A 72,089-nucleotide genomic window follows, 5' to 3' on the forward strand; every position below is an offset into this window, starting at 1 on the left:
GTGAGGTTTTAGTTTAAACAGTTGTTGATTAAACAGTGATGCTGTCAGTACAGACTCAGGGGAGGGATGAGTCCTACTAGCTACAGGGGGCACCTTGGCATGGAACCCTACTAGTTTTACATCTGGCTATTACTCCATTAACAGTAACAATATTATAATAAAGCTCAGATCCTATAATGAGGTGAGTGGGGACACAAGCTACTCAGCGTCCCATTTAGGATACCGTATAGATTACAAATCTAAAAATATAACCATCATTGTTTAGAATTTTCCCAAGCGCCATTTTTATATATTGTTCAATAAATCTTAATAACTTTGAAGGAAAGAAAGAAAAACTACTAGAGACAGCCAACCAAACAAAATATTAATTCCAATGGAAATAAATGGCCCCGGACCAAGTCTTGTGGAACACCTATATCACAAAACAGTCAGAGCGTAGAAAAGAAAACACAGAATAACACAATGCATTAGTATAATTGGAAAGCAAAAAAAAAACCAAAACAACACTGCACATTCAGCTTGACAGTCGGATAAATCTTCAAATATAACAGTAACGGCAGGGGAGTGGTGCCATGGAGGTGTACATCAATACAAACAGATGATAAGAAAAGATAGAACATTCCTGATAATTAAACCAGCATTTGCAATTAATATTTAATTGAGGTCCCGCAAACTGTCACATGTTCCACACAATATAAAAGAAGATGAAAGATAGTATATTAACTTTCTTCTTACCTCCGGGCTTACTCTATTTATAGCTTATCTATTTGCAATTTTTATCTGACAATATTTTATTATATAATTAGAGCACTAAGTAAATACCTGCATAATTATAATGATTCAACTGACAACAGAAATGTTTCTATATGCTTTACCCTGAGATCGATGTCAGTTTTCCCCCAGATTCTCTCATGGGGGTATAATTACTGTACTAAAGTGTGGGTTTTTAGAAATGGAGTTGTTGCCCATAGCAACCAATAAGATTCTACGTATCATTGATCTAGCACTTTCTAGAAGATAATAGTTAGAATCTGTTTGGTTATTATGGGCAACATCTCCACTTCTAAAATACCCCTTATTCTCAGTCACTGTTACAGAGGTAGTCTGCCTGTCTTTTACTTCTGGGTACATTTTGTCTGTAAGTTTATACAGTACACATTGTGTGAAATTGGAGTGTGCCGGGCTTGCCCAGACATACTTTCAAGTCATCCTTGTGAGCTAACTATTTTAATAAAGCTGATGGGTGGAGCAGAGAGTGCGGAAATTGGCAAATAATCAATGCCTCAAAATGCTATGCACATAATCCAGTAATCTGCCACAGCGCTAAATGGGAGTCATGGGGAGAAGGCAATAGAGAATAATAATGATGCTGATGAATTGTGGGTTAATGAAAAATTATAGTGAATAGAAAGAGTTCATAGTAGAGGATGAAGGGTTACTGATTGATGAGGATAAGGGCTCAATGGAGAATGATGATGGTGAGAGGATTAAGTATGACAGGTGAGGAAATAATATCTCATGGAGGATGATTACATGATGAAAGATGGATATTGATGATGGAGACTAAGGGGTTAATAATGTCAATGTTGGCTTTTAAAAATATACATGGGGCACATCCTGATGAAATACGTTGTGAATATCCTGATGAAATGCGTTGTGTCCATCCTGATGAAATGCGTTGTGCACATCCTGATGAAATGTGTTGTGCACATCCTGATTAAATGCGTTGTGCACATCCTGATTAAATGCGATGTGCATATCTTGATGAAATGCATTGTGTACATTTTGATGAAATGTGTTGTGTACATCCTGATGAAATGCATTGTGGACATCCTGATGAAGTGCATTGTGGACATCCTGATGAAATGCGTTGTGCACATCCTGATGAAATGCATTGTGAACATTTTAATGAAATGTGTTGTGCACATTTTAATGAAATGCGTTGTGCACATCCTGATGAAATGCGTTGTGAACATCCTGATGAAATGTGTTGTGCACATTTTAATGAAATGCGTTGTGCACATCCTGATGAAATGCGTTGTGCACATCCTGATGAAATGTGTTGTGCACATTCTGATGAAATGTGTTGTGAACATTCTGATGAAATGCGTTGTGAACATCCTGATTAAATGCGTTGTACACATCCTGATGAAATGTGTTGTGCACATCTTGATGAATGCGTTGTGCACATCCTGATGAAATGCGTTATGCACATCCTGATGAAATGCGTTGTGCACATCCTGATGAAATGTGTTGTGCACATCCTGATGAAATGTGTTGTGCACATCCTGATTAAATGCGTTGTGCACATTCTGATGAAATGTGTTGTGCACATCTTGATGAATGCGTTGTGCACATCCTGATGAATTGCGTTGTGCACATCCTGATGTAATGCGTTGTGCACATCCTGATGAAATGTGTTGTGCACATCCTGATGAAAAGCGTTGTGCACATCCTGATGACATGCATTGTGCACATCCTGATGTAACGCGTTGTGCACATCCTGATTAAATGTGTTGTGGACATCCAGATGAAATTAGTTTTGCATGCCTATAATTACCCCCCATTAATAAATTACCCAACATTTTGCTAGCCTTGGTGCACCCATTGTCTACACGCCGGAAGGTTGCCACTTGTGGGCCAACATTCATAAGAGTGTATCTTACTAATTCACTCATCACTGAGGCATAAAGCAAAATTGACTTCTTTGTCTGTGCATGGAAACGTTAGAACTGTATCCTCAACATGGCATACAATGCTATAGATATGTATCTTTATTCAAATGCTCAATATTCAGGGTGTTTGTCTTTCAGAACATTCAGTATATATTTTACAGAAGATATCTTTCAACTTTGACTTCCCCTTGATTTGTTGTTGAGTGGACAGACCACTTTCTCTATGACTATGGTCTTTGGATAACCACTATTGGCCACTGTGTGCAGTCATCTAAAGCCATCATATGTCAGTCTTTCCCCAAATTCCTGAAGTCAATCAATTAAGATTGGACATAGTGACCAATTGTTATAATACTGGGACAATTACCCAATATCAGTTGCAATATGGCTGCATGTTACCAGCCTAAAACTATCCAGACATTTGATCTACACTGTATAGCCCAATATTGTTGTATATTTGGACCTAAAATAATTATCAAGCTCAATCAACATGTAACTGGGACAAAATAAAGTATCCAGCTGCCCACTGTCCTTTATCTATCACTTCTGTATATGTGGTCATCATCTGACCACAAGAAATGTACTCTATGAGATTAGATCAATTTGCTCAACCACGTGGGCGAACAAATAAAATACTGTACATTTAGGCAGGACAGATATACAGTGTAATGGTTAGCATTACTGCCTCACAGCACTGAAGTCCTGGGTTAAATTCCCACCATGGCCCGAACTGTGTGGAGTTTGTATATTCTCCCTGTGCTTGTGTGGGTTTCCTCAGGGTATTGCGGCTTTCCCCCAGCAATCCAAAAATATACCCATAGGTTAATTGGTTCCTGACAAAAAATAATCCTAACGTGTATGTGTGTGAGCATGTGGTAGGGAATATATATGGTAAGCTTCACTGGGTCAGGGACTGATGTGAATGGCCAAATATTCTCTGTAAAAGGCTGCGGAATATGTGCGCACTTTATAAACAACTGGTAATAAATAAATGTTCAGGAACTTGGCTCTGCTTGCACACAAACATCTTAAAATAAAACAACCAAAACAAGTCTTTAGTCAGGAATGGGGATTTTGTCCATTTTAAATAACCCCATGGCTTCAATTTGTTGATTATAGCACAATACAAATATGTTAAATAAGATAACTGTTCAAATAACTTTTACACCAAAATGTACTTTTTTTTGTGTATTTACAGAAAGCTCTCCTACTCCAATTCTGTACCTTTTACAGTTAACTGAGAGTCCCTAATGGTGCATACACACGGGACGATCGACAACAATAACGATATCGTTGATCAATATCCCGGGTGTGCTGGATGATCGATATCATTCATCCAGCACACCATATACCCACCAACGATGGCCAACGACCCGCAATCAATGATCGCTGGTCCCTATAGTAATCTGGTCGATATTGAGCAGGTTAGCCTGCATGCACAGGCGATAGACGATATCATTATCGTCCATGTGTGCCCGCGCATCGCGGGTCGTGACCACCAAAAAATGCGTGATATGAATGATAATGATATGATCAATATCGTTATTGTTCATATCGGCCATTTTACTCGTACCATGTGTACGCACCTTAAGTTTCTTTAACACCACAATCACCAAGTATGATAGAGTCAAACTTACAAAACCCACGCTATATAAATTATATATATATATATATATATATATATATATATATATAAACTGTTCACATATTTTTCAACCTCCCCATTCTAATTATGCTGATTGTGACCTTTAGAGAAAATAGACATTTTTATTACTAGGAAAACTCTTCCAGATACACGTTACTATATCTATATAAAAATAAAAGGTAATAGCATGAAAAAAAATTACACACTTGGAAATTAAATTGCAGGGATTTGCTCTCAGCAAACCTTAAAAAAGACAATTTCTAGGAAGATTAAATTGGAGCGCACGACTATAAAAGTCAGCGTAGCTGCTGCAGAATTAGTTTTCAGAGATTAATTCACTAAAAATAGGCAACAGTTCTAATGGCGATAAGGTAAAGTTACTGCGCTCATTAGGACAGCTCTGACACCAGTCTTTAAAGACATTACTTTACAATGTCCTCTTGAACATCTGTGGGATTTCCTCACTTGTTATGTGCACTGTTAAACATATCCAATATTCAGCTATCTAGTAGGCATGTCATTATTATTTCAACATCGAGCGCCCAATGAAGACATGTGGAATAAAAATAATGGATGAGAGAGCCTTCAGCCAAGCAGAAACATGTAGCAGGGTTTCAAATGGAATTGGAATGACAATTACGCTGACAATTATATACCAAAACAGCAATGTGCCATTTATGTTCTCTGTTTGCACACAAACATTTAAACAGTTTAACTCCACCATGGGTGTGTGAGAAAACAAACTACCGATACAGCAGTAATACATAAAAAAACAAAACAAATTGTAACAAACCATTATGCAGTTAGGAAGGAACAAGAGAGGATAACAGCCTCATTCACTTCCATTTTGAAACATTTGAGTATCTTATAATTGATATCGATCAATCAAATACTGGAGTAAAAAGTGGCATCAACTGAGAACTGTATCCATTTGATAATTAAAATTCTTAAATTCACAATTATTTTTATTTAGAGATGAACGGTTCAGTTTTGCTGAAAACCGAACACACCCGAACTTTGGGGTTCCAAGTCGAACCGAGTCCCGACTTGGGTCTTCTCACCAAGGGCCTGATCCAGCAAGGATTGCAACTGTGAATGCAATTGGAAATACGCACGCAGTCTCATTGCAATAGTATGCTAATCCACTGCGATCGCTATGCCGTCACAGCCCAACATAAGGACGCCCACTGTACCTTTAACACATCCGTTATACTTAGCAAGACTGCGAAGCCCTCGGTAACATGGAGTACCATCGCAGCCTCACGCACACTTGCACAAGCTCTGACCTTACGCAGAAATTGCTAACCTCGTTGCATGCTCTGAGTACAAACGCTGCGTACGGCATAGCAGTGGCTAATTTATGCACACCCATGCAACGTTATTCAAACGCACTGGCACGCCTGCATTTTGCCGACCACCCCCACGTCACCACCCCCAAGGGGCACTTCCTATCATTCACTATGCGATGGATCTGCGTAGTCACTGTGATTGCAGTCCCGATCGCAGTGGAGTCTTCGTGCACTGCGATGAGTACGCGTGTAACGTACGCAACATTCGGCCGATTGCGTGCCTCATCGCAGTTGCGATCCTTGCTGAATCAGGCCCCAAGTTTGGAACTTGGATGTAAAAGATGGATCTTGTGTATTATGGAGTGCATATAATAAGTCCCTCCATTGTGATTTCAGGTGCTGTGAGGTTGTCAAAATTTACTTTAAATGTCTGAAGAAATCCAAAACCAAACCAAAACACTTGAGGGTGGCTTTTCCAAAACTAAAACCAAAACATTTGAGGGTGGTTTTACCAAGCAAAGACGTCGGTCAGTGGCATCATTAGGGGGGTGCGGGCCAGACCAGGTGACACCATCTACATCAATTACCATTGATGGTCAGAATAAAGTAAGCAGAAGTCTGTTTTGCTAAAGTGTGGCTGACAAAATGTTTGTACACTGACACTGTAATAGTAAATTCTCCTATTTTTATTTTACCCTTTATCAGGAGTGACAATTTTCTGAAGCATAAGAACGAAACATCCTGATGACGTGCCGTTTTGGTATTCTATAAGTGCAACTCCTTGCTCTCTGTAAACTCCCAAGTGCAGTGAAAAAAAAAGTTGTAAGTAGTTGTAAATCCAAATGCATCCTGAATTCTAGGAACACAAGCTTTCTGAATTAAATATTTCCCTGTAATAAAAAGCAGGCTTGTCCTGGGATGAAGGGGACACATGGGAACCCTACAATATATGTATGTTTTACTGCTATAAATTACACCTTTACTTCACCTTGAAGAAACCTTTTCTTCCAACAAAAATAAATAAAATAAAATGCTTAGGACATTAATAAAAAAAAAAAACAACACAAAAAATATACATTAAAAACCTTATTTAATACAACAAATATAAATCCCAGCGAGATATTAGACAGTTAAACAAATGATCAACTACTTTAGTAACAACAACAGTACTAATAATTGCAGTTATTAAATAATATTCATAGCCAAAAAATAAGTGACAAGAATAAATGCCCTTTTTATCTAATTGCACTGCAACGCAGGGATAAAAATAGGAAATAAACCTGACAACACATTTAAACAATAACTCTTCAGCACGATCAAAGAGGTTTATAAGAACTGTCTACCTGAGTATTCGACTTTCTGCATAAAGATTAAGAAGTGTGGAGGATGAAAGAAGGATAATTTAATCTAAGTGATACTCCAGAGAGATCCTTCTTGATAATACTTGAGTTGCATAATCAATTCTTTTGGATAAAGCATCAACATCTCGAAAATACGTTCACTTCCCTTAGTGTTTTAAAGTATTGTTGAAAACTGAAGACATTCATGACATGAACGATGAAGAATGAAGGGGACCTAAGGGTCAGGTTCAAGTCTAGGACAATTCTAATATCGTGTCAATGTGCAGCTCTCATGGTTGACTTCATAGAAGCAAGATGCACGTCAAGGGAGAACACTGATAGCACAAATCCCAAACATATTTTGAAGGACTGTGTAACCATCAGACATTACAATGCAATTTCCCTACCACATACAGTACACACACAGACTCAAGCCATTTTAGTCAGAAGCCATTGAACCAATTGTTATGTCTTCAAACCATGGGAGGAAAACATATCACACTTGCCTAGGTTTTTAACCTCCCCTCCATGACGATGCCACTAGCACCATGATGGCCATGTACCCGATGCTCAATATCGGGAAGCATGATGACACAATTTTTGAGGGAGGCCTAGAAACTTACTGAAATTTGTGAGTCTAATGGACATTTCGCCAAAAAAGGCAAATATGACCCTATTCTCAAAACTGCATAGTGTTGCTTTATTTATTATTTTGCTACAGTATAATGAGTAGTTGCGGGATGTAGGCATGTACAGTAGATGGCTTACCTTTCTATGGTCAAGGGTGATAAATACATGTATTAAATATTAATATAATTATCCAACATCAGTTGTGATGTGAACTTATAGAGTAAAATAATTAAAGAGGGAACAAACATATGGCACATGTTAAGGCTTAGCCCTAAACATGAATTAATCTTACAATTGGATGCCTGGTTGCTTCACATGGGCATCTGGCACTCACTTTAAGACCTGCCATCAGGTGACAAGTTTTCTCTGTGTCCGCCGATGGTTTCTGCATGCTGGTCCCTGTCCTGCATGTTTGTGGAGTGAAGCTTCTACACCACCTTGTACTCTAATCTGGCACAAGGGAGCACCTGGTGATAATGTGAGCCTCCGGGCCTATACAATCTAGCTTTGTTCACAAACCTTTGTTAGTTAGGTCGATATCCCAAACTTCAACTGTTGATACTTTTGTGACTGGCCTTTCTCTGTATCGGTCCCGTACTGTACTTTTTCCTGACTCTGCTACTGTGCCCCTGACTCCTGCTTGTTGTGTCGATACTGAAGCTTAACCTGTGACCCTGACCTTTTGCCTACATATCGCTTCTGAACCAGTGCCTGTGGCCCTCTTGTTCCGTGTGACCATCTTCAGAATTACTTCCAAGCTTTTAGTACCACACCATCGCATGGGTGCATCATCCAAAACTACAGCAGCTCTGCTCGGTGATACCATCTGATGGGGTGGCACCAAAGTAGCAGAGCAGCTCTGCTATTTTGGTGTCACCCCCTCGAATGGTGTCACTTGGTGCGGCCCGCATCACCCTAGTGATTCCACTGTATGATTTGGTCATGAGCTCCAACTGCGACAGCCTCATACCATAGATAGTTGTGATTTGCCTTGGTTTGTCTTCCCCTTATCTTATTCTGTCTACCACATACAGTATTACTGTTAATATATTCATTCTGTTTCATATATCTGCATATTTTATTTTAATTTTTGGGTGACTCAATGCACAAAACCCTTCATACAGTATCTATAATATTCCTCTCTGTATGTTTGGTCTAGTTTCGTCAGTCCATTATGCTATTTTGTATTTCCTGTTGTTCTGAATGTTTTTTGTGTGATGTTCATCCCTTTTACTTGATATTTGTCATGCTATACCTATTTTATATCAATAAAAAGGCATCAGGCCTTAGACATGCTTTTATACAGGTGAAAAAAACTGAATGCGGCCTCTGTTATCCCCATATTTTACAGTAGAGGGTAAGATATTAAATAAAATACATGAGTAGTAGTTTCATGACAAATATTTTAAACAACTGAAGCATTTTAATTGCTCTTATATTATGTTTTGGTATACTTTAGTTAATGGAGTATTTTCGTTAATGAAAAAGAGTAAGCTGTATACTAGGGCGATCAAGACAGCTGGTGGGTCTCATTGCTAGAAAGGGGATGGAGCCATGCACTGGAGTGTGACTAGGGAAGTTTCTACAGAGGAGGGGGCCCGTGTGCAGTCTCGGGCCCTCCTCCTCTCCCTCCGGTGGCTGGCAGCGCACTTATAGACTCTTATAGACTAGAGTGTGACCGGAGTCTATATCGGATGCGCAAGTCACTGGGAAAATGTCCGCGGCTGCCATTTTCCCAGTACTACGCATTCACAAATTACGGGAAAATGGCCACGGTGGCCATATGCCAGCCGTGTTTACAGCGCCGCCCCCCCTCCACGACATGGGATTCCATGGAGGTAATTATACTATGGGTGCAGGGTGTGCAGTGCAGGGCCCCCCTGGACCCAGCACCAATTATAGAAACACCCCTGAGTGTGACCACTCTCACTAGAGGAAAAGCCCCATCTTGATTGCAAATTCTGCTGCACACACTGGACAGGGAAGTGTGTGTGTGGGGGGGGGGTTCTTCACCTTGATGGCTGAACCAGGCCCCCTAGACAAGCCTGCGTAATTATTAGTACATGCCCAACGTCCTCTCAGTACCCATGTGTAGGCCTGTCACATAGTTGTGTCTTGCTAGAAGATTCTATGACAGGTTGTAATGTCGGGATGTAGTTCATATCCTGGCTGTCGGCATGCTGGCAGCCCGATAATAAGTATTGGGGTTAGGGGGAGGCTTAGGGTTAGGCTGCGGGAAGGGAGGGTTAGGTTTAGGCTGAGGGGAGGGAGGGATAGGTTTAGGAATAGAGGTAGAGTAAGGATACTTACCTACAGGTGTCAGTATATTAACCCTGTCGGGATCCTGAGCCCAGGCATCACATACCCAACCTGTGATGTCTGGTAGAAGTAAACTTGAGGGAGGAAGAGAGGAGTTAGGCAGTTCTGTTCAAACATAGTGTATGAAAACATGTGACCCAATTTAACTCTGTTACAGTTTCATGGATGAGGGATACCTAAAAAGAAAAAAAAAAAACTTTTTTCATGCAGAGCTCCGGCGAGGATCACTCCAGCAGGTTGTGTGTTAATGCTATTGAAAATTACCTACCAACTGAGAATATGTTAAGCGAATGCTTAATGCAACCTTTAAGTGGTTTTATATTTGTAGTTTTGTACCAGTACTATTGATAGTGTACAAGCTGAAGGCGTACATCATTCACTGCACTATTCATTTTGCAGAAGCCTAGTTAGTGTTTCTGTTCATTGTAACAACTTATCTTTTTCCCATGTACATTACCTGCTGTACATCAACACGTGAAATTGCACTTAACATCAAATATGCTGATTTTAAAGAGGAACGTCCATTTCATTAACTCTGCCATTACTTAAATGCCTGACGTGTTAATTAATGTGTATGGGATGTATTTTTTTGAGGGACTGTGTCACTTCTAATGGCACTAAATAGTGGCGCATAACCACTTAAATGTACAAGTATAGTTGAGCGATTATTTTTGCATTTGAGTTGCACAGCGCATGCATCCCGATGGATTACCCACGGAGGTAGAAGTGGACGCAGAGTGATTGACAGGCAACTAACATCATAGTTGCCTAATTTTACTCTTCTGCTTCCACAGTGTTGGCCATTTTGGGGGGACAGGGTGGAGGAAGCACACACCGTTTTGACCTCCCAGACCCCACTACAAATTGCAGCATTGCACAGAGGGGTCGCAGCTATGCTGACATGATTCGTTAAAATTTGCATTGGCACTAGAGATGAGCGCAGACCCCCATGTTTTGGTTCTAAATCATCGTGGTGTTTTGGGTTTGGGTTTGGCAAAACCACTCTCATGTGTTTTTGTTCGAATTTGTTTTTGGTTTTCTTTATAAAGATTGTAAATACAGCTAAAATCATGTAACTTGGACCTGTCTTTGTACCTATAATATTATTAGGTTAGGTTCATATTAGGGGGAGTCTCGAGAGCATTCACATGTGCAATCCAGAAACCTGGAATAGGAGGCTTTTAGCCCACAACAGAAGCCCAGGAAAGGCCAAACAAACCGGTAGCTAGAGGGTTAGGAGACTCACCAGAGGCACCCAGGGGAATGGGAGGAGGGAACAGGTGCCCAATAATATTGTGTCTAGAGGTGGACTGACCAATAAATCTGCCCCTGGATGTGAGGCTCCTGTCAAATGTATACTACAATATTGTGGTGTTCAAGTCTCCTGTATAAGAAACCAAGTTGATGCTTTAGTAGCCCTTGCAGACCCTAACATGGAATTTCCAGAATCTTCAATTGAATACATATCATTCTGTGCCAACTATTTTTTGGATTATTTTGTTTATGTTCATCTGTTGAATACAATCTTTTTCTCATCCTTGATGGCTGAAATCAAAGTGCTGTGTTCTTTTGTGTCAGTGTCTTCATCGTATAGATCAACAACAGGACTCTTAACATCATCAGCAAAACACATCAAACATGACTTAAATCCTACTAGAAAGGCAAAGCTATGGCTAGAAGACAAGAACAGTTCTCTACATGGACTACGGACAAGATATACAATTATATAAGACTTCATAACTGAAGTTATTTGAGATCTCACAAGGGAAGTGCTTGGTACACATTATATTAATATCTAACAACAAAATAAATAGAGGCAGTATTCAAACCATTTTCTGAAAGCCAATGCAGAGGTATTATAGTCAGTAAGGAGACAAGTCCAGGCAGGGGATAATCCATTCTGTAATATGCACTAGAGGCAGTTAGCTCCCCTGTCTCTGCTTGCATTGGCTTGTAGTCTATCCATGAAAGTCACTACTCCCACAGGAACACATGCGGTATCAGACACATGTCAATAATGATGCTACAACACTGTGCAATCTGTGTTGGGATTCAACGTGGATAAGACCATTTCTTTCTCTTCTCCATGCCAACCACGGCTTACTCTCATCTCACATCATACACTACGCTCCAATCTCTCCTCTCGCCTCCTTCCACACTGATACGTGCAAGGAATTACCAGCAGTTGGCTCCAATCACTTCCTGGGAGTCCCTGCTCTTGGTTTTCTCATTAGAACACCTCGTCCATTCATCCCATTCTCCTCCCCCCTCCCCCCACTGCGTGTTTGCACAGTCCTCTCCTCTCCAGTGGACTTTCCCTTTTCCTATGCCCTGCTGCTTTCCTTGTTCTCGTTGTTCCAGCTTTCTTTTTGCCGATTGTTTCTTATCGCCATGGGAGGTAATCTCAACACTTAATTTACCGTTATTGATTAACACTTGTGTTGTGAAGTCCAGTATAATTATAAGCACCACTCCACTATTTTACAAGTACATCTGCTTTCCATAACACAAACCCATCAACATGCAGAGTCTAAGGGTATCACACATCAAGCAACTGTTGTAGGCATATAGAAGCCACACTAAGCACTTGACAGTATCAATCACACCTATGTCACACTTGCTCTGTTAATCATATACATTACATGGATACTACTTTTCAGCTATACCTGATGACATCTAAAATGAAACAAAGAGGCAGCAAAGAGGAAGTTCCTTTATAGAGACTCCCCTATACTGAGGGGCGTATTTACAATGGATGCAGGGTGTGTGGTCCATATGGGCCCCTGGATACACATATGTTTTCATACTCACCCCTCCAAAGTCCTGCATCGGGCTGTAGCACTGGACAAAACACCTGAAAATTGGCCACAGTGGCCATTTTTCTGGCATTTTGCGCATGCGCACTAAGGAAATCGCCGGAAAAATGGCGGTAGCGCCATTTTACTGGTGACCTGTGCATGCACAGTAGACTCTCTGGATACAGACTAGTTTACTGCTGCCGGCCGCCAGGGAGAGAGGAGGGGGCCCCGGACAGGGAATGCACATGGGCACCCTCATCTCTTAAGACGCCTCTGCCTATACTCCTTCCATTAATTTATAACCAATACCCATACCCAATCTACATAACACACAATCAAATAAACTTTATTCATTCAACCCAAACTTAAATGTCCCCTCAAAACCAAGGTCATACACACAGTCTCAGCCACAGGGATTAAACTGATTTACTCTCAATTAGGAACCTAATTTTATTTTTTTAATGCAGATGTGAAATTATATTTTCACCTAAATTCGCAAAGTGAAATTAAAATTTCCAGTCAAATTTAGCATCTTTCTCTTTCCGGAGCTTGGTGCATACAGTACAGTACGTAGAATGTGTTCAGATTTCCGAAAACGAAATTATTAACTGCAATCGTATTATTAACTGCATTTTGGGCATAATGTATCCCACCCCAGGACTTTAAAGAATAGGATCAATCATATTTCACTCCATTATAATTGTGGATGTGATTAATCGCATCCTTTAAAGTCCTGGGGGTATATTTACTAAAGTGAGAGTTTTTAGAAGTGGAGATGTTGCCCATAGCAGCCAATCAGATTCTACTTAACATTTAACTAGCACCTTCTAGAAGATATTATCTAGAATCTGATTGGTTGCTATGGGCAACATCTCCACTTCTAAAAACTCTCAATTTATTAACTTTACCCCCTGGAGAGCCGCCTTAATTTGGAGTGTATATGTTTATAATATTTCTAGTAATTAACCAGCATTAACGAGTTAAGTTTAATGTACAGTATAAAATATCTGTGTTCCGCTTACTTAACATGGTAAAGGTTAATTATATAGAGGACGGGTGAAGAGAATCAACAATATGTGGATATATACCATACTTGTCTACTCTCTTGGGACTTTCGGGAAGTCTTCCCGAAAGTCTTGTGCCACACCCGGCACCCCGCAAGATTAGGCAAGTCTCCCAAAATGGCGCCCCCCCTCGTGATACCCCCTGCGATCACCAAGAAAGTGGGTGGTTCGGGGGTACACAATCGTAGCCCCTCCCCCTACTTTATAGTGCCGGTAATATCGGTATTACACAGCGGGGGGGCGGGGCCATGATGACGCGATCGCATCGGCATGCCCCCGCTCCGCCTGCCTAAACCGCCCCCACCTGCCCTGTTGCTCCGACCTGGCCGCCCACTCCTGGAGGGTGGGGGGTGTCCAAATGTCGTTGAGTATGACATATACTTGTATGTTTATTAATTGTAATGCAATGAAAAGTATATTTACTTCTTTTTAGAGCCTCTCATGACATGAGACTTATCCTATATTCTTCCTTTTTTTTTTAAGAGGAGCTGTCACCACAGTGATAGTTATTAAAAGCTGTTCTTTCACCTCGTGGTTGTCAGAGAGACGGACAGATCGAAAGGGAGGGTCTCTTCCCTGACAGCTAATTTCTTTATATTATTTGCTAAAGCCTGTGCTTAACAGAAGAGGACATCTCATGGAGGTGCAAAGTACTTTCTAACTCCTTGTCCGGGCACCTTATTAATCCTGCCATCTCTCCATCTCTCAAAGTACAGAGTACATTTACCATCATTTTACCTTCACTTTTATACAATATCTCTATATGAATACAGCGATTTCTATTTTGGCTGCGCTGTCTGCAAAGGAGAGTGGCCTTGTGATAACTGGGATGAGGTTTTGGTGTATCTAGGTGTGGTTTGGGCAAAGCTGTGACTGGTGCTGCTTGCTAAACAACAGCTGTGTCCATCAGTTCAGGGTGAGCTACCCTACTGTGTAGCACCATTAGCTGTTATAAGGGTCCTGAGTGAACTTGCTAAGTAATATTGGGGAAGACGTATCAAACCTCGGAGAGAGATAAAGTACTAACCAATTAGCATCTGTCATTTTTACATGCTGTGGGGGAGATACAGTATATCAAACCTCGGAGAGAGATAAAGTACCAACCAAACAGCTTTGAAACACAGGGCCTGATTCAGCAAGGATCGCTGATGCGATTGTGGCAGCAAGCGCGTACGCAGTTCTGTTGCGAAATTATGCAGATGACTGCGATCGCAATGCCGCCGCAGCACAACATAAAGACGCCACTTCCCTTTACTCACATCCGTAATACCTTGCAAGTCTGCGAAAACATCGGTACCATCGAGTAGCATCGGAGCCTCACACTAGATTAAGGCAGGTCAGATCTCACTCATAAACTGCTAAATTTCCTGTACAGCTAGAGCTCATGCTGCGTATGCCAACGCCGCGTGTTTCAACGCCCCTGTAACGGCATTGAAACGCACTGGCAAGCCTGCGTTTCTTTGACCATCCCCCCGTCACCACCCTCAAATGGTACTTCCTGTCAATCACTCTGCAATGTGTCTGCGTAGTCACTGCGATCGCAGTCCAGATCGCAGTGGCTGGTTTAGTGCACGCGCACTACTATGCATACGCAGAAGGCAACAATCGACCGGGTGCGTGCGTTTTTACACTTGCGATACTTGCTGAATCAGGCCCGCAATCTGTAAAGGTTTGATACATGTCGCCTGTGTTTGATAAATGACAGTTGGGAGCTGATTGGTTAGTACTTTATCTCTCTCCAAGGTTTGATGCATCTCCCCCCATTGATTTCTGCTATTCTTCTGTATGCTAATCCTGCTGCGACAGCAGAAACACAGTTCCGTGGCAGTCTAGGGATAACATTTTCAGCTGTTAAGCAAGCCATGCGACAGCTCCCATTTCTGTTGACCAATAAAGTTACATCTTAAAGCTAACTGCTTGCTCTGCCTGCTGTGTGGAGGAAAGAGGCGTGCGCAAGGTTCAGGAGGGCTAAGATACGCGGGCAATCAATGTTACCGCGTGTCACTAGCTTCAGATAATTGCATCAGAGACGGCCTAACACAACTCCAGGATACACGATCTCAAAATGCCCAGATTGTATTTCTTTCCCCTATTATACTAATCACTAAAAATGATAACTGAAAGGCAAAAGGTCACGTCTGCAACATTAACTAGAAGGAAAGAATGATTTTAATTGCTGAACAAACGGCCTCTACCGCCACCTCTGCCGATGACACCGTGGCGGTGTTTACAATTCTGCCCGTCAGTCCATTGCTTATTTATATTCTAATATACCACATTAAAGTTCTGTAGAGGCAGCACTCTTCCCTGGGCAAGTACACAAATAAAGAAAGATTGTGCAAACTATAGCAGTTTTTTTTTCCTCCAACAGTTCTCTCATTAAAACGGGTTAGCGTGCAATGTGATTAAGAAGCTGCGACAGTTCCATTCAGCTCGCCTGCCACTGTCAATGAGATCACTGACCTTGCCCATACAGCATAACCTTGATTACACCTTAATATGTACAAATCTCTTTTGCTGCGAGTCAATTAGCGCACAGGATCATAGCTGCATGGCCGCTTTGTGAGATATTATTTCACAGGATAAATGGTCTAACATATTCCTTTTTTTTTTTCTTTAATGAGTCCAGGTGGAAAAAAATAAATAAATGCCAGGGTTAGTTCAGAAGTGAATTATCGCTGACTGAGTGCAGAGTCACAATGTAGGCTCTCTTTTATTTAGAGTCCTAGAGTTGGCGATCTGCCGTGTCACACAAAATGACCCTAAAGGCTATTGCTAATACGTCTCATTTATTATAAAGTGGGCACATCCAACTGTTGAAGTCTCTTTATTCCTAATCATTTCCTGACAGATGTACATGTCTACATTAAATTGGTATTGCAATGCTACGGTGCTCTTCCCTTACTCAGCAGTGGATGGGCAATCATACATTTTCAATGTGTTGACAGATAATTACCTGTGTGTTGTACTGTGAATTAAATGACAATGCTGACGTTATGCTAACAAGGTTGCAAGATAGTCTATGGATTGCTTGTATGCTAACACTAAATGACAAACTATATATATATATTTTTTTTATATAAGGGATACAGGGCCTGATTCAGAGCCGCTCGTAAGCGGCCGCTCGTTTGCTCCGAGCGATGTTCGCACATCTGCGCATGCGTATGGGTCGTAATGCGCATGCGCCAACCAGTCATTGCGGTCGGAAATCAAGCGCTCGCAAAATAGCGAGTGCCTGCTAATTTGAGTGACAGGATGAGGCGTTTGTGGGTGGTAACAGGGGAAGGTGCTTGAAAACGGGGAGTGGAGATCCGAACGTAGGCGTGCCTAACGGTCAAAATGGGCGTTTTAAGGGTGTGCATAATTAACAAAGCAGCGTCATTGACCACGTCACTTGGTTGTTTCTTAGCCTGAACTGTTCGCATGATTGCGGCAGGAAAATCCTACCACAAGCACTGCGAGCAGTTCAGACGCCTTTCGATGTACTCGATTAATTAAATAAATAGTGGAGATGACGTAGCGAGCGCATGTTTAGGTTGCTCGATCAGACATAGAGGCGTCAACAGACCGCAAAGAGCGAGCGCTCAATTTAAATAGCCGGACCCTTTTTCTGAACGAGCGAGCGCAAATAGCGTCCGGCTCTGAATCAGGCCCACAGTCGCCATGCTGATTTTCAAAATGTAGACAATCATCATTTTGTTGACAGTTGTAATGTCGACATTGTTGAACTATTGTTGTGTTTACAATGTCGACATGTAAAATGATAATATTCTATAATCTTAGGTTGTGGGAGCGGAGGGTACACAGCTGCACGATATCGGCCCGATTTGGCCAAATCGGAACGACAAATCGGGCATATCGTGCAGAGTGTATGCCCGATTTGCGCGCTCCCGTGGTCGCATGCGATATTGTGTGATTGGCCGTGCTGCACGGCCAATCACATGATATCGCATGTGAGGATGTACATATTAATGAAGGACGTAACAGTGATCGTTCCGTCGTTCATTAACTAATGAAGGACGTAACAGTGATCGTTCCGTCGTTCATTAAATCTTGTTAAGTGTGTACCGGCAATCATGCGATGTCTAGAGTGAAGGCAAATCGTCGTGAACATCGGCACGATTACCGGTCGTTCAGGTGTGTTAGGTTTAGGCTGCTGTACAGGAGAGTTAGGCTGTGAGAAGGAGGGCTAGTGCAGTGGTGTCGCTATGGGGGTGTGGGCCCCACCGGGTGTCAACCTCAGAGGGGGTGACACCAAAATACCGGCTCCACCTCAGTAACAGGAGCCGGGTGCTGCAGAGTGACATTCTCCTGCAGCACTCGGCTCCTATCACAGAGAAAGAGCCAACAGTGCATTCACTAGCCTCCAGGCGCAGCCCAGCATCAATAGGGATGCTGGGCACGCCCCCGTAGGGATTTCGCATGCGGCCACGCACCCTTTTTCGGGTGTATATGGAGTGCACACAGGGTGTCACCAGACCTGATGACATCTCTGGGTTAGTGTTAGGCTGCGGGTTACTGTTATGCTGTGGGAGGGGAGGGTTAGTGTTAGGCTACTGGACGGAAGGTTTAGGGTTAGGCAGTGGGAGGGGAGGGTTAGTGTTAGGATGCTGAATGGGAGGGATAGGGTTAGGCTGTGGGAGGGGAGGGTTAGGGTTAGGCTTCTGGATGGTAAAGTTAGTGTTAGGCGGCTGCTGGACGCGAGGGTTAGGCTGCTAGATGGGAAGGTTAGGGTTAGGCTGTGGGATGGGAGGAATGTTGGCCGGGGTCAGCAGGATGAGAAAGTGAAGAAAGAGAAAATATGTAATACATACTTGCCAACTCTCCCTGATTGTCAGGGAGACTCCTGAAATAGTAGCAATCTCATAGGCAAACACAGGGGGGGTTTCCGGGTCCCTGGAAACCCCCCTCCCCAGCCCACATCATGACCACATTAGAAATAGTAACATAAAATAATTTTAATAGTGCTGCATGTTCTTCTCAGTATCACAAATGAAATAATTAGCACCACCTGTGGATCTTTTAACATGTATCAGCCAGTAATAAATAACCTGTGCACCAACTAGGAGATCTGGAAAACATGCACTGTTTGGGAAGCACTGCTATAGAGCCCAATATGTACATATATGTCCAGGGCAGTGCTGGGTTCCTCTGCTGCTCCCCCAGACTCCTGGACTTGCTCCCATGCCCTGGAATGGTGCCCACATTTAAAATAAAACATTCAGCTAAGGCAGGATGGCCCTACTGCCGCATCTAATGACTTACTGTGATCACTGGTCCTGTATATGCTGAAATTATGACACACAATACACTTTGTATGACGCTTATTAAAGATGGATAAGTCAAAATTATGCCCTCTTCATGGACGGGCCACACTCGCTCTAAAATCAAGCATTTGGAAACCCCCCTCTAGAAATCCTGCGTTTGCCACTGATCTCCCTGACTCCCTGAAGAGTCCAGCAATCTCCCTGATTGCATCTTACCCCCATTATTAAGCTGTTATATTAAAAAGAAAAAACATATATATGCACATTCAAATGGGATCATTAATATAATTTCCCTGTATTGGCTATTAGGCACAATGATCTCTATGGCTAAATGCATTTTCTGAAAAGTATCAGTGTGTTTTCATCAACACGTGGATCTTACTAACTGCTTTGAGGCTGGTTTACATTTGGATGTAAGTCAATGTTATGACACGCCTCTCAGATGTATCAGTACACGCCCACTTTACCGCCACTCTCATAGGTGTTGCTTTCACTATCTCCCTGAAAAGTTTTTTGAAAAGTAGGCAACTATGATGTAAAGGTATGTGTGGACAGTATAGAGGGGATGTAATTGGGTAGGCATACAAGCAAAAGTTATTTTATCTGGCAGAATATCACATTAGTGTAAAATTCGCTATGCAGCAGAATGTAAACAAATGCTCTTTTAGCTCAATCCAATTGTTTGTGAAGGGTGTGATGTGCCTTTACCATGGCACTAAAATGAAAGCAATGGCACTGCACTCGCACCCCTTGCAGCCCGCTCCCAGCCCAAATTGGCATCATTTTGCTTGGAGCCCTACGGGGCTGCGAGGACTTTTATGCGAATTCAGGCTGCCATAAAGCGTGCCCAACGCCACATCATCGCGGCCAATTGGATCGAGCCCTAAGTGTGTTCTACAAACAGGGCTGTTCACCCATATGCTATTATCGCTTGTTGTATAAACTGGCCCAATAACTTCGCCTTTATGGCCATAAAGTGAATGCAATGTCAGGAAAGGAGCCATCATTCATAATCTCAGTCAATAATATTATAAGGCAATCTCATAAATGCTGTTGCAGATGACTTATGTTGTCCAGAATGCCAAATACCTGGATGTGTGCAATATGGTCCTGACCACATATCTGACCAAAAATGAAAACTGATCCAATTTTGGACCAAATGGATTGACCTGTACGTAGCCTGTGGCAAACATGGGAAAGCTGATGCATAGTAGGAACAAAACTGTAATCCCCCTCTCTCATCACTACTGCTTGTTGTGCCTGGCATTACCTCGCTGTGTGTACAGACCCACACACGCAGGGTTCTTGTGTGCATGCGTGAACCCCAGTTCATGCATTCGCCAGTGCTAAGCTTCACCGATAGGAATTGCGGGGACAGCTGATCTTCGGATCATCTGTCTCCGCGCAGTAACGATGCTGAATTGCTCCGGTTATTTTGTATCCACCGCTGTTAATCGCATCTGGCCCCCGTTTATTAACACGTTGAATTGGCCCCACAGTCTCTCATTGTCACTGATGCCTATCAGACTCTCAATGCCCCTCCTGTCTATCACAGTCTCTCTCTCTCCTTGCTGCCTGTCACAGCCTCTATTTGTCCCCTGCCGCCTGTCACTTTCGCTATTTGGTCCCTTCAGCTTTCACTGTCTCTTTCGCCCCACCAGCTCCCGTCTCAGCAGCTTTGTATGACCCGTCCACGGCGGTATGACATCCGGCTCCCCCCTCAGAGCTCCGTCGTCTCTCAGCCCCCAGAAATAATATAGCCTGCTATATATATTTGTCAAATTCCATTCAGCATGTGTTTGCAATACCCGTCTGAGATTCAAGAGCATGACGGAATGTATTCTAAATATTTCCAAAGCGTTTGTTTGTACAATGGCAACATTTGTGTGCACTGTTAACCGTTTGTATTAGTGTTATTCTTCAACAAACAGCTTAGCAACAGAGACCATAACTATGGAAGATTACAGGAAAGGAACTAACAAACAAGAGGTGACAGGAGTCTCCCAGTCCCCGTTATTTGCATTTTATTGCAATTTAGTTAGAATTCATCAATGGTCTAGAAAATATGCAAAATGAAGGAAGCTTTAGCTATTTTGAAGGAATGAAATATGTACATTGTGCCTGCCCTGAGTCTTGCCGTACATTGCATGTACCAATCCTCCCGGGGCCCGAGATAGAGGTTTATAAGAAAAAAAATGTCAGACTTGTTTTGTTCATACAATGTGACCTTGGTAAACAATTTCAAAATAGTTTTTTGCGTGCCATAAAAGGTAAACATCAAAGTATTGTTTGTTCTCAAACTGTATATTATTTCCTCTACAATGTCAGTGCGGAAGAAATAGAACCCAGAAAATAATGCAATCGCTTATATCTTGCATTTAATATTTATGATGCTCGTTTTTGATACATTAAAATATATGGGCTGGGAAGCTAATATACATTCGTCTGCTACCACAGGCCATCAAGCAACAGGGGGTTATTATCTTTAAAATAGTCCTAAAAAAGTCGAAGGCGGTGGATGGAAGACGTATGAAAAATGTTTTCCTTCTGGAAATTATGCTGAACATATCTTCTTTTAAAAGACCATTCCGATGAATCTACTCAAAGCATTGTTTATACTCCTACTAATAATAGTAAGAGCCAGATAACCTTTCATCCCATGACTGTGTCAAGATCAAAGTATATAAAAATATTATTTGCCTATCGAGACAGAATGACCAGTAAAACAATTCCCTATATAGGCCCGTATTCAATTTTGAGCGAAACGCCGTTTTCGCGTGTTTTTGTCGGAAACTTTTCGCCGATTACGTATTTTTCACCTGTTTTGATTTACTCCGTATTCAGGGCCTGATTCAGAGCCGCTCGTTCGCTCCGAGCGATGTTCGCACATCTGCGCATGGGTATGGGTCGTAATACGCATGCGCCAACCAGTCATTGCGGTCGGAAATTGCGCGCTCGCAAAATAGCGAGTGCCTGCTAATTTGAGTGACAGGATGAGGCGTTTGTGGGTGGTAACAGGGGAAGGTGCTTGAAAACAGGGAGTGGAGATCCGAACGCAGGCGTGCCTAACGGTCAAAACAGGCGTTTTAAGGGTGTGCATAATTAACAAAGCAGCGTCATCGGCCACGTCACTTGGTTGTCTCTTAGCCTGAACTGTTCGCATGATTGCGGTAGGAAAATCCAACCACAAGCACTGCGAGCAGTTCAGACGCCTTTCTATGTACTCGAATTAATCTAATAAATAGCGGAGATGACGTATGATGCGAACGGTCAGGGGGCGTCTTTACAAATAGCAAGCTCATGTTTTGTTCGCTCACTCAGACATAGAGGCGTCAACAGACCGCAAAGAGCGAGCGCTCAATTTAAATAGCCGGCCCCTTTTTCTGAACGACTGTTCACAAATAGCGTCTGGCTCTGGTCCAGGCCCTCAATTTGGAAGACTTTTCGCCTAGGCGGAAAGTCAATGCAATGTAATAGGCGGAAAAGTTTCGCCTTTGAATAGCAGGTGGAAAAAAGTGCAGAATTGGGGTTTTGGGGTGCAACATTGTGGGTACCCCCGTGCAGCCTTCAGACAGTCCCCCAAAGGTAAACTGTGTCAATTTTTAAAAAAAAAAACACTTAAGGACACCCCAAAAAGGCACTTTGAATTTGGGGGCAAAAGTTAAAAACTAGCGAACTTGACTCTGGGGGGGTTCCCAAGTATGCCCCAGGTGTTTTTTTCATTGCAGGGACTCCCATTTTCAAGTACCCCAAATTTGCTGGGATGAGTCATTTTCTGAAAAAAAACCCTCCAGAATACTATTCTGCACCACTTATACAAAAACGCTATTTAGCAGCTATTGAGCCCGTTTAAAAACACCAAATACCTTCAGCAAGCCAAATCGGGGGCTACCATAGGGAACCCCCCTTGTCAGAGCATCTTTTGGGGGGTGTCAGGCTGATTTCCACAAATCTGTCAGTACTTTCCGCTTGTTTAAGTTTTGCCGGGTCCCGTTTTCACCTACTTTCAAATTGAATACGGCGATACACGGGCGCGCGCGCGATACTTTTCCGCCTGCAAAACACGCGATGTAGGCGAGAAGTCCGTGAGGCGAAAAGTATCACGGCTCAGCTCAAATTGGATACGGGCCATAGCATCCACGTACTGTAAGTCTTGGTGGTATTCTAGCAGCAACGGGGCTGAGCGAGATCACACAAAAACTTCATCGGTCTCTAAGGGATCCTCAAAGAGGTGTCCAAGTGAGGTGTAGGGGGGGAGTAGTTGTGCTGCTAATTCCACCACCACTGCAGTATAATTCTGTGTTTCATGCTACTACATCATGGGACAATATGATAATATTAACTGGACACTGTGTCATCAGGCACACTCCCCACCCCCCATGCCGGTGTGGGATAGTAGTCTACTTTCCTGGAAGCCATCAGAACCCCAAGTTCAGGAATCTCTTGGCAATCTCATAGGAGACAAGTCCCATGAAAATATAACTTATAAAAGATTATTGGGCCCTATTACAAATGTCTGTAGAGACCCAACCCCACCATGTCAGTACTAAAATGACCCTGCAACTGAGAGATGCGCCACTGCTGCCCAGAGTCCTGATTCGCAGATGTGACGTCTCATGCGGTGGGTGTGGTCTCAATAAAATATAGGTGGGACTTGCCTGCCGTGAGTGAGCCCCCAGGTCTGGTTAATATGATATGTGACTTGTATCTCTGTGTGCACCTGAGTCTGTATATGAAGCACTACGGAACTTGGAATGGAAAAAGCTGCGGCAATTACACTGTAGCGCTTTGTACAGATTCAGAGGCTCAGTTGCACACAGATAAACAAGTGTCGCATATCAGATTGATCAGCACACTCTGCTGTTGTGTCTTAGTCGCATCGCATTTTCAGCAAAAAGAGATGCCCAACATTAGCAGAGTATCATGGGACCTGACGCGCCGAGAGGGACTTTTTAGCATGACTGCAGCAAAGATGTGTAAGAACACATCTTTATAATGAGTACCCAGTCATAGGTTTCCAACCGTAATGCATTACATTAGAATACTCTCAGAACTTTATGCAATCTAACCTAAATGTATGTGATGGGATGCAGTTAATATGCCGGCGGATGGGATGTCGGTCATCAAAATACCATCACCGGAATCCCGCCACCCGCCAAAATGCAGATGCAGCTATCCTGAAGGAGATCAGGATATTGGCGTTGGCATCCCGAACGCTGAAATCCCGAACGATAGAACCAAGGTAAGTATTACAGTTTCCCCGGGGATGGGAGAACTAGGGTTCGCACCCCCAGAGAGATATTAGGGTTAGTCACCAACCTGGGAGTGTTAGGCTATGAGGTAGAGGGGGGTTAGGGTTAGGCTCCCCCCATGGAGGGTTAGGTTTAGGGTGCGGGAAGGGCGGGTCAGGTTTAGGCACAATCGCGGGGAGGTTAGGGTTAGGCACCACCAAGGGAGGATTAGGGTAAGGGGGGATAGGGGATGGGTTAGGGTACTTAACGCCCCTGTCGGGATCTTCACTGATTGGGCTATCGGCGTTGGGATTTGAACCGGCGGCAATTTAGCCGTCAGCATTTCATACCCAACCCGTGATAGCCACCATCCTGCAATCTTAATACTCTCTGAACTTTATGCAATCAATCTAATCTAAATGTATGTCATTTCTTAAATGAATGCAATAGTCAGTACTTGTTTTTGAGATGTTCTTAGTGAAGCATAGTTTATGATGACATACTGGGCTGTTGTTTACAAACACAGGGCAATGTAACACCTTAGGTCAGCTGGACATTTGTCTCAGATATAGACAGTGTTAATCATCCACAGTATATCTTAATAGTAACCTCAAGGAGAGCTGTGCTTTCAATTGACAAAATTTACTATTCACAAAGTATCCAAACTGAACAGTTAAAAAAACTGTTTAACAAATATTGAGCACCTTCTGTCAGCTGGTCTTTAAATTTGTTTATGTACTATTCTAAAAAATTATCCTTTTATTGTAAATCACCATGTACTGTACCAAATCTTGTTATTTCTTATTTCACTCCGTGGCTTCTTCTCTAAGGCTATGACAACCTTCACTCTCCCTGCAGCTCATCCCTCTGTACACATTGCAGCCTCAATAATCTACTCCCCTCTTGTGAACACACATGGACTTTTTACTTATCTATACACTCTGACAATAACACCCTCAGCCTGTCGCCATAAAAAAGTTTCATAAAAATCCCACAACTATATTTATATCTCTCCCTTTCTGCTTCTATTAGCTGGTGACATATCACCAAATCCAGGCCCCACCCACATGCCTTACTCACAATGCAATATAAATCCAGCTAACCTCAGACACATCACATGCCTCCCATCACCCTCCAAGCCACTAAAATATGGAATAACGCTCCGTCTGCAACAAACTAACATCCATCCATGACCTCTTTATTTCAAATAACTTCAACCTCCTGGCAATAACAGAAACATGGCTCACACAATCAGACACTTCCTCCCCTGCAGCACTCTCACACGGTGGCCTACACTTCACCCACACCTCCAGGCCAGGTAATTGTTCAGGAGGTGGGGTAGGAATATTACTGTCCCAATCTTTCACATACACAGTTCTCCCACAAGTACCATCACCCACATTTACATAATTTGAAGTACATTCCATCAGGACTTTCACCCCTTTCTATCTGCGCATTTCTGCTATCTATCGCCAACCTGGGCCACCCCAACTATTTCTGGAACATTTTTCTGCCTGGCTCCCTCACTTCCTATCTCCTGACATCTCCACCATCATCATGGGTGATTTTAATATCCGTATGGACAATCCACAATCTCCTCAAGCCTCGAAACTTCTCTCTCTAACCTCCTCTCTTCACTTTTCCCAATGGACTGACTCCTCTACTCATCAGGAGGGCCACTGCCTTGATCTTGTATTCACCAGACTGTGATCAGTTTCTCAATTCACTAATGGTTCTTTTTTCTCTCTTAGATCACAACCTTATCACCTGCACACTAGGAACAACAAAACTACATTGCTAACTTGCGTGGATCAATTTTGGTGTGCAGCATATGTATATCAGTGTGCGACTGAGACTATACTAAATGCTGCAATGGAGCGCCCGTGGTTTATTATCATGCCACATTCCATTGTGGTTCATCTGCGACTTTGTAAGCATTTAAAATTAATTCCTGTGCGGTTAGAATCACAGACAAGCTTCTCTGGTATACTGTGAGTGGTGCTTTGCAGCATCTGCGATCCAAATAAGATGCAAAATGTAAAGAAAAAGACAGTAGGCTATTCCTCTAAGAACGGCTTGTCTCTCGCCATATGACTAATGGATGCTAGTAGGGTGTATGAGGACATATCTGTGTATTTGTATTGTACTTTTAGCTACTCTATCTTAGACTTAATAAACACATACACAGTCGCCGAAGCCATATATGAGAGCTGAACCAGTATCCATGAAAATGACTATTACTGTAGTTAATTATATAGGAACTAGTGACATTACTTAGGCTCTTCATACTAACCACCAATCTCCAATATCTAGTGGCTCTTTCCATGCTGGATGACTGCCTGCCCGCACTGTGTAGACCACAGGTTATCTTTAGAAACAACTTTATCAAAAGTAGCAGAGTCTCACTCATTTTATCCACAATTGTATTCTCAGTTATATATTTCACTTGTATATGTATCTTGTACTGGTGGTATTACTATGCTGAATATATGACTAGTTTTCCATTTACATGATAAGAATTTGTGTTTGCATCTGTAGAGGAAAGCACATCCTATCCAACCTCTCGTACATAAAAGTGCACAGATTTTATTTCCAGCGGAAAAATTAGATTGTCAGAAAGCATCTTTATAGGTCTCATTTTTCAGTATCTCTCCCGAAGCAGATTTACTTTATATCCAAAACAAACATTTAAATCTCATATGCATCATAAGGCCTACGGGCATAAAAAAAAGTTGGGAAACATCATAACTCATAGCATGCCTGTAGGAAAAATAATCAATAAAAAACAAAAATAAAATCTGAGGTTTCAAACCAAAAATGAATTCTAGAAGTGCGTTGTCTAGGTGAAGCACAAACTACACAATTTACAAATCAGATTCTCTCTGTTTATTTTTCAAATAACACAGTATTTTTTAAATAAAATGGCTGCATTTTAATAATATGAATAAAAAATGTACAAAATAACTGAAAAACAAAAACAAATCAATGTTTGTTCAGCCTACATATTAGATTATGGTCATTAAATGCAGACTGCCAACCAAAATACTTTATATAGAGGGTAAGAGTTCAACGCCATAGACAGTGGCATGATTTTTTTTTAAATTCTAATACCATCACCAATCCTTTCCGACTACTTCATCATTTTCACAATTTGGAACTTAGTGCTATTATTTAAGTTTCTAACTTGACTATTCCAAATGCTAAGGGGGCAAAAGCACAGTGTGAGACTCGTTATGCCATCGGGGACTCCAGCAGATAAAACGAAGAGTGAGTCCATGGTAAATTCAACTTTGTTTTTATAAAAATTATCCCATTGGTTTTTACACAAAATTTTGCAGAAAATATCCCTTCTAAAGACTTACATTGTAAGTCTACAGTATGTTTTAAACAAAAAAATTGTTTCCCTGGGTACCAAATTAAATTACAAGTACTGTGCACAGGAAATGTTCAACGCATGTTCTCTCACGAGCTGTGGGGGCAATACTGACTCTGAGTATTAATTGTTCTGTCTTTTGCAAGGAAAGACGGATTATGTTGTGTAAGAACTATGATTTACAGAGCACAGAACATCAATGCATTAGTAGAAATAGAACAGAATAAATGTCACAACCAGACAGGAATGTGAAAGGAGAAGCGGAGATGAGAGTGACATACATCCTGATGGGAAAAAATGGAATTTGGTTTAGTTGAAAGGAGGAAATTACTGAAAAGCATTCAGAGACCCGGGAGAACAGGGCAAAACACACTGTACATCAGAAACGGGACTGATTGGCACTGAAATACGGGTGAATCTCAATGAGTCAGTGAAGACACGCACACACAAATGAAAGGTTTAAAGAGAGGGAAGAAGACAAGTTATAAGACTAAAACATTGAGTCAAACGAACAGACAGCGGCAGATGGAGAGTTCAAATAGACAGGTTGAGCCAAGTCAACACTGGGAGAACAATACCGTACAGTCATCGGCATATGAAGCCATCAAATGAATGGAGCTTATGGTACATCTAAGATATGGGAAGACAACAGTACCGATAAGGGCTAGCTACAGGGAAAGAAACCAGGCACAACAATTTAACTAAATTAAATTGCTTTACTAAAGCACAAAGAAACAAAAACAACAATATAAAACCCATCATATAACCAGCAAGGCATAAATGCAGTAGCAATTCGGGGGTACTGGCTGATTGATATAAATGCGGCAATTAGTTTTAAGGCAAAACCAACCAACTGATGGCAGATTTAAATGTAGCGGCTATCTTGTCAAAAGTCACACTGGTGCGCGCAATTCGCAGGCTTTTAGATATGGACCCATGTATGATAAGGATGTTAAATTCTACTTTGTTTGTCGCTATGTTTAAAACGATGCGTTACTTAACAAGTTTTCTCCTATATTTTATCATTATCAATTTGACCACAGAATAATGCTGCTTTGAGGTCTACGGTTAATATTTGCTTTCACCATCACCTTTTCTTTCCCCTCTAGTCTTTGAAATTTCAGGTAAAAGAATCAGTAATACAGATGAAGCTCAGGGTAAAGTGTGACTATTGACTGCTTAGAGGTAGTAATTCTTTTGGGCTGGATAAATATTTATAAGAATGCAACCAATCAATTTACAAGAAGATGCTTAAAAAATGTGAAAGTCATAGCAGTGTGTTTTAGTCAGAATTTTTTTTTCAGGAACTCATAAGGTATGTAGTCTTAATAATATATAGGTTTTCAAATAATCGGAGCTTATACCATAATTTTACAACCTGCCATAAAATAGAGGTTAGTAAGTTATAAACTGTGACTTCCCATTGTAGGCTATTATTTTTTTTCACTTTCAATAAACTTTTGTAAAGATAAACAATTATTAAAGTACCTTATTTTAAATACTATATTTTTTAATAGTAATAATAATGATTCAAAATGTTTTATTTGTTTACTTTTTTCAGATGAATAAGAGCAGCTGCACACACAGTAATTTAGGTTATTATGGATTTTTTTTATTACATTTGTTGTTTCTTTAAATGGTCGGTTAGTAAAAAATAAACTAATGCAATTCAATCAACTCCAAGATGACCAGATTAATTATAAATCCAATCAATCTAATTGGATAATTGGTCAGTATTAAAGCAATCTCATTGAAGAGTTTAAATCACTTAATTTAAACTGGTACACTGCACATGATATAGATCAAAAGTATGTACCTGTTTGTTTATTCACAATCTAGATTGTGATGACGTGCTCAAATTATGTGGACTTGAATTATTTAAAGATTTGGCTGCCCCAAATTTAAATTTTAATTTGTTAAATAAAAATGATGTTTTGCCAACATACGGCTCATTTAGGTCAATCTATTTCCTGGCATGTCATCTTAAGTTTCAATACGTCACTCACGAATCATTCTACATGTCTAATCTATAGAGTGACTATCACTTCCAGGAAGATCAGCATTCACAGCTCACCTTGATAAAACCCAGATCATTTATTTTTGAGTATAATTAATAACTTTCTATTAATTTTGTTTGTTATATATATGACATATATTTAATGAAATAAAATCTTACAAACTGTAGATCCTTTTCCATTGTGAGATTAAATTATTATTATTTTATTTTTTTAATAAGAGCAATGTTAAAATTAAAACATAAATATTTCCCCTAAACCCCCACAATTTGTTGAGCTATGAGTTCCTCATGCCCTGTAGTTAGGCCAATCATTGCCACCAGGAAAATGCCTCAGCATAATAAACTAGGCACAACTGCCATGACAAGTGACAATCTAAATAGCTCAGTGCACAGTTGGCAGATATGTTCCCGGGCAAGTAACAAATTAAGTTTTCAACCAAAAGACCCCTCTATACCCCCCCATTCAAAAAATAAATAATTGTTTAACTTACTTTTCTCAGTTATGACATTCCCTTATTTTAAAGATTGCATCCCTTTTTCATCACACTAATAAAAAAATAAAAAAAATTCCAGCTAGTGTCATATAGAGCCCTGTCTCTTGTGTGCTCGTAATTTGCAATATATATCTATAGCTCACTACTCCAGCCTCTATTTTAATTTTTTACTTGATACAGATAAAGGGCCTTTGTTTGAAATAAACGGATAAATTGGGTTGCCCACTGCACTTGGCACATCTAGTTGGGTCATACTCACATAGTCGACTATGAGAATGTGATGATTTAGATAAACACCACTAGTAGAGATCAGCAAAATTTGCAACATATTTTCTGCTGACTATGCATTTCATTACACATTAGCCTGTGTAATTTCATGTGTTTCACCAGTTCTTGTGTAGAATTGTGCCTATCATCTTTCTTCCACCAGTAATTCCCTTTCCTAGCACAACGAGAATGAGCTAGTCCAGCTCAGTGGAATTTACAGACACAAAGCAAAATTCTGTTCCACAGGAAGATGGCAAAGCATGGTATAAGCTCAATGATTGTTTCCCCCAAAATTCTCACCTGGTCCTGAGTCAGTACAGATAGCAATGATTATATTATATTGGCTTTGTTCTCAGGCTAGTTTTAACTTATTAAGGTTGAAGAGGTGTGTTTATGGGAGGACTTTTCTAGGTCTGTGCTGGGTGGTAAAGTTATCCAACCTTATTATGCAGGTTTTCTTCCCTTCCTCCTTCTTTTTTTGTGTCTTGTATTTGTTGTCATTATTGAGCAGGAATGAAGAGCAGTCTAGTGTCCATCTTGCTGCAATAGAGGTGAGCTCCCCTTCAATAGTAGAGGTAGGCTGATCATACCCAACAGGGGTCAGCAGTACTGTTCGGAAGAATGAGCCTATGTGTATTGGCACCAGTGGCGTAACAAGGGGGGCACATTGCCCTGGGCACCATTGGCAGAGGGGGACACCGCCGGCCTGGGCAATGTCCAGCACTGGGATCAAGTGTTGATCCCAGTGCCAGAAGTCCAGACTATTCCCAGCCGTGGGTGACATTTGGCATCGGCTGCAAGCTGGGTGCAGCTCGCGGACAAGCGCCCATTTGAATTTGATGTCGGCCGAGATCCAGTTATGGCTTGAGCATCATGGCTGGCTCCGCCCATGACGTCTGACATCAGACGCCACTGGGCAGAAGGTGACTAACTGTGGGGATCCTGAGATTGGTCCTAGAAGGTATTGCTTATTAGGAGAAGCATTATTACCCCTATTTGTTGATTGACGTGCCTTTTGAAAAAAGTCACCTCTGGTACGCTGCCACTGATTTACTTGTATATTTTATTGCATTATATTGAATAAATTGCAGATTTTACGCTATATTCTGTTCCCGTACATATTGATTTTCATGTAAACCACCACGAGATATACAGAGGGACAAGTGCGTTAAACTATGCAGTGATTAGAAGAGACCAGGTGCTGGACATATTTTTGATTATAAGGAAGATTCATGAACTTTTGGATAATTAAGAAATATCTGGGTAAATAACTTTATCTTAACATCTGACTGTACCTAACCAGTGCGCTTCAATTTGCATTTTTTTGATTGTATGAATTTCTGTGATTGGTGAATCGCATCTGCATTTTCAGGCTGCCGGTATACAAGCGTGGAGCGCAAACACGATTTATTGTTACAATTCCCTAGAAATGTCAGTTTGGCGTAGACGAGCGGAGGATGGAAACGTCGCAGGAAGTGCTCCGGCAATTGCGGAAGAGGCCAGAAGACGCCGGACTGAAGACAAAAGAGCTCCAAGGGCGATGCCAGTGGCCAGGATGGGCAAGCGGCAGAAGAATGCGCTGAGGGCCCGATAGTTAGGCTACCATTAATCCCTTCCTAGACCACCAAGTTGTCGGGCACTAGACCTGTGGGCAGGGCCGGCGCTATCAATAGGCAGCTTTAGGCAGCTGCCTAGTGCGACAGCACCTGAGGGGGCCGGAGTGAGGCTGACAACACAAAAGTAAAAGGATGTGCAGAGACATCCTTATTAAATACTGGTGGCGGCCATGGATCCTGTAAGCCACGGCCGCCACCCCCACACTTTCAGGCAGCTGTCTGGCTGTGACTGCAGTGCAGACATGTCACAGTCTGACATGTCTGTGCAGTACAGCCAGCAGCAGCAGTGCCTGCCCGGCCCCGCCCCCTTCCCTGTCTGCAGTGCATGGTGGCTGTTCCCTCCCAAGAACCAGCCACCAATGTGCTGCTTTCTCCCAGCCCTCCCGAGGCACCGCACATTCATGCTCCTTTGATGGATACCTCCCCAGCCAGCAACGTGTATTATGAAGAGACCAGAACCTCCTGCAATGACAGGTAAGTATCTGGGGGTGGGAGCTTTTTAGTGTAAGTATCTGGGGCATGGGTATATATTAATATTATTTGGGGGTATATTAATGTTAACTTAAGGGGGTGGGTTGTATAATAATATTGTGTGAGGTGGGGGGGTGTATTACCACTATGGGGTTGTGTACTCATTTTGTATTGGGGTTGTTTAAGTTATTTGGGGATATTGTAATGTTGTGTGGGTGTGCTTAGTAGAAGAGAATATATCGATGTTCAGTTAGGATTTCGGAATTTGTTTTATATATATATATATATTCCAGCAAGAGGTGCGGCACTCGTGGTCTGCGGTAAATGTTCCACAATGCATCAGATTTACGCTTTAATGCTTTATTAATATTCACATTGTTATCAGGTACCAAAAGGTCAGCATACATCTGCTGCGTTGTAGATCATTACCATAGGTCGCTAGAGCCGCCACACCTCCTGTTGGAATATGGTATCTTCATGTGAGGGCACTGGGCGACGTACTGTTTTGTAATTTTACTGTGAGTGCCAAACCTGTTGGACTAACACGTCCAGCACAACCACTTCACACAGTATTCTGCGCCCAGGACCCTCAGAGACCAAAATCATGTATAGACCCTACAAGTGCAGCACTTATGGCTTGACAAAATAAAGTAGAATTCAGAAGATACAGTATATCCAATGTTTCATTGCTCATAATGTATGGGTGCTCAATGATATATATCTGCTTTATTCTACATGATGTAGTAAGTCTCATCTTACTGCTGCCTGCCACTTTGTCCTAACATGTAGTCTACCCCCACCTCAGGGCCGGTGCAAGGTTTCTCAGCACTCTGAGCACTGCTTCAGCCTAGCGCCCCTCACCTCAGTAAAGCTGCCTTCTACAGCAGTGGCAAACGCAGGATTTCTAGAGGGGAGTTTCCAAATGTTTGATTTTAGAGTGAGTGTGGCCTGTCCATGAAGAGGGCATAATTAGCATTTATCCAGCTTTAATATGTTACATACAAAGTATATTGTGTGTGTCATAATTCCAGCATATACAGGACCAGTGATCACAGGAAGCCATTAGATGCGGCAGTAAGGTCCATCCTGTCTGAGCAGAATGTTTTTTTTTCAGATGTTGGCACCATTCCTGAGCATTGGAGCAAGTCCAGGAGTCTGAGGGAGCAGCAGAAGAACCCAGCACTGCCCTTTGACGTATATGTACATATTGGTCTCCTTATGTACTGGATAGTGTATTATTATACAGTATTAATTATTAACCCTATTGATGGTCTACAGCAGTGCACCCCTATGTACAGAATAGTATTAATGAATTTTAAAAGTTGCATAATTCATTTTCTTTATGTTCTGCAGACTGCTGTAGCATACACCAGCAGACTCCTCTGTTCTTGGTATACATACTATATAGTGGTCTTGTTGTGTGATTGTACAAAAATTATTGTGACAGCCTAAAACTTGCTGAGCAGATTTACCACTGGCTGTCACTCAGAAAAGCTAGACGTTTGTTTTCTAATAATCTTCTGTCCAGACTCTGCTCAGTCAGCAGCCCGGCAGCCTGCTCTTCATCCTCTGTGAAGGAAGAGGAGGATTTACGGCAGGGAAGAAGAGAGCAGGTCAGTGCTGCCTGCGCTACTGACAGCCCGGGCGGAAACCTCACACAGTGAGACATGTGCTGGCTGGTGAGGTGACCGCAGTGGCCGCGGGTCTACTCGCAGCCGCGTGCTAGTACAAAGTACAGGAAGGATGTCTCATTGAGACATCTTTCATTTTTTTAAAGTTCAACTGACTCAGTGGCGCCCTCCAGTGGCTGGCGCCCGTAGGCAGCTGCCTAAAGCTGCCTAATGGTGGAGCCAGCCCTGCCCCACCTCCACCTAGAAATCTTACTGCAAAAGTGGATTATGGACAGCGTTTGGCATCAGACATCCGTGTATCTGGACTGCAGCCACACCAGCCAGAAGCAGGTAAGAATTTTTTTTTCAAAACTCAGGATGAGGGGCCATAGATTAAATATCACACCTTGCACCGGCCCTGCTTGTGGGGTAATTAGGCCTGTGGCACTGATGGGGGGGTGCTGTTTATTCCCTTGACAAACCCCCTAGTTACGCCCGATTGGCTCCAGTGTCGGATACCTCTCAATTGCCTTTGTGAAAGGGATTGTTGACCCTTGCAAGTTGTGGTTGTCATCCTGCATACAGTAGGTCAAATGGTCTTTGTATAGCTTGTCTTTCTTCCGCTTCCATATTGTGTTATTTTACAAAAGCTGGCCAAATGTAAACGCCAGTCCTTGTGTTGTGTCTTTATTATTAGTTAAGTTATAGTGAAGTGATTTATTGGTTATTGACATGTTATAACAAAACAAATCAACCTCACTCGCGCTCTGGATTGTTCTAACAAGTCAACAAAAGTTCATCAAGGGAATTGTCCCATGTCCTCCGGTATAAGTAATTCTCCAGTATAAAAAAGAAGAAATAGAAAACAAAATATAGTGTAATAATGTCACTGTATGATGGAGCCACCCGGGGATGTGAATATGAGGAGAATATGGTGGTCTATGAAGATCTTCTCTGAGCTTAGTATGGTTCCAACTCCCATAAGAATCACCCAGATGTGAATGAGGATGTCTTGTGTGGAGTTCCTTACATGTATGCGATGTATGGACATATAAAGGTATCTTTATTTTCAGAAACCTCTACCTGTGGTCCTTAACGGAATGTGGGGACATCAGATGATAATATTATGCAGATTCCTATTGCCCTGCAGAAGATGGACCCAGATCAGTAAGGGCAAATGGGTAGCATATAGAATGGATGGGATACTGCATACAATGGGTGAAGCGACACTCTTCGACGCGTTTCGGTGCGCTGCGGCACCTTTTTCAAGATGAGTGTCCTTTCACTCCCTGATGCAAGCTCTGTTTCATACATCGGGTGGCTTCATCATACAGTGACGTTATTACACTATATTTTGTTTTTCATTTCTTCTTTTTTATACCGGAAAATTACCTATACCAAAGGACGTGGGACAATTCCCTTGATGGACTTTTCTTGACTTGTTGGAACAATCCAGAGCGCAAGTGAGGTTGATTTGTTATATGTTATTAGATATAAGGTGGTGACTTATTATTAACCTCTGCAGCACTGGAGTGCAGCGCCACCATAGGGTTTGTACATTTTTTGTTTGTATAGATATGTACTGTAACTGACATTTGCCAACAGGGCGTTTATGCATAAAATGTAGCGCATCTCAAAATTTTACCTTTAATCAAGTGCTGCATAAATAAGTCATGGAAATGACACATCCTAAGCCTTTCACATTTTAAAATGCACAAGAGGCAATTTGTAATAGATCTGCCCTCAATGTAATGTTTTCTATTTCATAAAGGAAGTTTGTGTGAGTCAAGTGGCTGAAAATTAAATCCTGTTTTATGTTGTGAGGTTTTTCTTTTATGTGCTGTGGTAAGCAATAGATGTGATTGCTCTTGTAAACAAATGAACAGTTCTTTGTTTATAGTGAAGACAATTAATTTATTTCACAATGTTGCTACATATCCGTTCCTTAACCTAGCTCGCTGCCAGAGGGGACAGGAATGTATGGCACAGCAATGCGTTATAGGCCCGCTGTCATGAAGTAGGAGAGAGAAATGTTCAGGTTTATCAAGCAGAATACAAAAGCGCTGATCGATATTTTTAGTGCGCACATAAAGAATTTAGAAGAGAAAGAACTAATGAAGTTTCTAAAAAAAAAACATTTCTGTTACTTTTCAAAAAAATGTAAGGTTTATTTAATTTGTTGCATTGCAGAACCTTCAGTTTAAAGACATCTATAATCCCTTCACTACAACATCTATGGAAGTCTGGAAAATTTACACCTTTGTATTGTCATAGTTATCAACATTTCGTTATACAGTATATGTGTTTAATTCTCTGGAAACATACTGTAGAAAGAGATATTAAAACCTTCTACATTGCAGGGCTTTAAGCTGGGTACGCATTTACCAGACAAAATGGCCGCCCACAAGCCGATCGAATGGCTGATTTGGTAAGCTATACACACCAAACAGCCGCTCGATAAGTCTGGTCAGACATCACAAATGGGTGGGTATTTAAATCTGCCCGCCCAGTTGTGATGAATGTGTTGGCAGGCTTCTGCAGTCAGTGTATGGCAGGTAGCCTGTACACACAGCCAAACCTATTGGCATCAGCTGTGCTGCAGGGCCGACCCGATATGTCTGTGAACAACGTCGATCACAGACATATTTGGTTTACACAATTGCCTATCCTCTACGGATATATCATTCATTGTTCAAAGGAACAATATATCTACAAGTGTGTATCCAGATTTAGAAGCCAATCAGATATTTGCTTTCACTTTTTAAACTTTTGTTCGCATGGAAATATGTCCACTCACTGGGTTTTGTTTGCTCAGAGCAAACCCTCAGAGCCATGTTTCATCATTGGTGACTTGTACAGTCTACCTACCATCAGTGGTGCTGAGAGGGGGCTGCCAGCGCAGTGAGCGTGCCACTATACAATTGTACATCACAACTGGTCATAGCAGCCCACTCTCAGTACCCAGGCCCTCTGATGTATCAGCAGCCTGCCTATAGTAATCATTCTTATCAACTCTACCGGAATGCAGGGGAGAGTCACACATTCTGACTCCCGGGAGAGATGGTGGGTGGGGTAGAGGAGATTTGTGTCATCATGGTCCTCCCCCCCACCATAATCACACCCTGAAGTTACCACTTGGATCTCTCCTCAAGGATCTCCCAGAAGAAAAGGTCGGCAAGTACTTTATAACAATAATACAATTACACAGCTGTCCTCTTTACACTATGACCTAATATAATTGTAAAAATATATAATCTAATCTTAGTGCAACCATTTCTAATGTCAAACAAGCTGCTGCTAGTTTTATTCAAGTTATTACAAGCTGGCCACTGCAAGCAAATCTCTGATTGCAAAGGATTCTGGGAAATTTGTACTCTGGCATTTTGTAAATAACCCTCATAGCCTTCTCCCTTGCATTATATCTAATACCGGAAAATTGTTTTGTGTTGTTTAACACTGTTTTGCCCTGTGACATTACATTCAATGGGGAATCATGTAAGGTTTGGAAGGCTAGAATCACAGTAAAGGGTGTATTCACACACACACACACACAAAAGCAACATAATAATTTGACAGCTACAGTAATTTCAAACATGACATGACCACAGGACATGACTTCTAAACAATTCTGCTCTATTTTTTAATAGCTCAACCCTAGTTTACACAAGAAAAATCTAAAGACCACTGATGATTTATTCAGCATTTATACACAAGAAATATATAGATGGTGACATTTTCCCTCAGGGCAGATGTAATAAGGGGCCACAATAGGCAGATGCCTTGGGCCCACCAGGATAAGGGGTCTACTGTTGCATAAAGCTGGATAGTGGAGGTTCCTAGAAAGTCAATTGCCCTCTAGTTATAAGAAGGGCAATCTGTATGCATGTTCAATGCCATTCTAATACTCTCTCGGCCAGAATAAAAACAATAACGTATTTTAATGTTTTAAATTTCATGCACATATCTCATGGTACATCCAGATCAAACTATATAACGAAGCTCTGATCTGATATTCTAGGTATGTAGAAACTCTCAGTAGAAGCGTAAGGTAAAGTAATACTTTTGGTCTTATGCTTCTCTCTTAAGAAACAAATGTTATAACTAGGACACAGTTTCCCCTCATGTTTTACAAAGGATATATTTACTTCGGTAGAGGTGTAGACTTTTCTGGAGATGAGAGAGTGTAACAATGTTTCTATTTCCAGTTATTATATAGATAAATATTGACCTCTGTTTTGTCATTGTTATAATGCTCCGATTATCTATAGGTCAGTTCGACTGTAAACATTAATTTCCTTGGCTACGGTTTGGTTCCAGCCATGATTACACCAAAGTTGCTTACACAGAGACAGGTAAAAGGAATACAATCAGCACTTACACTGCAGCGTAATGTGACTAAGAGCAGGAACTCTTGTCCCAGTTACTCAGGAGAAATGTAGTTTTTTTAAAGGGGCGTTCTCGTCTTCCTTAAAGGTGACCCAAAGTGTTAACTCATTGATCCAAATAGCTTTTCTTACTATTCTACTTCCCCTGTATATGATGACTTCAGCAATATTAAAGTAATAAAACTGATAATTACCCAGAGGGATCACTTGAAAAGAGACCATTAGATACTGTTCAATTTGAATACAAAGTGTCCATCGGTAATTTAAACCATATTAATATAGCAGATAACCATTATGTATAATGAGACGTCTAATGTAAAAGTCAGAATGCCACGTTGTAGAACTACGCGTTGTACACATATACTGTGTAAACAACGGTTTTAATCTGAAACAAAAGGTGAGTGACGGTTTCTGTCGCACAGGTCCGAGCTGCCATTTTTCATTGTTATTATAGACATGCAGTACAAGCTTAGAGAGAAAGTGTCTTAAATGTGCCTGGTGATCATTTTCCATACTTTATGGACAAATCTCCTGTTGCTTCATTAAAAGCTCTGCCGGCCTCTGACAAATGGGTCATTCTTTAGAACCAATACAACTACGCTACATTCTGACTGACTAATCCATCACTCTTTATATCGCTACATTATACCAAAGGTTTCAATTCAGTATTGTATAAAGCTGTACCGCAAAGGTCATAATTATTTTTTAGAGTACCAGGCACAGGTTTCTTCTCTCAATTTCAACGTATTGCGGGAGATGTGATTTGGGAAAAGCACAACATTTATAATGCATCCACTATATTCATATCTGTCTATTCGGGACTGCGATCGCAGAGGATACGCAGACCCATCGCAGAGTGATTGACAGGAAGTGCCGTTTGTGGCTGGTGATGGGGGGTGTGGTCGGATGAACTCAGGCGTGCCAGTGCATTGGACGCCGTTGCAGGGGCATGCATAAATTAGGTCCTGCGATACCATACTCAGCCTGAGGCCTCATAGTGTGCGCTGAAGTAAGCAATTCCTGAGTGAGGTCTGACCTGCCTTAACTGTGCATATGGGTCCGATGTTACTCAATGTTACCGATTATTTTGCTATGTTGCCCTAGTATACGGATGTGAGTAAGGGGAAGTGGGTGTCCTTATGTTAGGCTGCGATCGCAATTGCGAATGCAATTATTTTCATATCACCACTGATATTAGCAACTGTGTTGCATGCGTATAAGCAGAATAGCGATCCTTGCTGAATCAGGCCCAAAGAATGATAGCTCACAAGCTAAGTGTATGAATACGGTACAGGAGGTTTGATGTTCAAATCCTCAGCTCAGAGTGTTCTTAAAGTACTGTATGTGTAACTGTGCGTGACCTTAAGTTACATTGTGCATTGTGCAATAAAACAGTAGGGAAGGACTTTAATAAATCACATTAATCCAAATATTTTAGGAATGTATATTCTATTAAGCGGAATAAAAAATAGATTGGATTTTCCAGGGAAAAATTGAACACTTTAGGTTTAGTGCTTATTACAGAATATGTTATACATTTAACAAAAAGAAAGCATAATAGCAAACAATATATTTAAATTTTCTCAGTGGCCAATTAAATGGCATTTAATCATGTATTTTCAAGGAAGTACAGTAACACTACTATAACTGCCAACCAACAGACCAGGGCAAGCCATTAGCTAAGCGTTCTGCTGTAATTCACATTTCACATCCTAACAACAGCAGCGGATACGCCTTTAAATGAATTTGTTTCTCTGTAAAAAAACATTAATTAGTATTCTGCCACCGAACCTCCTTCTGAATGTTTACTTTACTGTATCAAATATTTTATTTGGATCCAACCACAATGAAGAAGCTAATTATAAGTAAACTAATCCTCTTTTGCTTGTTTTTTCCCAAAAGACCTCTGTTAACCATCTGAAACCATTAACTCAGCTTAGAGATAATGTAGTTGAAGGTTATTGTGACATAAAAAAAGTTTAAAAATAAATAAATAAATATTCATTTAATAGGACCAAAAGAAAAGACAATTGTTTTGCTATAAATTAAATACAAATCTTTTCTATACCAATAGGTGAAAGTAATTTAACACAATGGGTCCCACTTACATTTAAAGGGAAGCAAACTTCATTTATGAGGATTCATTTTAATTTTACATTTTAATTTTGCATTTAGCACAACACAGATACAGAGATAATTTATACGAGTATAATATATATTGAAACAATGCATAAGTTAAATATCACCTATGGAGCCTTGATGTAATTGTATTATAGTGGCACATATCGCTGATGTGTGCTAGGCTACAGTGGGAGACCAGGGAACCTGCTCACTGTCGCCGCCTGTAAGGGGGACCTCAGCTGCCTACAGGTAAGAGGGAGGGGCTGCAGCATCGTACCCAGGCCTCCAACGTCCCATCCAACAATCCCAGACCCAGGTAATTAGTACCCCCCCCCTCCTCTTGGCGCCCCTGACCAACTTGATGTATTAGGGGATTCGTTTGGCCAAATTGTCCGGACATTGACCTTAAACACGCCCACCTGCTTGCCAGTGACTGGAAACCATAAGTAAAGATATGAGGGCATTAACTGACCTAATTAGGCCCCATGCCATACAATATTTTCAGGTCAACTACAAAGCAACCAGATCTATCAGCGCAAACACATATCCAATAATTAAATGTCCCAATCAGGGACATTTTAACAGGTGAGGGGGCCCATGTGCAACAGGCCCACACATAGTGCAGTTGCCCCCCCCTCGCACCTGTGTCAGAAGCTGTGCAGAAGAGCCCCCTGTAAGTGATCCCGGTGCCGCCATGTTTCTATTGATATTCGGATAGACGGCGAATGCACAGTAGAGCGCAAAGACCCTGGCACATAGGACCATGTGCACCGCACACCCTGCACCCATTATAGATATGCCACTGGCCTTCCAATGATGGAATCTGTTCATGTGTGGGCAACTAATTCTACTTACACTGCCTGGAGAACAGGATGCTCTGTATGGCTGTGCACATTGCCGGGCGCATCCAAAGGAGGCTCCGGGCGGCCCTGCGGCAGCGATACTGGCAACAAGAACAATATGCAAAAAAACATTTGAGCCAACTGATATCAGCACACCAACATTCAATTTAACATACAGTACTGTGTCACTAGTTATATCCTCAGGTTCACATGTATTATGGATGTAATAAAGGGGATTTCTCCTGATAATAATTACCAGTAAGAACTTTACAGGTCTATGTACTAAGCCTTGGAGAGAGATAAAGTGGATGGATATAGAGTACCGACCAATCTGCTCCTAACTATCACTTTACATGCTGTGTTTGAAAAATGACAGTTAGGAGCTGATTGGTTTGTAATTTATCTCCATCCACTTTATCTCTCTCCAAGGCTTAGTACATTACATAGACTCCTTAATGTCCCGGTCCTGGAGATTCCCGGGATTTGTAGTCCCTGAAGATATAGAAAAAGTCTTGGTTGGTGGACTGAACATTTTTCAATTCTGAAAGTTTTGGAAAATCAAAGAATGTGGGGAAGAATACATCCCAAGTACAGTGATTATTTCATTAAATTCATTTTATTTGATTGCACCCCTGGTATCAACACACACAAAGCACACAAGGAATCTTAGCTGGGACTCAATAGGAACTTCCGTGGATTGTGACAATACGGCGTACATCCTTACATACTGTATATTGTACGAAACACTGATTGTTGTATTTGTCCAGGAGAAAAGCTGCAGTAGTTGATTGTACTTGGTGATTCCGAGAACAACATAATAGACTATTTATAAATGTAGTAAAGAGTTTTCAAAACATCTATTATTTCCACATGCAGGAAGATAAAAAATAAAAAAACTATAAAAATCAAAAACATAATCCAAAGAGATCTCTTATGTAGGTCCTCCTAAGCCCAATTACAGCCACTTTACTTAATAGCCACATATAACAGTATAACAGCAAACTATACAAACAGTAAGTTTGTAGAAGACAATAATATAAGTGTGCAAATACAGTTAGGCAGGCTTGATAAATCTCGTTCAATACACACATCACAAGCTTATCTCGCGGCTTGCAATAGACATTTAATCGTTTGCATTCTTAAACTGCCTGTCATTTCTTTTTTACCTGAGAACGAAAGATAACATACAATATCCTCTAAAGCGTAGAGCGGATACAATTTGAATTTAACAAAAGATCAGCAGCAATTCACAATTCATGATTTACAGCTTATTGATAGTTCCACAGAAGTCTATAAGGTTAAACTTATTACAGATAAACACATTCTAAACATGCATATAGATGAAAACATATAAAGGGGGGGAAAAAACATGAATACCTGTTTTATTAGTAATTATTAAGAAGCAATTTAAATTCTATTTAGTTTTTGTTTTGTTTTTTTATTTATTGCTCAAAAATACTTATTTTGAAAACAATATACGGTATACTCTGCATGGCTTATGTTCATGGTGGGTTATATAATCATTTTGGCACTTTCGAGTTGTTACATAAAGAGGTTGATTCTGATTTGGGAGCCAAGCAAAAAAAGCAAGTACAGTATTGTAACTTTGTATCTGGAACAAACCCATACTTGCCTACTTTTGAAAAACGCATTTCAGGGAGATTGTGAAAGCAACACCTATGAGCGCAGCGGTAAAGTGGGCGTGTACGGCTACATCTGAGAGGCGTGTCATAATACTGACTTACATCCAAATTTAAATGAGACAGTTTGTAAAATCTATTTGTTCATGAAAACACACTAAGGGGTATATTTACTAAAGTGCGGGTTTACAAAAGTGGAGATGTTGCCCATAGCAATTAATCAGATTCTACTTATCACTTATTTAGTACCTTCTGGAAAATGATAGCTAGAATCTGATAGGTTGCTATCGGCAACATCTCCAATTTTGTAAACCTGCAGTTTAGTAAATATACCCTTAATACTTTTCAGAAAATGCATGTAGGCATAGGATCATTGTGCCTTATAGTCAATGCAGGGAAATGGTACTAATGATCCCATTTGAATGTATATAATTTTTTTAATATAACAGCTTCATAATGGGGGTAAGGTGCAATCAGGGAGATCGCTAGACTCTTCAGGGAGACAGGGAGATTGCTACTATTTCAGGGAGTCTCCCTGACAATGGAGAGTTGGCAAGTATGAACAAACCATGCTGCAAAGCAAGGTGTGTAAATACAGGGGATGTACTCTAGCTGAAATCCCCATTGTTGGGATCCTGGCGTTCACAATGCCGGCGTCGGAATCAACAGTCAGAATTCCGGGGGCCAGCATCCTGACGATAAATAGTGGGATTAGGGGGAGGGTTAGGGTTAGGCACTAGAAGGAGGGTTAAGTTTAGGCTGCGGGAGAAGTGGGTTAGGATTAGGGTGTCGGTATCCTAACCCTGTCGGGATGCCAGCGTCAGGATTCTGACCGCCGGGATTCTTAGCACCGGCATATCATGCCAAACCCAAAAACAGATGTGTCATACACAGAGTACCCAGAAACCCCCCCCTGCCCGCCGATCACTAAGTGTAGTGCGGACCGCAGTGAGTGCGGGTCCGCACTACACCCTAACAAATACACAGCCGCTGGCACTACCCGGCGGCGGTGTGTTTATTTTAGCAGCTAATGAAAGTCAGACAGACTCTCATGGCTGCTGCGTCCATGGATGGAGCCGGCTGGAGCTCACTCATGAGCTCCGCCTTCAGGCTCCCCTCGCAGCGGGTTATGGGAGAGACGTCATGACGTCTCTCCCATAGTGCAGAGCGGGCCGGGAGGAGCGGACAGCGGCAGTCATGGCAGGAGCGGGAATTCAGGTAAGTTGTGGGGGTTTTTTTGTGTGTGTGTATAAGGGGCATGTGCACTGACACTAGTACTGCATGGGGGAGCACTGTATAGGGGGGGTGGCCGCTTCTAGGGGCACTGTATAGGGGGGTGCTACTGGGGGCACTGTATGTGGGGGGTGCTACTGGGGGCACTGTATAGGGGGGCTGCTACTGGGGGCACTGAATTGGGGGACTACTACTTGGGACACTATATAAGGGGCACTACTGGGGGACTACTATTGGGGGCACTACTGGGAGGACTACTACTGGGAACACTATATAAGGAGCACTGCATAGGGGGGCTACTACTGGGGGCACTATATAAGGGGCACTACTGGGGGCACTGCATAGGGGGGACTAACATTTGGGACACTGCATGGGAGGACTACTACTGGGGGCACTATATAAGGGTCACTGCAAAGGGGGGACTACTACTGGTGACACTGCAAAGGGGGGAATACTGCTGGGGGCACTGCAAAGGGGGAACTACTACTGGAGGCTCAATATAAGGGGTACTACTGGGGCCACTGCATAAGCAGGGCCAAAACTAGGATGTCTGTCACCTGGTGCAAGGTAGCAATTTTGTGCCCCCTCTCTTCCCGTACCTGGATTTTGTCCTTGCTCCTCCATAAGGCAGTGCACTAGTTAAACGTCCCTGGTATAGTGACTTACATTATTCCACACACAATAATGCCCATTACACATTATGCCACACACTGTAATGCCTATTACCAAAGTGCCACTTACATATTTGCCCGACACCATTGTATGCCCCACAGTAAGGCTTCTAATTACTTTAAAATTACCTGCTCTTTGACAGGGGGATTCATGCTCGTTGCCAGGGGGACTTATGCTCATTGCCAGGGGGATTTCATGCTCGTTGCCAGGGGGATTTCATGCTCATTGCCAGGGGGATTTCATGCTCATTGCCAGGGGGTTTCATGGGAGAAGATGCAGCTTTCAGCATCTTCTCCCGGCACTTGCGCTGGCCTAACAGACACTAGAGGTCCAGTAAGGAGCTCTAGCATCTGTCTCCTCCTTGGCGGCAGCCATTTTTTGGATGGCCATTTTCTGACTCTCCAGCCCCCAAGCCACCGTGAGTCATCCCTTTTTCACCCCCTGCATTCCGGCACCCGGTGCACGTGCACCTCTAGCCCCCCCCCTAGTTGCAGCCCTGGCATAAGGGGGAATACTACTGAGGGCACAATATAAGGGGCACTACTGGGAGCACTGCAAAGTGGGTACTACTACTGGAGGCACTATATAAGGGGTACTGCATCAAGGGGGGGAATACTACTGGGGCACTATATAAGGGGTACTACTGGGTGGAGAGGGTCTTTAATAAATCATGCTGGCTGTATCTATTTGCCTGCTGCATTCATGTTCTTAGTGATAGGGGTGTGTGTGTGTGTGTGTGTGTCTGTCTGTGTCAGTGTGTGTGTGTACCCCATCATAGGCTGAGTGGTATATTTTACTGTAGTGGTCCTAAATCCTGTGTAAGCTGTTTCTATCTATCTATCTATCTATCTATCTATCTATCTATCTATCTGTCTATCTATCTATTTGTGGCTAGATGTCTTTTCATTGGTTCGGTAACCAAGGATTTGGAAACCCCCCCTTTCAAAATCCTGCGTTTGCCACTGCATACAGTGCGAGACACTGCGCCGCTCCCTGAGGTGTACCATACCATCTTTTTATAAAAATTTAGCATATTATTCGTATTGCAGATGCAGTAAAACACCGCTCACAGTATACTACAGACGCTGGGCTGCAGCTTTAAGGTTTCTCTCTGTAAGTGGGTGTCTGCTGGCAGGAGGTGGGCGGCTCCAGGAAACTTGCTTACTCTTGCGGGAGGCCAGCCGGGAGCACCACCTTATTTTCGGGAACCTCCTGCGTGTTTTTGGCTGAGTACGCTAGTATACCATTATCAAAGATGACTAATAAATCTGCACTTTAGTCCATGAACCCACTAACATGAGATGTTTTACCAAATGCATGACTATTTTCTAGCATCTTAAATAACCCTCTCTACTGTAACTCTCTCTCTTCTACCTGGTTCATGCAGTTCTTCACAAATCCTTGAGCACAGATCCAATGTAATGCAGCACACATGCCCTGTAATGCAGCACACAGGGCCGTAACTGGTGGTGCGGCATGTTGCATGGCACAGGGCACCGCAGGACAGGGGGCGCAGTTTGGGCCTGTCAATTCTGCGTTTATAATCATTCTCACTTTTAGCTTCCTCTTCTTTCATCCCAAAATATTGTCATACCTGGGACTCAAACCTATCACCTCTCACATGGCAGTCAGACACCTTACACATGGAGCTATTTGCCCCACAATTTCTGCGGGTGAGTTTAGCTGCTGGCACAGGGTACATACATGGATCTCCCTGCCACTGATATTTGCTGCATACACACTACAAGTAGCACCCTTTCTATACCATCAGTTGGTGATCTACAGTGCCAACTCCAGGCTTGTGCACGGCTTGTGCGCGTCTTATGTCTCTATTTGAAAAGTAGGGGTGGGGGGCACCAATGCTCTTTCTGGCACAGGGCACCAAAAAGCGTAGTTTGGGCTCTGGCAGCACACATGCCCTTTAATGCAGCACATATGCCCTGTAATGCAGCACACATGCCCTGTTATGCAGGACAAATCCCCTGTAATGCACCACACATGCCCTGTAATGCAGCACACATGCCCTGTTATGCACCACACATGCCCTGTAATGCAGCACACATGCCCTGTAATGCACCACACATGCCCTGTAATGCAGCACACATGCCCTGTAATACAGCACACTTGCCCTGTAATGCAGCACACATGCCCTGTAATGCAGCACACATGCCCTGTAATGCACCACACATGCCCTGTAATGCAGCACACATGCCCTGTAATACAGCACACTTGCCCTGTAATGCAGCACACATGCCCTGTAATGCAGCACACATGCCCTGTAATGCAGCACATTTGCCCTGTAATGCAGCACACATGCCCTATAATGCAGCACACATGCCCTGTAATGCAGCACACATTCCCTATAATGCAGCACACTTGCCCTGTAATGCAGCACACATGCCCTGTAATGCAGCACACATGCCCTATAATGCAGCACACATGCCCTGTAATGCAGCACATTTGCCCTGTAATGCAGCACACATGCCCTATAATGCAGCACACATGCCCTGTAATGCAGCACACATTCCCTATAATGCAGCACACTTGCCCTGTAATGCAGCACACATGCCCTGTAATGCAGCACACATGCCCTATAATGCAGCACACATGCCCTGTAATGCAGCACACATGCCCTGTAATCAGGCTTCCCTACCCTCTCGATTTGGCTGGGAAACTCCCGAATATTGGGTGCCGCTCCCGGCCCCCAGGAAAGGCAGGCGAGCCTCCCAGTGGCCGCAGACCCTCCCGGCCCCCAACAGAGTAAATATAGAAACTCCCGCAGAGTTGACGCGATTCGCGCTGAGTCGTGTCATCGTGGCCCCGCCCCTTGCTTCACAACGCCGTTTATTCCGGTACTTTGAATAGGAGGTGGTGCCACAATGACATGATCGCGCAGTCACGCCCCGGCTCCACCCCCAATGCGTCATTAATTCCCGGACGGAGGGAGCTGAATGTTGGCAAGTATGTCTGTAATGCAACACACATGTCCTATAATGCAACACACATGCCCTGTAATGCAACACACATGCCCTGTAATGCAACACACATGCCCTGTAATGCAACACACATGTCCTATAATGCAACACACATGCCCTGTAATGCAACACACATGCCCTGTAATGCAGCAGACATGCACTGTAATGGAGCACACATCTCCAGTAAATCAGCACACTTCCTTGGGCACAAATCACTTGTAATTCATTGCATATCCTTGGGAACACAGCGATTTATGTAGCCATCAGTGTAGTGGAGGGCTGTGGCCATTCTTACAGCACACTTATTCTTCTCTCCAGTGTTGACTGAGAATGATGACATCATCATCACTCAACACGGTCGCAGCACGATTGCTAGACTCTTCAGAGAATCAGGGAGATCACCACTAATACATTGAGGGCGTACTTTAAAAATCTCCTCTCCAGGAGAAGCCCGGAGAGGAGATACAGAAGGCCGATTATGGGGGCGGGGCCAGACTTCATTAGGTCACACTAATGTCTCAAATAACATAAAGTTGCTTCACTAGGCCCCGCTCTTTAGTCACGGTCCACTAATCCAGGTATAGGCCTCCCCATCCTGGCCACTTCCCTAGGAATGGGCAGGATGCGGGAGTACCAGCCACTCTTCCAGGAGCCTGTGAAAAATTGCCAGTCTTGGTTATGGAGATGTGACATCCTGCTCCTATTTCTGCATTATTACACCAGGGGACGTAGAAAAAAAGCAGAGGATAAGGGGGCAAGATGCATGTGGTAATTGGGAAGCCCATCCCGAGAGAGTAGACATTATGGTAGATTGCAGACTAGTAACAGCAATATGCCTGATTCTGTGCACAGAAATGCAAAAACACTATTCTGCGTAGCAGGCTGAGCTATCCTGGTGAACTTCAAAGCATTTTTGAGGACATTTCCATTTTAACAGGTGTCCGCAGAGCTCAATTTTTCATTCATATTTTTTTTTTATTTGGTAGATTGTATTCAGCACCTTTGGCAGTACTTTGAATGGGATGCCTTTTGACCCATATGGACGTATTTGGGTACGGAAACACATTAAAATGCCCATAGAAATCAATGGAAAAAAAGGAAACTGGAGAACTGAGACCTGAAATGAGGTGATCCTACTGTCAGGCATTAGGAACAGTAGTTTAAGAGGAAGAAATGGACCAATTCTAATTAAGGCAGTGAAATCACTGAGATAGTAGAACTCTGAATTTGAACTGACATTTTTATTTTTCAAAAATTTACAATGATGCCATGAGCCACAAATTGGCCAGATGCTCTGCAACAAAACAATGTACAGACATGGAAACATTTTAGCATAAAAAAAGATTTGTTATATATTTGCATTTTTCTTTAATGATATGCAAATAAGTCCCGTTGTTTCAGCCTATCTATCACAAACCCTCTCGTGTATGCTTTTTGGACCCGAGTAAAACACCCACCAACACCACCAGCACCACAACTGTCCCTCTATTAGACTTTATCGTAAATCTACATAAATAAAGTGTAATAGGGCTCTAAAATAAACTGTGTCCACTTATCTTATAAATTTACTATAGCAGCATATGACTGTGTTTTTTGCCGTATTTTTCTTTTTTATTAAAGATTTTTTTTTTTTAAGTCTGCTGAGATGGGTTCTCTCATACAGGCTGGGTTTATGCCTTGTACTTATCGAGATGGTCTGCAGTGTGGTTTGGAACAATAGACAGCTAAGTACACACTGGAGCAACGAGCATTCGTTCTGACATCGGAATGGATGCCTGGCAACAGTGATTGTGTTCTCTGGCAGTATCACCAAAAACAGACAATAGTGAGCCATGGATTCTGTGTTGGGATTGAGGGATCCTCCCACACAGGGTACAAAAACTTACTTTTGCCACACCTAGGGGCTGCCCTTTGCACAGAGCCCAGTTGGGGCTGGAGCAGTCAGACAGTCCAGGTTGGACTGCAGTCAGAGTGAAACAGGCCGGGTGGCCAGGGCCAGATCTGAAGGATGCAGGGAGATCCCTAAAACCTCTGACACAATCCTTGTGAATCTGTGGCAGCCAGCTAAGCCAGGCCGGAGCCTGTGTTACCCTGAAAGAAGCAGAGTTGAGACTGAAACTGTGAGTGGGCCAGAAGGCCAGTCCAGACCTGCATGTGGCAGAGGGGAGCTATCAGGACTTGGACATTTAATGGGAGAAAGACTTTTCATTTGCAGACTAACTGTGTTCTATTAGTAAGGGCTCAAGAAGTGAGTGTGCTGCCCCTTAGTGAGAGCTTAGCATTTGTTATTTTTGTTTCCTGATTATGCTGACATTAAAGCTCTTTTCATTTATTTTACCTGGAAAAGCTTCATGGATCCTCATTCTAACTCTAATCACTGCACCACTGACACCCATCTACGAAGCTAATTACCCCACAACATCACAATGTCCTCACTGGACGACTATGATGAACGACGTAATGATCACCATTACATCATTCATTAACAAAGCACTGGGCGCTAGCGTTATCGCTAGGATTGATGTGCAGCACATCAAACCTGGCGACCGTCGCTAGCGACCGTGGGAGCACGCAAACATGCGTACACACTGAGGGCCTGATTCAGACCCGCTCGCGAGCGCTATGTGCTCGCAAGCGGGTCAATGGTGGCCCAGTGCGCATGCGCACGACGGAGCCGGCTCCGTCGTGCTCATGCGCGAGACCCGGATAGCGACGGGCAAACTGTCATTCCGGGTCTCGTATCAAAGGGGGCGTGCTGGCGATGTTGAGTGACAGCACGCCCCCTTTGGTGGGAGGCCCGGGGGCGTGGCTGCCCAGACGGAGGCATTCCCATGGGAACACCTACCGTCTGGGGCCGGCCCCACTGACATCACAAGTGATGTCAGTGGGAGTGCTTTCGGCTCTGGTAGAGCCGAAAGTACTCTAGGACTTGCGGCAACGAGACCCTACCACAAAGGTCTCATCGCAAGCCCGATGGTCGCGATGGTCTTGACCATCACGACCATCTTCCTGGCTGCTCGCTATAGCTGTGGGTGGTCACACACAGCTATGCAAGCGGCCAGGAGGCCATTCTGAAATAAAAGAAGGACCTCCCTGATTCAGAGCGAGCGCTCTGTCAGAGCGTCCAGCTCTGAATCAGGCCCTGAGTGATGTAGGCAATATGTCGTTATGAAATGGCATATCTTCCCGACATTGCTACAGTGTGTACCCTGCTTAAGACAGTGTGGAGGTGGCAGAAGGTGACAGCACAGGATATATAGCCTTGGGTGGCAAACATTTTAGCTCCAATTTGTTCTCATGTCCAACATTGCTTGTATGATGTGCCACCAGTGTATAGAGCTTCTTTTATGTTCACAGACATAGGGGGCGATTCAATTCAGCGCGAGTTGAATAGCGTCTGGAAGTAGCGTCTGGAAGTTGGTCCTGGAGCTAAACAGCGTGCTGTTTAGTCCAGCACTTGGAAGATAAGTCGGAGAAAGCTGGTTCTCGCGATTTAACCTGGGTGTTTAATCACGAGAACAGGCATTCTCCAAATAAAGTGCCAGTCGTGAGGCGATCAGCGCCGCGCTAAGCCGGAAAACAGCCTCGCAGTTGGCACTTTAGTTGGATTTCTCCTCGCTCCCTCAGAAGGGTGCGAAAATAAATCATTTAGTCACCCTGACAGCGTGGGCATTTGAATAGCTCCAGGAGCTCCCTCCCGGCGCTATTCAACTCCCGCTGAATTGAATCGCTCCTATACTGACAGATGCCCAAGAAGACAGTTTGCCATAGATGATAGTAAGAGAAGTCATGATTTAAATTTGCTTGATGCACTTTTTTTTTTTTTTTTTTAACGAATGCTTATTCAGATATAACATAATCAGGTTATAATTATAACAGAGGTTCTAAGTGAGGGAGTGTGGGGCCCTAGCAAGGGCACAAAGAGGGGCATAGCATGGGTACATAATACAAGGGCCTGCAGATAAGGACGCTGGGTTTTGGCCCAGCATCTTTGTAGTCTGGTTTGCGACCATTTATACGGGCTGCACTGCCTAATGTCCAGCTGTGTGTCCATGCACCCTCCTGTAGTCACATTGATTTTTATACAGAGACTAGGAGGCTTCTATGAGCCAGTAAAAAACTGAGGAGGGGGGGGGGATTTTGCCTCTGGGCAACTGAATAGATATTCTGCCACTGTCCTATATTTAGCAATTCTCCCACAAGGACACTGGTCTGCCTGAACAGTGTGATAACATGTGCTATGATGATGCAAATTGAATCTTCATGCCACGCCCACCTCAGTGACCACTTATTACGTCAGAGCAAGAGGGTGTTATTACTGTTATCATACACTTTGAGTCATCCACTTGTGTATGCAAGTGGTGTAAAGTCATAACCACATCTCTACTAGTAGATAGTTATAAATAGTAGCATGCATAGGCCGGTATCCAATTAGCCGCAATAAATTACTGCGGCTAAGTACCTCAACCAGGGCTAGCCACTTAGCCACGATGCTGGCTCTTATCGAGGACTTCTCGTTCATCCACAGGGGACACTGGAGTCAAGACTGTGGGTTATAGACGGGTGCAGCAGAGTGGAGCCGGGACTTTAAGAATTTAGAAGTGTGACTGGCTCCTTCTCCCCTATGCCTCTCACCTCTTCAGTTTTTAGAAAAGTGCCTTTGAGGGAGCCGCTCCCTAGGGCATTCAGGTTCCCACAAAGTTCAGAGGCTATGCAAGAGGCTCCTCTGCGGCTTCACAAGGAACAAGAGGTAGAGGAAGTGCAGCTGCCCCCCCTCGCTGTTTGGACACTAAACCTGCCGACAAGCCAGTGGCATGACGGTCTAACAGTCCACCTGGGGGTTACAATGGTGGGAGCTCGTCTTTCTCTGTTCAAGGAAATGTGGCTTCAAACTTGATCCGACGGCCCCTTGGGATCTTAATTTAGTTCTTTCTTTCCTTCCTCTTCCATATTTTAACCTTTGGAGACTGTTGATTTAAAATATCTTTCTTGGAAGATGTTTCTGTTGCTGGCCTTGTTTGTTTTGTATGAAGCGGCTAAACGAGGTGGCAACATTTGGTCTTTTTCACTCTCTGACCTTCCAACTGGATCTCTTGTCCCAATGGTCAGGATCTCATGTCCACATGCACCGCTTAAGGCGGCTGTCTCCAGAAATGAGGATCTCCCTTCTTTGGTGGCTATAGTCCAACCATCTCCTGGCCAGGAAGTGTTTTGGTCTGTGGGACTGGGTAATTCTGACAACGGATGCCAGTCTCAGAGGCTGGGGAGCAGTGATTCTGGCCATCATTACCAGGGACGTTGGTCAGGTCAGGAGGCCCTTCTTCCGATACATGTTCTGGAACTCAGGGCAGTTTACAACGCCCTTCAAGACTCCTTTCCTCTCCTGTGGGGACTGGCCATTCGAGTCCAGTCAGACAACACAACCACGGTGGCTTACATAAATTGACAAGGGGGAACTCAAAGCTGGGGAGCCATGAGGGAAGTATCCCACATCCTCCGTTGGGTAGAAAGGCACACCATGGTGACACAATCCAGGGTCTAAAACTGGGAAGTGGATTACCTAAATCGCCAGGATCTTCATCCAGGGGAATGGGATCTTCATCCTCAGGTTTTCCAGGGACTGATTCAGCAATGGGGCAGGCCCCAGATCGATCTCAAGGCATCCAGACAAAACCATCAGCTCCCTCTTTATTGTTCCCGTTCCTGGGATCCGAAGGCAGCTCCATGGCCATTCCAGTTTGTTTATCTGTTTCCACCTTTTCCCCTCCTACCTGGAATGCTCAAACGCATCAAGCGGAAGAAAATCAGGGCCATTCTGGTAGTTCCGAACTGGCCTCGCAGGACCTGGTTCGCCGACCTCTTCATCCAACCTCCTTCAACAAGGTCCTTTTCTCTTCCCCACCTTACACAGACTGCGTTTGATGGCATGGCTGTTGAAGGGTATCCTATGCGCGGCTATTCCTACCATGATCTGGGATAGGAAACCTGTGACCTCGGCCCATTAATACTGGATTTGGAGGCCTATGTAGCATGGTGCGAAAGACGGGGGTTTCATACCTCGTCTTTTCGGGGTGGCCTGCTTCTAAGCAGGTTCTGGCATGCTGGATAAAGGCTTATTTAGCAGCATCTTGTTCTACTCCAGCTTCCATTTCAGCGCTCTGTTGGGCCATCTTGGGCAGCTGCTCGAGGAATTTCTGTTTCTCAGCTCTGCCGAGCGGCCACTTGGTCGGGGACTCATACGTTTGTTCGGTTCTACCAATTCGACACATTTGCAGCTTCTGATGCTCATTTGGCTGTTCAGTTTTGCAGGGTATCGCAGCGCTCTCCCTCCCATCTGGGTGGCTTTGGGACGTCCCCACAGTCTTGACTACAGTGTCTCCTGTGGATGAAGGAGAAAACAGGATTTTTCTACTCACCATTAAATCTGTTTCTCTGATTCCACAGGGGACACAGGACGCACTTCCTGTGCTGCTGTTCTGCTGTTTTTGTTGTGGTGTGACTGCTGTGTTCTTGCAGTTTGTTACTGTTCTTAATTTTCTTTTGCTTGTTCTAAGTTTTTTCTCCTTCTCTAGAGGTTCTTCCTCTCGACTCTTTACTCTAACTGAAGGGGTGGGGGCATCGAGGTAGAGGAGCCAGTCACACTTCTAAATTGTTAAAGTGCACCCGTCTATACCCCACAGTCTTAACTCCAGTGTCCCCTGTGGAATCAGAGAAACAGATTTAACGGTGAGTACCAAAATCCTGTTTTTGTTTTGCCTGCCTCAGGCAGGCGGAACCAAGTCCGTGATAAGAGGTTGTTTTTCTCCCGATCGCGGCAGTGAATATATACATAGGTCCGCGACTTTTCACGGATCCCTATGTGTTTTTGTGAGAAAAACAGAACGTTTTCGGAGGTCAAAAACGGGGTTTAATTGGATAGAACGAAAAAACAATCGTCGAAAAAGACCCAAAAATCGGGGAAAAAACCCTGTTCGAAAATTTTTCGCAGCTAATTCGATACTGTACTAAGTATGGTTTTGCTAGTCAGTTCATTATTAAGTGACTGTCTGCCATTAATGCCAGAGATTTACCTATATTAAAATAAACTTTCCATGGCAAAATTCTTAACAGGCACTTTATTTTTCTGGTGACAATTCTAGAATTATCTGTGAAAATAGCATATGCCATTCAAATGTAAAGCGATACTGCGAGCAGCAGCAACAACATTATTATTATTTTTTTCATAAAGGTTAAGTTGATTTTCAGCATAAAAATGCAGAATTTACTAAAATTGCTTGAGTTATATCCATTAGGCTAGTGCTCTCTGGACCAGGTCTCAGAGATTGATAATGCCTGGCTATCTAAAAGAGAAATATTATTCCTGGTTTTGCTACTATGGAAGTACAGTATAACTGTATTTCTCCAAAAATAGTGTGAATATAATTATAATTAGAGGACATCTACAGTGTTCAGTAGACTAATGTAGAAATCCGTGAAACAATTGTTTGTAATTTTGTCTTATTTGGGTGGGCTAAGATCAATAAAAAAATGATGAGAGGTTAGTGGATGGAGATAAATAATGAGTTCATTATACTGACTGTTTGCAACAGATTTTTAGGGGTAAATGTACTAAAAGTCGATTTTAATCAATTTTGATAGATTTTAAATCGATGTTGTGTTTCACGGGCTAAATCGCACAGTTACTTACAGATATTTTTTTTTTCTATATTGATTTTTAGATCTTAAGAAATGTGTGATTTAGCTCCTGAAACACAACATCGATTTAGATTGATTCAAAATAGATGAAAATCGATTAAAATCGATCTTTACTAAATTTACTCCTAACACTCTGTTGAAGCCTTTTCCCCCTTTTTGGAAGAGATAAAGTTGTGAGAGATAAAGTACCAGCCAATCAGCTCTTAACTGTCATTTTACAGACTGTGTCTGAAAAATTACAGTTAGGAGCTGATTGGTTGGTACTTAATCTCTCTACACTTTATCACTCTCCAAGGCTTAATACATCTCCCCATCAATATCAACATTTAATGGGACATTTGATTTGATCAGATGGTGTGGCCTAATCGAGTGTGGCGGGGCCACGCCCCCTCTTAGGTTTTTCGTAAAAATAAATGGTCTTTGCAGCGAAGCGTAGCAGCACCATGTGCTCGGGAGGGGGTGCTGTGAGCCCCTCAGCCCAGTGCAAAACCGCCAGGGGGCACAATCAGTGTGATCGCTCCCCCCTACAGGCATAAAAGACTGCTGCGGCTCCCACTGCAGCTCAGCACACAGCAGCGGGTGCTGGGCTGCTATGATTGAAGAGGGAGAGGGGGCAGCGCCGGGCAGAGCCGTAACCAGACTTTTTGGTGCCCTGTTCCAGAGAGAGCATTGGTGCCCCCTCCCCCATTTTTTAACAAGGGACATAATATAGTGCACCTGAAAAAGGGCCATGGCCTCATGGGTAAGGGTCAGGGAAGAGATAGGAGAAGCCAGGAGATGCTGGGGATAAAGGAAGAGGAAGCTACAAGTCAGAGTGATAATAAACAGAAAATTGACATGCCCAAACAGTGCCCCCTGCCTTGCGGTGCCCTGTGCTATGGCACTGGTCACACTACCCTAGTTACGGCCCTGGCGCCGGGCACCTCCAGCACCCTGGGCCTGGGTAATTAGTTCCCGCTCCCATTCCTCTCTGTGCCCCTGCATGCACCTCCCTAAATGATCAGGATGAGAATGTGACTGTGGCAAGCTCAGAGGTGGGAGGTGTGTTGGGTGTACTAAGAGACATGTCCTTAATTTCTTTGCAGGTCCAAACAGTGTCAGGCCAAGGCACTAAAGTGCATCATTTAAACCAATTATAAATTGGCACGAACCACTTCAAGCTGGTTACCGTCATACAGTATTACATTATGGTCCCCAGTAACTAGATATTCTAGCACCTGGGACTATAGGCACATTAACCTAAAATATTCACTTGACAGAACTTCCCTTTAGTTTTGTATCCTGACACCCCTCTTTGTCCCATACATCATACCATACAGTATTAAGCATATAGATTATACCAGTCGTAAGTAAGCCAGTTAGTTGTAATCATGGGCAGAGGACAGAGGTTTCACAAGGTGGCCACAATGTTCTTCAGGGTTCCACCAGGGCAATGGGCCCCTCTTAACTTCCATGCCCAATGCAGGAGGATGGCCTGCACTGTGGATCAATCTGCCACTGAGTCCCAAAAAATGTGGCTCCGCCTATCTGTCATGCAAACTAAATGTATATTTTTAAACAACAGTGATTCAGTGACAACTAATTGTGTGCTGGAAAAAATAGGGCTGACTGATCCCTATGGTAAACAGTGATCGTAGCGACAGCATTAAAGGAATATCAAAGCTCAAGCTGCAGTCATGAAACAACGAACTAGAGATGCGCAGTTCGGTTCTCCAGAAATCCGAATCCACCCGAATATCTTGAATCCAGACAGATCTGAGTCGCAGTTCTGATCTTCCAGCGGTTCGGAATTCTGATTTTAAATCCGAGTTTCGGGTTTTGAATTGGAAAAATTACATGTTTGTTTTTTTGTTTTTCTTAACTGTTTTTTTTTTTTTTTAATAAATCTCAAACCAAAACACTTGAGGGTGGTTTTGCAAAACCAAAACCAAAACATGAAGATTAATCCAGATCCAAAACACGGGCAATTATGCAAACAAACAAACAAAAATATTATAGGCCTTCTTAATTTATGGCAAATCCCTTGTAATCTAATTACTTTAAATCAGGCACACAAAAAAATTATATTTACTAAGTTATGAAACAAGGATTAGAGTCTACCTTGTATTTTTTTTTTAAATTGAAGAAAAGGATTTTTAAGGTGAATGTGAAACAAATTTGTGTAATATAAATCAGACTTTACAGCCGAGGGAAAATAAGTGCACGGCGGATTAGCTGTAAGCTCATTTTCAACCAACCTAGAAAATAAACAGACTGCAAAAAAAAAAAAAATGTTTTCCGAACTATCTTACTATTTGCAGAATTATACGGCAAGAATAGAGTGGCAATCCCCATGCTATTCATTGAGTAAGACCCTAAGTTGTTAAACATTCCTGTGATTACTTTTAGCACAAAATGATAAGCTTTGCCTAACCACATTTACTGCAGTGGATCACATGCTGGTTTTATCCTTTCTTCGTAAAAGAGTAAGTTGTGATCTAAGCCTCAAGTAGTAAGGCAATCAATGCTGATGAATGACTAGAAATGGTTTCTTTATTCCAGCCCTCACTGAATAGAAAGTTTCCATTATCTAGTTCAACATCTTCACTCTATCAATTTGACAGGGGCAGGCAGACCTGCACTCCACTGGTTTCTCTCTGCAAGTGAATGCTTCTGTCTTTTCCTAATATAAAGGAAAAATCAAAGTGCTAAAATGTACAACAAACATCTGTTCTAACAAATACAGGGCCTGATTCAGACCCGCTCGCAAGCGCATAGTGCTCGCAAGCGGGTCGATGGTGGGCCAGTGCGCACTGCGTGTGCGCGAGCCCCGGAGCGAGCGCAAAAAGCACTCGCTCCGGTGCTCGCAACTAACGGGGCGGCTGTCGATGTTGATCGACAGCTTGCCCCGTTTTGTAGGCGGGGAGGGGGGTGGCTGGGCAAACGGAGGCGTTCCTCCAGGAACGCCTGCCGTTTGTGGGAGGCCCTACTGACATCACTCGTGATGTCAGTAGGTGGACTTGCTGCTCTAATAGAGCAGGAAGTCCACTGGGGCTTGCGGCCACGAGACCCTATCGTAAGGGTCTCGTCGCAAGCCCGATGGTCACAATGGTCGCGACCATCGCGACCATCACTTGGCCACTTGCATAAGCTGTGGGTGGTCAACCACAGCTATGCGTGCGGCCAGGAAGCCGCAACTTAAAAAACAAGCGCCCACCGTGATTCAGAGCAAGCTCTCACTTTTTGCGAGTGGCTCTGAATCAGGCCCACTGTCACTGCTTCATTTTGTTCTACAGAGCATTTGTACCCTTGTTGGTGTAAATTTTTCTTAACATATACATAAGAAAAGTACATTCCATATCATGATAGGTAAAAAAATTATTGGCTGCGATGGACAACTTCTCCTCTTCTCTAGTCTTTAGAAGGCTTGATACTTCTCCCCCAAAGCCTACAAACTACAAATATCAAAAGACAGAAAACAGTTCTTATTTCCTATTTGTCCATAGGGATCTATCTAAGATGCGGTGTAGCGACATAATGCAGGAGGCTCTAATAACGCTACTTTACAAAGGGTTAGCGCAGGAGAACCTAGAAATTGCACAAATGTTGCCCTAGTTACAGGGAGGGTAGTTAGGAAGGATGTGCAAGCTGTGCCATCACCCAAGGCACAGGGCCCTAAGAGGGCTCTGTATCTGCCCACTGCTCCTGCATCTGGTTAGTTGGGTGCTTGGATCGGCACCCTGTGGCCAATAGTGCTGCTTGGAGTGTCCATGCAGCTCTCCACTTTCTCCTACCAGAGCTCTCTACCCCTCGTGTGACATCACATGTTCAAAGCAGGGCTGATACAGGGCCTCGGCGCTGGTGACGGAGCTTAACACTCTCCCTATGGACCTCCATGGGGATGGCTGCTATGAGCAATTCATTAAGTGCCATGCAAATTAACGTCATCCCAAATTGCTATAGCTTACTATTGTCAATGAGATCCGGGGTAGATGGAGAGACATCACTGAATTACCCACCCAATCAAATTGCTATGGGCATACGTTAGTCGTCCATGCACATTCACTTCCTATTTTGGCCAGGAGCATTCAATTGTTTTGGCCAAGGCTCCCAGTGCAGCCCTGTCATGGCTAATAGCAGAGGTATCTTGCTGGAAATAGCAAGGTATATTGCTGCGCTACATAATGATTCTTACCGGTGGCAACCATTGACCACCAATGATAAATAGGCGCCTTTGTCTATTTAAAAAAGGAGTATTACAAACAGGGAGTAGTTTAGATTTCATACAAACTCAAAATTATTTTGTTTTCAAAGTTTTTAGATTTCTGCCATACTTTGAAGACAACCAATTTTGCCAGAGAAAGGGGTTATCTCCTTTTAAAAAATAGTGGCCTTTGACTGATAATGATGTTGACAAAGTACTGAGGTCATTCAGGAGCATACAGGGAGGAAAGTTGTGAAATATTAGCAGTTGAAGAATTGTGAAGGACATGAGAGATAGGGGTCTATTCATCACTCCTAATGACCCATTACGTATTTTAGATGAAGCTTGTTCTCGGAGCCCCAATCCTTCTGATAAGAAGGAGTTCTGGGAATGCAAAGAGGGTCTGAGCGGATCCCTCTGCTGCCTCCTCAATGCTTGACCAGTGGCTCTGTGCATGTGGGCCCCCGGGTCCAGGGGGGCCTGCACCGCACACCCTGCACCCATATTATTTAAAACTTACCTCTCCGAGGTCCTGTGCGGGTGTCAGCGCTGTACAAAAAGCCAGAACAAATGGCTGCCACAGCCATTTTTCCAGCATTTTGCGCATGCGCAGTAGGCTCCAGCCACACTCTAGTGCCCAGAGTCTACTAATGCTCTGGTGGCCGGCCGCCGGGAAGAGAGGAGGGGGCCCCGGACAGGGAATGCACATGGGCCCCGTCCTCTCTAAAGACACCCCTGCTGACCCTGATTCAGAAGTGCATGCTATTGCCGATATGTACACAGTTGGCCGATGTTGGCAGTACTGCGCATGCATCCTGATGGCTACTGCCGGGAGACAGAGGGAATTCGGACACAAGAACTGTGAATTTCAGTGGGCATTCTTGGGAGATAACCAGGGGGTGGCTAGCCGGAAACGGGCACGGCACTGACTGCGTCTGCTTCTATAGATGCAATACCGCAGACACAGGACACCATGTTCAGATGGAGAATTTGCACATGCCATAGGGCTGGTGCAAGATTTGATGGTTCGACCGATGGTGCGTCTAAAGATGCACCAAAGTGAATCAGCGCTGCAGCAAGTGGCGTCTCAGTAGGAGCGGAATCGTCTGCTGCATTAGTATAAAGATACAGACATGGCTGCTTCATTAGTATAAAGATACAGACATGGCTGCTGCATTAGTATAAAGATACAGACATGGCTGCTGCATTAGTATCATACTTGCCGATTTTTGAGCTGCCCCTTCCGGAAGGAAGTAGCCAGGTCGGCTTAGCAGGGGAGGCGTGGCCAGGACATTACGTGCCATTTAGGGGCCAAGATTTACTACATTGTGGAGCAGGGGGCGGGGTCATGATGATGCGATTCAGCAAGAATCGCGTCATCAGCCCCCCTGCTGCAGGTGTTTGGGTAGGTATTTGGGGGGGGGGGACTGGAGGGGCCGGGAGGCATGCCTACATTTCTGGAGGGCCGGGAGTAGCACCCGATTTTCGGGAGGTTCCCGACCAAATCGGGGGAGTAGGCATGTATGATTAGTATAAAGATACAGATGTGGCTGCTGCAAAAGATGCAGATCAGGCCCTATGGCTGGCAGGGTAACAATGAGAGGTACAATACCTGTGCAATAAGGTAGAGAAGACTCCATGCAGGAAGACACATAAGGGAGAATTCAATTAGCAAAGATTTTAGAGCAGCGTGACCTAACGCGCATACCCTACGGTTATTCTGCTTACTGCATGTATGCAGGCTCCCACTTAACATATCACTGAGGTCATTGGTTTGATTCCCACCATGACACTACCTGTGTGGAGTTTGTATATTCTCCCTGTGCTTGCGTGGGTTTCCTCCGGGTGCTCCGGTTTCCTCCCACACTCCAAAAATATACTGGTAGGTTAATTGGCTCCCAACACAAATTAACCCTAGTGTGTTATGTGTGTGCGCATGTGATAGGGAATATAGATTGTAAGCTCCACTGGGCTGCGGAATATGTGTGCGCTATGTAAATAACTGGTAATAAATAATAAATAAATTCCAATGTGAAAGGTCAAAAGGTTGCGCGGTAATTTTCTATGATGTTAGCCGTGTTTAGTGGGTGGAACGTTGGGGAAATCAGCCTGTACCACAAAAAAGTGCAAACTAACATTGGATAACAGTACAGAAATGTATTAGTGGCCAAAATCAAAGTATTTGGGGCTCTTAAAAGGTGTCAAATGAACGATTTTTGCATATTTTTTTTAATAGTGAAATATTATAGAAAACAAGTGCTTTTAGCAAATACTAATAATGCTCTTGATGAATTTGGGGTGCATAAAAATGCCTGCAAGCTTAATAACACCTTTCAATACAGCGCCCCACATCATTTAACCCAGGGATGGGGAACCTCAGGTTCGGGGGCCATATAAGGCCCTCGGAATCATTTGGTCTGGCCCTCAGAGCTTTCTTCTTACTAGCCTCATCTGGCTAGCAGGGTGGCTAGAATGGCACACTGTATCCAGAATCTATGCAGCAGTGCCACCTGGAGCATCCTCAGGATGCTTCAGACGGTCACACCGCTGCCCTTGCAGCTCCTGTGATCACTGGGGATTGTGGCCCCCCCTCGTGTGACGTCTTGTAGAGGGGGTGTGGCCTGCACCAGGCCCCCGAATAATGTTATATTTATCAAAATGGCCCTCGGCAGAAAAAAGGTTCCCCACCCCCAAAGCCACATTAATTCCTATGGAGCGGTAATGTGACGTAATGCACGCAACTAACTGAATGAATGAAGCACGTAAACAAGTTAGCACTCCTAATTTAATTTGCCCCATAAAGAGTGTAAGCTATCTCGTGCCAGGTTTTAATCATAATCATATATGACTGTGATAAAGCAAAGAAATGCGTTACTCTAAAGCACATGTTGTGTTAAGTAAATTAACAGTAATTTCAGTATATGCAAATGTCTTTAGTACTTCAGACTGAGGGAGAGATTTATCAAATCTTATAAGAATGAAAAGTGGAGGTGTTGCCCATAGCAACCAGATTCTAAATATTGTGTTATAAGGAATACAGTCAAAATACAGACAGTTGGTATGCCTACGCTTAGAGTGCTAGCACCGGAATGCCAGCACCTGTCAGAATCCAGGCGCCGGTATCCCGATCGTCGGCATCCCGACGTTAAGTACTGGGGATAGGGTTAGGCACTAGGGGGAGAGTTAAGGTTAGGCACTAAAGGGGGAGGGTTAGGTATAGGCTGCGGGGAGTGGGAGGTTAGTTTTAGGCACCAGGGAGGGAGGGTTAGGAGTTAGGATACTGACCGACTATCCTAAATCTATCGGGATACCATCATCGGGGTTCTGACTCCCGGGATCCTGAATGTCGGCATCCCATACCAAACATGTTTTATAAAATGTACAAATAAATGATAGCTAAAATCTCATTGGTTGCAATAGGTAACACCTCCGCTTATCCTCATCAGAAGGTTTGATAAATCTTCCCTTAATATCTGTAATGTCACATTCAGGCTAGGTGAGATTTCTCCTTTTCTTTGTGAAGTATTTTTTCCAACCTACACCTGGTAAAGATCCCCCCCCCCTCACGACAACATTATATAGCAGTCAGCAAAAGACCACACCCTGAGACCGATAGCCAACTGGTAAATGGATTTACAAATCCACTTCTATCAGTCTATTAACAGGCGTTGTACTTAGGTTGGTGCCACACTCTGTGATATCAGGTTAATTAGCATAGGTGAAGCTTGTACATAGGTTTGCATTTCTTGAGTACTTTACCTACAGGTAGACAACTCTATGCTTTATAACAGGCCACTGTAAGAATACCCAAACAATTAGATGGATAAGATATACACATTTCATAAAGTTACAATATATTTATTTGTAGTTTGGAAACTTACATTAAACAAACAGAGGTCTACAAATAGTTAAAGCAAGTTGTCATTTCGAAATATTAATTACTGCTTCCCAAACTACATGACATGATTCTGTTGCTATGGAGATAAATTTCATTTCTCTTTCCATGTTACCATAAACCAGTTATCTAGATCTTTTTTGTTTGTATGAAATGCTATTTCTTCACAAAGAGCTGAAATGGAATATGAACATTAATTGCAGGGTCCAAAATTCTCTTTAATACTGTCAATTATTACAAATGAAAAAAAAAAGCATTTTCTTTTCCTGAATAAGAGAAATTGATCTAAAAGTTTTCCCTAAAGCACTTTTTTTTCTATTGGGTGCGCAGGTGCTCCCAAAAGTTTTTAGAAATCAGTTGTGTTATTTTTCTGTTGCATTGTAAGATTGCAAGGAGTATTTTAGATAGTCATTCATTATGTTTTTATTCTTCTACAAAACAAATGTACTATATATTAATTTTATTAATATGACTCGAACTTAATATCAGATGATATTTTGTTACATGTCCCTAACAAATCTGTTTACTTTGTGTAATGGGCTGTACCTTTCCATTTAGTAAACTAACTGCCTTGAGACAGGTTTTAGGGGTAGATTAACTAAAGTTTCTAAAAATGAAAGTGGTTGTTACATTTAATTTTAATGAATATAAATAACATAAATTAAAAAATATATATTATTCTAATTAAACTATTTCATTGAACTTTCATAGTTACATGAATACAATTGTAAAATACATAAATAAAATTGCACTGTGATATATTTGTAAGGTATAGCGCATATGTAATAATTTAAATCTGGTATGCACATACTGCTAATATATAAGTTCAAAATGCATAAAAATAAAACAAGGTTCGATGCCAGTGTATATTTATTTTTGCATGTGTCCAAACGTTATACGTCATATTTTTCATTATATTTTCAATATTAACTTGTTGCAATTAAAGGTTCATATTTAAATCCTGACTACACAACATTTTAGCTGAACACTTAAAGGACATCAATTGGCAATTCTACTTTTTTTTAAATATAGTATAAAAAATAAGTTTACGCAATTTACATTTTATGTAATTGATGAGTTAAGTCAGTAAATAAGATGACTAAATGAACAAAACTTTTTGACTATGCATTTCTGTGAAATATTTTCCAGCATTGCTACTGTAGGTCATTTTATTTTATTTCATGTTCACACAAGGTTAGAGCGATAGGGACAACAGATTTTTTTGGCAGAAGCAACAATGATGTTGCCTGTATCATGTTCTGAAAATTTACAGCAGTAAGTGATAGTGGCATTGGTAATATTTAAAATGCAACCTTTTCATTAACAATATTAATAAACCTAGATATAATTTCTAATTTGCTACAAAAAAAAGTGTGGAATTGCATTCTTGGAATCAGCTCTCATGGTAACATCTGTGTTTGTATGATAATAAAATGACAGATAAGTGTGCTGCTACTGTGAACAGGAGAAGGATATTCTACAAAGCTTTTCTCAGCAGGGGGAGAAAATATGTTGAGAGAATAGAGTATATAGTGAAGGTAAGGTATTAAAAGAAAGACAGGGGAAGAGGGCTGCTAACAGAGTAGTCTTATTTCAGGAAAGCAGAGGTACCCTACATCTGTGGTTGCTTACTTAGAGTCGTGAAAAGTCTAATAAAATGTTGACATTTGAGAAATGACCACTGCGAAGTACTCTTTTGGGAAATTATAAGACTCACTTAGGAAGACACATGCTTTCTTGGACCACGCAGCAAAAAAGTAAAAATAAACACGTATGTTACAAATAAAACTCCATAAAGTAAATAATAATAATAATAATAATAATAATGCTACTGTCCCTTGAACAGTACAGCTATGGAAAATGCCTATTTGTTCCATTGGATAAATGCTGTGTGGGCTAAAGAGGCCAGTTATGCTATAAAAAATATAATATCTATACTTATAATGAAGTTGTAATGGTTCTGTCTGTACATAGAATTTTTTGGGGAGAAATGTACTCCTTGGGACTGTGTATGAACTATGGAAACAATTTTATTCTCTGAATTTTTTTTGTCTGTCTGTTCATTCATTCCGGCATCATGCAAAACGATGAGGCTTACTCAGCTGGCTGCCAGCCCGGCGGCGTCCGACATCGTGACTGATGGTCAGGATTGTGAACCCATCCTGCGATCTCGGTCGCAGTGCTGGGATTGAAAATGCAGCAGAGGGTGTCATACATCTCCTGCTGCATTTTCATATTAGCAAGGACAGAATTGCAAAGCTGCTTGCATGCAGCTTACAATTCCGTCCAAAGCTGAATCACCCCTTATACTCTTAACATTATGGGCTCTATTTACTACAATCCGCATATTGAATGCAGATTGTAGTGTGATATTAACAACTGAATTTGCATTGCGAATTCAGGCAATATCACAGGGATTTACTACAAATCCCTTGCAGGGACAGAGCTTGCGATAAAGCTCTGTCCATGCGAATCCCCTTCGGAGCTTTATGACGGTATTTTTGCAAAAATACCATGACTAGTACCCGCGCATGCGCCGACCGGTCGCCGCTGCTACCCCCTGGCGCTAAGCCCCGCCCCCGGTGCTAAGCCCCGCCCCCGTGATCACAGACCCCCGCGACCCCCCTCTCCCGTAATTACACTTACCTGCATGATCCGGTGATGTTCTCCATGCCTCCGGTCAGGTGATCTCCCATACTGCACTGGGACCCGATCACCTGATGACCGGGCAGCAGTGCAGTATGGGAGACCAGCTGAACGGAGGGAAGTCATCATCGGAGGCCCGATCACCGGTCCCTGGAGTCAGGTAAGTCAATTTTTATTTTTACTATTTTTTTTTCTTTTTTTTTACAGTAATCAGCTCACGGTCTGTTTAGACCACACAGCAGATCACTGGAACCGACTCCCGGCTCTGCTCTCCCCGTTAGAGCGGAGCAGGAGTCTATCACAGGGCTTTCCCCGGTATTTTTTTACATTTTATTTTTAGTAACTCTGGTCAGATCACATTTCCCATTACAGTTATGGGAAATGTGATCTGCTTTACTAAAAATAAGTGATACTTAGGGGTTGGAGTAGAATTTAAAGAATTCTACTCCAATTGCTCTATAAGAAGTGTAGGTGATACTAAAATAATGTAAAAGGGTGTGAAAACACCCTTTTTCACTTTATTTTAGTCAAAATAATGTTAATAAATAGAGCCCTATGCCACATATTCATTCCTTTGCATTGTTTTGTCACCTACTTCTACAAAACATTGCCAGAAGACTTAATTTTCTTACTTGGGCCATTAGCAAAACCCATATCCATCTCTCATTGTCTCCTGTCCTTACTACTGCAACTACGGTATCTGATACCTGTCCCTTCTCTCACCTAAAACTCCTTTCGAACCTCCCACGCTATATGGTTGCACGCACTGTGAGTAGTTACAGGAGGAAAACGTAAATGAATTATTACTATCAATCTTATCAAAACAATGTCATTCTTTTTAATTATAAAAACATAGCAAAGTTTGGTTCTATTTAATTCCACACATACAGTATTATAAAAGTATTAGTCTTATAAAACGTTACCCTTAAATACTTTATATAATGACTACAGACTGCTCAGACTTGTCAAATTTGCAATAATTCAATTTGTGCAGGTTTATAATTGACAGCAAAATCTTAATGGATAAATGAGAGAGCTAAAAGAAAGTAAAACAAATTTTGAAGAAATTTACAAAAAAAATCAGAGACCCCATAGGACTTAAATTATAAACTCTAAAACTGCAGAAACATGGCCGCTCAGTGAGTAAAAGGGCAAATTTGCTCACAATGTCCCCTACCAATTCAAAGGAGGATGGGAAAAAAACTGAAGCAGGCCACAAAAGAGTAGCTAATATATTGTCTGCAGAAATGCAAATTAGCATACAAATGAGCTGTCTTAGCAAAATTAGGTATTGAAATTATCGAAGTGTGACATTTTAGCTTGGTTCATATTAAAGGAAAAAAAAACACAACAGTCTTACATAGCTGCAGAATAAAAGTTAAAGCAGTCAATGAGTATTGAGCAACCAATAAAACAATTTAGCTGCTTTTGATAAAAGATATACCAGTAATAAACTAGTTTAATGGTTTATTAGCAATAATAATAATATTGAAAAATTTCAATTTAATTTTTTTGAAAAGAATAAACATAAGCATTTGATTGCCACGTGGCTCTGCAGGACAGCAGCCCCGGATCTGCTGCCCGGGACCCTTCAGTCTAGCTGCATATTGATTTATCCATGCATCAGGTGGATTTGCGTTCAACAGAGGATTAAAAATAATGTGACAAAGTGTTAAGGATGCAATTAGTATTTTGCAGTGTTGGGTATTGATTCAGGGCATAGGAGATCTCAGTATGTGGTAGTTGGAGGATGGAGCTTGCAGAATCATATTCTCCAGGCGACGCATAGATCCCTTTCCAGTACATTGTCAGAACAAATTAAAGACTATTCAATCTCAACGTCTTCTCAAAAACATGGTTTTCTTACACCAACTTTATTTAATTTTTTAAAGTTCTATAGATAATTCTAAAGTAGATAAAGATCATGTTAAAATTCTGTCAGGGAGAATACTACTGGATTTGTTGGTTAAAAACACTAGATCCAGAAGCACTTTATATAATTATAGATCAGCTTTTTAGTACTGCAATAGTTTTATTTGCTAGAATGTACAGGTCTTTATGCCCTCATTGATTTTATTTTAAAATTGTATAATTACTATTACATTTCTTTTTTACAACTTACAGGTTAATAATATTTGTGGCCTTTTCTGGTTTGTTTTGTCTCAATTTACTAAATAATATCATCCACACTAAAGAATATCATCCATATTACAATGCGCTTTGTTCTCTTTATATTCTATAATAGCAATACATTTTTACTTGTTAAAAAAACCTCAAAAATAAATAACTATAGAACAGTGTAACTAACAAAGATGACACACTACACACCTGTTTCTTTTATATTACTTAACTGGATATACATTCAGAATGTCGACACCAGAATTTGATGATTATTAGGGTTGGGATTAGGCTGCAGTTAGGTTATACTTAGGGTTAGTCAACACGCCTATGGGAAACCACATGGTCGCCATGTGGAATGTCGACATTCGCAATGCTGACATCCTGGTGATGTTGACATTATGTCAGTGTTCACATAGTAAATGTTGACATTTGACATGTCGACCTCCTATCCATGTCGAGATTCTGACCATGTTGACATTCTGCACACTGTTTTTAAAGTAGTTGGAAAAAAGAAGTCTGTATTAGTGCACATACACACTGACTGACAAAAGTTTAACATGTAACCTTTATTTAAATCTAGAAAGATTATTGTACGTGCTCAAGCTAGTGAATTAAAGTTAAAACCAAAAAAGTGAAGAAAACTCTTTAAATAAAAATTGTGAATTAAAATAAGAACCAAGGGGTCTCCTAAACTATTTGTCTGTTTATTATTTATTGTTATTTTCTTAGTTATTATTACAAATAAAAGCTGTTTACATTTCCACCTTATTGGCCATCCCAATCCTATGCCGTTGTTCTGTTTATTACAGAAACTTGTCTTAATATCCAACAAGTCTGCAAAGAGATTACTGATACCTATATCTTATAAATTCCTACCTATATATAAAAATCACAAATAGATTTCAAGATTTCAAGATATCAGATATATATTTAACTGCCAGTTCATCAGGTGATCGGTATACAATAGTGCTACAAGAAAAAGCAATTGTTGCAGTAAAACAATACATCTTGTAACCACACTGTAATTTTTATTACATAGTTGGAATTGTCCTCGCAACAGGGATTACTGTCAAATATATAAGGAGTAATGCTAAACTCCATAGAGTTAGACATTACTCCTTACTGATGTTTGCAGCTGCTTAGTCTGTACTAGGAGCAAGAAGCCGCAGCCACGAGTATGAATCCGCCAGTACTAGGCACAAGGTGCATTCTTCTACTTTCCTGTATCATTACTACAGTATTATCAGTCATTCATTTTTACAATGCTGTGGAAAATATTTTACTATAAGTAGAGATGCTCAAACTAGCCATGGATTATTGGATTATATAACCAGTATGATGATGGATATAAACATGTGAAAATTCACTATAATTTTTCATTTTATTTTTTTTTTTAATCATTTTTTTTTTTAAATCCTGGCAAATTTTCAATACTCATATTTCATGTTTGAGTTTGATACATTTTAATGGGTGTTTTTGGTGGCCTGTGAATCTAACTGCAAACATTTAAAAAAGATATTACCTTTTAAAACATTATTGAAATATTTTCAAATAAAAAAAAATTAAAACCACTTATTGTAACGGAAACCTGAACTTTAAACGCAAACCTACTTAAAACATTACAATGTATGGTGCGAGTTGCAGGCAACCCATCAAGGCTCTGGGGAGTCACATGGCCAATTGTGAATATGACACAATACAGTAATTGATGATATAAAATAGAAGATGAGGTCTGTATTTTTGAATATTCCATACATACTCATAATTAATTTACTTAGTTGGGTTATAAAAATCACCAACAATGGGGAGCAAAGTAACAAACTGTACCGCCAGCTTGTTCTTTGCCAGATAATTGCTGACTGTAACTACTGTACGGTATAATTAGTTACCTAACACATTTGCAGGCATTTCTTAGTTAATACAAAGTGCAATTAGATGTTTTCCATTCCTCTTTTTACATAATGTAATGACATTAACAATTGTCAAAAGCAAGACCATGTTATTCCAGAGCTTTTTTTACAATCAACGTAAATCAAGAGAAAAATATTTTTTTCAGAACTACAAGAAAACTGGAGGATAGCAGATTGTAGACATTTAGCTTTAGTAAGAGATTATAATGTGTCACTTTCTTGACTCATGTACTGTACAGTAGACTGATAGATTATTGGAGATGTTATGCTCATAAGACGCTACACGTCTTGCCGTATGGTAATCAATTAACAGGCAAAAATAATATTGATTGAGAATGAGCTAAATAGTAGGCAGGTTGTAGAGAAAGAACAAGTCAGGATGTGGTAGAAAGGCCGTTGAGTGTGATTTTAGGAGGGAGCCATCAGACAGACAGGGAATTGTAAAGGGATGGATATAGATTAAAGATCAGGCAAAGGCTGGCCATTTAAAATGCCAGCTATTCTCAAGTGAACACCAAACCTAATGGTGGCCTATATTTGACACAAGGAATCTAACTAGAATACAAAAAATAATCACATTGTAAATAAGTGTGTATATTACAGTACATAAATACAGGGGTGCATCTAGGGGTCCAAATTCCCCTGGCAAAACTGGCGCATCCTCCCCACCTGTATTTTCAAAAAATATATATTTTATATACACAGAAGGTTAAACACACAAGGTGACACACACAGGAGGTGACACGCACAAGGAAGGTGACACCCAGGAGGTGACCCACACAGAAGGTGACACAGACAAAAGGTGAAACTGAACTCAAAGAGTGTGGGGGGAGCACATGGACTGCTCAGCACCAGCAGCCGCCCTGCAATAAAGTAAGAGGGCAGTGTACGGGTTACAGAGACCCGGGAGCTCTCCCAGCCACCATGGGAGGGCAGTCATAAGCATAAAGGAGAGAGAGAAAATGAACAGTGCCACCTCCATCCCACCGCCAGCCCGAAGTGCACTGACCGCCAATCTACTGCTCCCTCACCGCACAAATGACTGCAGCCGCTAATCCACTGCAGCTTTGCTGCACATGTGACTTTGTCTGCCTCGCTGCACCCCGGGAAATGTAGTCTCATGGCTGGAGTGGAATGTAGTGATTCTACCCCCTGGCAGAGGGTGGCACCGCCAGCGGTGCGCCCTCCTCAGCCGGCACCCCTGGAGAGTGCCATCCTGGCCAATGGGTAGATATGTTCCTGTATAAATATATACATAATCTACATTATTTATCACCCTACAGTGTACCTTCTCTACCCAGTCCAATACCTGTTAAACTGGGAAGTATGAGAAGAACTAGAAAGTTGAGATGGAAAAAAAGACAATAAAAACATTGCAGTCATAGGGGAATATTTACTAAAGAGAGGGGTTTTAGAAGTGGAGTTGTTGCCCATAGCAACCAATCAAATTCTAGCAATCTGATTAGTTGCTATGGGCAACATCTCCACTTTTAAAAACCTGCACTTTAGTAAATATACCCCATAAAATCACTTTATAGTATTGCAAAAGCCTTGCCATGTTGTTTAGCAATAGTCAATACTTTATTGGTCTTTCAGATTTGTTATCGCATTGACATTTTTGCTATGGGAAAAACATGAACATTTATATATATATTTTTCTTTTTT

Source organism: Taudactylus pleione, unplaced genomic scaffold (genome assembly GCF_031769625.1).
Source record: "Taudactylus pleione unplaced genomic scaffold, aTauple2 ptg000316l, whole genome shotgun sequence".
Classification (NCBI taxonomy): Eukaryota; Metazoa; Chordata; class Amphibia; order Anura; family Myobatrachidae; genus Taudactylus; species Taudactylus pleione.